The 65,923-nt window shown below is 37.4% G+C and overlaps 2 protein-coding genes across 2 annotated transcripts; one reads left to right on the top strand and one right to left on the bottom strand.

The window, feature by feature from the left end:
• Window positions 1–15,649: 15,649 nt before the first annotated feature.
• On the bottom strand, window positions 15,650–19,324 carry LOC125468316 (tyrosine-sulfated glycopeptide receptor 1-like). The gene has a single exon (XM_048563922.1). The coding sequence runs from the start codon at window positions 19,013–19,015 to the stop codon at window positions 15,806–15,808; it is 3,210 nt and encodes a 1,069-aa protein (XP_048419879.1). The 5' UTR covers window positions 19,016–19,324; the 3' UTR covers window positions 15,650–15,805.
• Window positions 19,325–39,734: 20,410 nt separating this feature from the next.
• On the top strand, window positions 39,735–48,982 carry LOC125480923 (homeobox-DDT domain protein RLT3-like). The gene is given in 18 exon segments (XM_048592159.1): window positions 39,735–40,121; window positions 40,493–40,855; window positions 41,288–41,346; window positions 41,456–41,827; window positions 41,944–42,006; window positions 42,086–42,296; window positions 42,417–42,517; window positions 43,541–43,627; window positions 43,706–43,837; window positions 44,315–44,455; window positions 44,952–45,074; window positions 45,194–45,652; window positions 46,218–46,319; window positions 46,321–46,632; window positions 46,738–47,349; window positions 47,942–48,046; window positions 48,130–48,349; window positions 48,428–48,982. Coding segments are annotated over 18 exon segments (3,591 nt in total). The 5' UTR covers window positions 39,735–40,015; the 3' UTR covers window positions 48,451–48,982.
• Window positions 48,983–65,923: the final 16,941 nt, after the last annotated feature.

Here is a 65,923-nt window from a genome sequence, read left to right as displayed (position 1 = left end):
TGCATGTGGCTGAATGCAAAGGGAATACAAAGTGAATAATGAATGCATGTGCAATGACAGCTAGGTTGAATTAATTAAAAGGATTGCATGTGGCTTGGCTGGAATGAATGGAATGCAATCTGAAATGGGAGATGGAATGGGATGCACGGCAATGATGGTGTTTGTGTGAATGATGACAGATTGTGTGGGTGAGTGATTAGGTTGGAAATGCATGTGGCTGCAAGGTGTGAATGATTATGAGTGCATGTGGGTGAATTAAAGGATGGAATGCATGGTTATGGTTATGATAAGTGATAAGTGATAAGTGAATGGTTATGATAAGTGAATGGTTTGATAAGTGATAAGTGAATGGTTTGATAAGTGATAAGTGAATGGTTATGATAAGTGAATGGTTTGATAAGTGATAAGTGAATGGTTTGGTCTTCAATTTCGTCCATCTACTTGGCTTTAAGCATATGCAATCCATTCCACTCTCTAATTTGCTCCAAAAGGCTCCAAAAGGCATCCTTTTGCATACTTTGCCCTTAGAACCTGAAAACACACAAAAGAAGCATAAAGGACTAAAATAACTAATGAAACATAATGTAACTGCACGAGAACTAGCCATTTAAGTAGCATGAATATGCTCCTATCAGAAGGAAGACTTACCTAAACCTAGCAACTTCCATGTAAACATGACATTTGTTCTGTCTGCCATGTTGTGTCCCAAGCATGATCAACTTGCCATAATAGAGGGTGATTACTTGGCAACAGAACCTATGATGACACATGTTAATGTTGAAGAAGCGGGAAAAGAGGAGTCGGGCATAACAGGTTTGCCCGAGCTCACAAAAAAAGAGCCTAAGAGAGTGTACTCAGACAGAATGGTCTTCAGTTGCCCAAGTTTGACCCTAGCTAACCATCTCAAGCTTATATATATAACTGCTCAACTGGAAGAAGTACACTTCAAGAGGGTTTTGATTGATGGAGGAGCTGCGGTCAATGTGTTACCATATAAACAGATGAAAATGGTGTGTAGAAGTGAGGAAGATCTCATCCACATAGATCTAACAATTTCCAGTTTCTCTGGAGCGATCACTAGAACTCATGGGATATTGCCCCTGTAGGTTGACTTGGGCTCCAAGCAAATCATGCTAGCCTTCTTTGTTGTGGATAGTACTTCCACCTATGGAGCTTTACTAGGCCGAGATTGGATTCATCAGAGTCTTTCTGTGCCTTCCACCCTGCAGCAACAAGTAGCTGTTTACCATGAGGAATGAGTTATAGGACCCGGATTTTGGGAAATGGTGGAGACCGAGTCACGGCCATTCCACCTCATTACCAATGTGGCAGAAGCTAGCTTTTATAATCCTAATATTGGGATTCTCCAGTGCTTAGGAGCTGATAAGAACGGCCACCTGACTAAGGTGACAGCCCAAAAGCTTTTGGAGCAAAGATTGTTCTTCACCAGGGAAGAATGGGATAGATCCTATATTGTCCCAACTCCTCAACACCAATAATGTTAGAACAAAGAAGAAAGGACCAAGTAGTTTCAGTCAGGTCTTTAATCAAAAGATTATTGTGTATGGAAGAGAGAGAAAGCAGGAAAGGGATAACTTGGTAGAAGAACAAGAGGAATAAGCTTTAAGCAACCAGAACAAAAGTGAAAAATAGTTTTTTGGAAATGTGTTGGAAACAGCCATACAAATTACTGAATGTATATATGACTTGGATGGACCAGAAGACTTGCACGAGAATCTAGAGTTAGTCGAATTTTTTTGTGCACAACCTGACAAGCCATCACCAGAGGTATAAGACCCCTTAGAAACCATTAATTTGGGGACTAAGGAAGATCCAATGCCTATACAAATCAGTGGCCTGTTGGAAGCTGAAGATCAGGCAAAGATAGTCAACCTTTAGCACGAGTTCATAGATTGTTTTTCTTGGCATTACACTGAGATGCCAGGTTTAGATTAAACCTTAGTAGAACATAGAATGCCTATTAAGGAGGGATATAAACCTGTGAAGCAACCAATGAGGATGTCAAAAGAAATTGAAGAAAAAGTCAAAGAAGATGTTGAGAGGCTGGTAACTTGCACAAATCTTTACATTTTTCTAAACCCTAAACCCTAATTTGCTATTTACTCGATCGCATACTTCTATACTACTTTAATTTATGAAACGGATGATTCAACTCAAATGCAAGGAGTCGAATGCATAGATCAATTGGTCCATTTTTTATTACCAACATTTGATAATGTCAAGTAGGACTGGAGAGTAGAGAGGAACACTTTGCATCATTGAACCTTTTTTCTGGTGGTCCTAAAAAGCATCTTTAATTTGTTTTAAAAGATGAGAGTTAATCTTGTCCATGTTTTGATAATCAATTCACATTATCTTATGATCAGTGCGCACTCCTCACGCTTTTACGTGCAAAGTCCACTTTTGGTGACCTGAATTTTCCCTAAATAATTAAAAAAAAAAAATTTGGTTTTGTTTTAAACAAAATATTTAACTAAAGAATATCATTTTTTTAGGAAAATTAAAAAGTATGTTAGGAGACGAGCCTTTTCTGTAATTGACAAAGTTAATCGCTAGGTTGGATGCATTAAGTCAATACTAGATGAAAAATAAAATAGTTGAAAAAACAATAAGAATCTAGTGCCTAGTGGAACATATAAAAAGAATGCATTTGTCAAACTAAACTATAGGCAAATGAATATGATCCAAATATTAAATAAATGCGTAAATGACACTTTACTACAGTGATAGAAAGTAATAATGCATATATATTTTGGTGCAGGTTTAATCTTTAGTGATTTCATTCTCTTCTAGCAACTAACAATTTAACCTATTAAAGCTATCGTTTGTCAAAAAATAAAATAAAATAAAACTATTAAACAAACGCAACTTCCAATTGATTATTACATACATGCTATAATGTGAATCGAACACTTGGTGTTGAATAAAAAAAATTAATATATCAATCTTTGATGGATTAGGGTTTTGGTTCTTTATTTTATATACCCACCAAAACCTGACATGGAAATGTTCACACGGTTGCAAAAGGAGGCATTTGGAAATTGCAACTTCGCAAAGGTTTAGAGGAAGAAATTTTTATGGGTACTGGAAACATAGATAAGTCACATCTGTTTCGTTTGTTACATCGAACTAGTTCAAACTGAACTAGTTTCACAAACTAAGTTGAATTTGCTTGACTTGAATTAAACTTGATTAACTTGGCTTGGAGTAAATTAGATTAGATTAATGAATCATTTATTGTGGACTTGAATTAAGCTTGATTAACTTGGCATAAAAACCATGAAACCGAATCAAATCGCGATAAAATAAACCATTAAAAACTATGTTGACCAAAACAAGTCAATGCATGTTCAAGAACCGGACTGAACCGTTCATACCGGTTTCGGTTCTCATGTTGGTAGAACCGCTTAAAACCGAACCAAACCGTGAATGTAAACAATTAACTAAATTTAATAGTTGTATGCAGGTGTCACCAAATGAGTGGTGAAAATCAAACTGGTTTTGCCTAGTGCGACTACATAGGAGCATTTCTCAATTAGGTCTTTTACTTGCACGGTTCACCTATTGAGATAAGTCACATATTTAAAAAATGAGGTCATTTTCTCTCATAGATCTCCAAATTTGACATTCAAGTTTCAATTCCATATTTTTCTTGGATAGAATGATCTTAAGGTGTTAAGTTACTTCCTACTTTTTTCTTTCCCATTTCCTAGGGCTTTTTTAAATCTCTTGATAAGTCCCCTTTGGGCTTAAATTATTGTATTCGTGCTAACATTCTTACCCCAAAGTGAATGTATTTGTATGTGTAGATGTATATTTGAATTATGAATGTAATGTACATTTCAATTGTGTTTCGTTTTTGGGTAAATTATATAAAACTACCTCAACTATTAGGTCAATCACAGTTTCATACTCCATCTTTAAAAAATTTCAATGTCATACCTCATCTACAAATTTTTTTACAATTTCATACATTTCGTTAGTTTTCTATCAATTATTCCGTTAAATAGTGACGTGGCTTGAGACAAGGCCCACTCTCTATTAAAAATTAAAATTTAAAAAATTAATGAAATATTAAAAAACTAAAAAAAATCATTTTATTTATTTATTTTTTTTTTTTTTTGCATGGGGAACCCACCCCTTATCCCCTCACCCTTTCTTCCCCCTCCCGTCTTCCCCAAACCTAAATACCACCCACCCATTCTTCCCAGCTGCCATTCTCTGCCACATTAGCAATCCCATCCACCACTCCCAGCCCCTCTTCCCTTACCTTCATCAACGCCATCTCTCCGTCGCACCTGGACAAATTGAGCAACGCACCCACTGCGTTCTCCTTACTCCTCAAGCTCAACCTAGTCGAGAGATCCAGCAAATCCGCACCCGGCCACCTGTGCGATCATCGCCATGGCGTCCTCTGCGTTGTCTTGGAGGGAGTGGGAGGAGTCGAAGAGGTTTCGGACAAGTAAGGTATGATGTCGGATTCAACGACGAAGGGTGGCCGAAGAGTAAATTTGGGATCTTAGTGGCGGGGGGGGGGTGGATTTGAGGGTTTAAGGGGGCAAGGGGAAGAGGGCAAAAGTGCCACTAGAGTATAGAGAGGGTCGGTTGACCCGATTTGGTCAACGCAGAGTCCGGCGAAGTGAAGATGGTGAGAGAGAAAGGACTGCAGGATAAGGGACTCATGTAGTGATCAGCGCAAAGAAAACGGGAGCAGGGTAGGTGGGATCTGGGTTTGGGTTTGGGGAAGACGGGAGGGGGAAGAAAGGGTGAGGGGATAAGGGGTAGGTCCCCCATGCAAAAAAAATATTAAATGATTTTTTTTTAGTTTTTTAATATTAATTAAATTTTTAATATTTTATTAATTTTTTTAATAGAAAGTGGGTCCTGTATCAAGCCATGTCACTATTTAACAAAAGAATTGACAGAAAACTGACGAAAGGTATGAAATTGTAAAAAATTCATAGATGAGGTATGACATTAAAATGTTTTAAGGATGGGGTATGAAACTGTGATTGTACTACCCTAAAATTTAAATATATGAATATGTGGAGAAAAATTGAAAATAAATTGATTTATGGTTATGAACAATTGAATTGAGAACTTTTAAAGTTTTGTTTCCGGAAATTATTATAATTTACTGTCGTAAAATTTATCGATAAGTGAAAAAGACGAAAATGTCTTAGTTGGCTTAACGTAATTATACGAGGATGTATTTTATCCTCATATATTTTATCTGATTTCTTGATATAATTGAATAAAGAACGACCATACAAGCGCATAGGCGAAAACCGTTCGTGAAACGAAGTTATAATGAAGAAGCTATTAACGATTGAAGTTGAGGGCAAAATAGTCATCTTGCCATTAATTTGGAAGGCTCCAAAAAATCTAGAGCAATGGGAGTGCCACGTGTGTCACTGTGATGAATAAGGACAAAGAGAAAGGAGATAGGAGGATTGAGAATTGACCAATCATGAGAGGGAAAGGAGGGGATCGTGAAAGTAATGTCGATCATCACCACCATCAACCATATCTCTGAGGCCAGGAACAAAGCCTAAACAGTTTTAGGGGCAGTGGTGTTGTCGATTGGTCGAATTGAAAAACACCCAATTTCTAGGGTTCTGGCAGGTTCGAGGGGAATTGAAGCTTTTTCCAGCTAAATTGGGCTTAGTCACAGGTATAAAAATTTCTCCCCTCACTTGAGATCTACTTACGTGTAAAATTTGGTAATTTTTTGAAATAGTTGAATTTTCCGGTCGGGGCGACCAACTGCCACCTACGAAGGTGTGTGGCCAGTGGGCTATCGATGCTAGTTTACGCTAAATTGATACCTTGATCTCAGATTTGACGCATGTAGTATGTGATTTGATTATTGTATACCTAGCTTCATTAAGGTGCATTACTTGATTATTATTTGAATTGACGATTCGACCGTTGGATCGTCACCAAACTCTAATTCATTATAGAACGTAATATTTGAGGTTATTAGGAACTGACGAATTGGAAATCTGATTTACAGATCTTTCTGAATTAGATTTCTAAGTTTGTAAAATAAATTGTTGACCTCCCCCTAATCCTAGTAATTGGGGAAGATCCGACCATTGGATCACTATGAGAATTTAGTATATCACTCTATAAGCATAATAAGGACCTTAGGAAGTTGCAAATCTGAAATCCGATGGGCGGATCTTTCGGATCAAATTACGTAGGGTTGTGGACTCTACCGTTGATCAAGAGTTGACTTTTGGTCAACATGGCTCGTAACATTCTGAATATTAAATTTAGTACTACAGGATACTAAGTGAAGTCTAGTGGGCCTACCTTGGTCAAAGAGTGAATCGAATTTATGTGATATGGTTATTACCTTGATTTCTTACATTAATATCGTTTGTGAACATGAAAAGGTTGTATAAATGTGATTTCCATTTAAATGTGATTGTTTTATATATATTTAGCCGTGAAATGATCGAATTTGATTTATGGTATTTAATAGAATATTAATTAACCATGATTTTATTTTGGGCCTATTACTGTCACATCTCAACCCGGGGTCCACCACATCCTGGGCTCGCTCCACCACCGTAGCACGATATTGTCCGCTTTGGGCCCCAACTATGCCCTCACTGTTTTGTTTCTGGGAACTCATACGAGAACTTCACAGTGGGTCACCCATCATGGTAGTGCTCTCGCGTGCTACTCGCTCAACTTCAGAGTTCCTACGGAACCCGAAACCAATGAGCTCCCAAAAAGCCTTGTGCTAGCTAGGTAGGGATGAGAATATACATATAAGGCTTACAGGATCCACTCCCTTAGGCGATATGGGATGTTACAATTACCGTGAATAGTTTTCATATAGAATTTCTGGGGCGTTATAGTGATTCGATTGTGAAAGCTAATGTTGAATATTTCCTTTACTAGAATATTTTTGGAATGGATAAAAGAATGAATGGTGAACTACGAAGGGCTTGATCTCGCTCAAGGGTACGTAGGCAATCTAACAGGGGTTAGATGTAGCCCTAAATAGAATTAATCTTTTGTTGAGAAGTTGTTTTAATAGAAGAAATTTGGGAATTAAATTGATAATTTAATCGTATGTTTTGATAATTAAAATATGGATATAGTTTTGTGAGGAATTAAGGAATTGAAGTAAAGAATCGTGATTAATGGTAGTAAATTAAACAAGAGTTTAAATTGGCCCTATCATCGGAATTATTTCCTGAAAATAAGTATTTCGAGGGCGGGGCGTTATAGCGACTGACCCAATAGTTGAAGTAGTTTTATGTAATTTACCTTTCTTTTTTTGTTTGTAACTTTGTATCACCATTTTAGAAGCTATATTTGAATGCAAGCATGCAAAAAACAAGAAAAACAAAAACAAGTAAATTTTAAATACTTTTTTTATTTGGTATTCAAATGATTTAGTATTCAGAATCGTAAACTGGCATGAACTGAATCGAAACTAGTGTGAACCGCACAGTACAATTTTAGTAATAAATTTAAGCAGAACTGCACCAAACTGAATCGTTGATATGTTCCGATTTCAGTTCCGGTTTGAGGGTGAAACCACACTGAATCGCACTGTGCCCACCCCTACATTTGGGTTAAAACTTAGTAATTCTCAAATTGAAAAGCTCATATTTCTGGGTCAGTTCAATTTGCAACAGTTCATATCATTTGTCGAGAAGAGCACGCCGCTCGACTCTGTAGACGAGGTTGTCGGAGTTGCTTAGAGAGGTTGGTTTCGGCAACTAGGTCATTAGAGTGCAGGTGACGCAACATGGGAGGGGGTAGGGGGACTAAAGGTCGGAGGTGAGAGAGATATAAAGGAAATCAGAAAGAATGTCACTCCAGGAAAAGGTTCACGCGAAGGCAGTAGCTACGCTTGAAGAACCGCATATGTCGAATGGTTTCTGGGGTTGCATTAGCAAGCGTGGTAGACTGTATTAGACACCAAACAGTATTATTTAGTATGAATCCGATGTTTGGTGCCATCTGTACTAAATAAGAACCAAACAAATTAATTCGGACCCACCTATTTTTATGGCTCACACTCACTAACTTATACACTCCATAACTTATGTATAATTAGTCTGGTTGCTAAAAGAAGCACGCTCGCTGCTTTCTCGATCCCTCTCTTGAATCCTCTTCCACCTACTTGCATTTGCCATCGTCTACGTCAAGAATTTCTCCTCCCTCTTCTCTCTACCTCTTCCCCTCCATTTTTCTGTTTCTCCTTCTGATTCTTTACTTGTACAAGTCACCCTATTCGAATCTAACCCTCTTAGCCCTAATTGATTAACAACAAAGCACTTGCCTCTAAAACTCAACTGCTTTTGCACATCTAATTGGGTTTCTCATGCAATTTTTCTACAATTTCTTGTATATATTTTGGTCGAATTCGAATCAAGTTCTCTTCAATCTTGATACTAGTTTGGGGAAAAGTTTTAAAAGACGTTAGTACTAGTGGTGCAGCAAGCTGAGGCTTAGTGCCTCAACAACTAGGTTGGGCCTAGGCAAACTTGACGAATTTAATTCAATTTATTATATAACATGAAATAGGTATCTGCTGCTTAGTACTACGGTCTAGTGCTATTCATCTTCACTTGTAAGTGAGAGATTTTAGGTTCGATTCTCGCCAAAAGGTGAATTTATCCAATGGTATAAGTAAGATGACGAGTATTTACCACCAATTAAGGGTGGTAAGCAAAAATACACACGTTTATAATTGAGAGAACATCAAGGTGAATGCAAGTAAGTTCCAATTTTTTACTACATTGAACCCCACGTCCCCTTTCTTCATAGAAAACTATGCTGCTAAGGCTGCATATCCCTCAATTTCCGAGCCTGACCATGTTCACATCCTTGCTTCAAACTTCAGCCAACTCCATGCTTTGAAATTGTGTATATACTTTTACCATCTTACCCTACACTCTACTCCTTCAAGCTCTCCTGAGCTTTGTTTCTTAATTTTCCTTTTTCTTTTTTTTTTTTTTTTTTTTTTTTTTTTTTTTTTTGTTTTCTTTCTATTTTTCATTTCAAAACATCACCTTTCAGCTTAACTTAGCCATCATCAGTCATGGATATGGTTCAAGTACAATGCAACCAGGTTGAATCAGGCACAGTCAAGGCTCACTCGAAGCGAACCGGCAATGGTTTTAGCCGGAAATGCGCTACCTTGGTGAAGGAGCAACGTGCCCGTAATTACATCCTACGCCGATGTGCCACCATGCTCCTTTGCTGGTACATTCAAGGAGATGACTAGCTAGTTTCACTCTCTTCTTTACACCTTATCCCAGAAAAACTTATTATCTGAGCCCGTCGTCATACCTAATGTTTCATCCTCTGATAACATGTTTACAAGATCCACCACTGTTATATGATGCGACTCACATGCATCTCGTGAGAGAGAGAGGTCACATATACATGTATGATGGGTTCAGTACTCACTAAACCTCACCATCTGGTCTTACTATAGCTTTTTTTCCTTGTACCTACACTACACTACTCCATGGAAGATGCTTGTTTCTGCTGGTCCGGTTTGGTTTCAATTGTTGTGTGGGTTATCTTCTCCTTGCTCTGGAGTGCCACTACTCAGTTTTTTGACCTAATTTTGAGGCCAACCCAACTTAGGTTTGTGGAGCACAGAAAAGGTTAAAATTTATGCCCACACACTTGGTTTTTAACTAGCCGGACCTTCAAAGCATGGACACTGTAGCTGACATGGAGGAGTCTGTTTCTGAAAGGCCTGTTTGATTGATTCATTGCTGCTTCAAGAGTCAATATTTACTAGTACAACTAGTGTATGCTTAATTTTTCCTATTTTTCTTTCTTTTTTTTTTCTCCCTTTTTCCTTCTTCCCCTAATTTTTTTGGAGTTTTAGGGGAGAAAATGTTTTCGGATGAGAATTCTCTCCATATCCTTTTTATGAGAATCCTAGATATCCTCACACCTAACCGTTCATTATATATATTGTGTAGCCAGTTTTTATTAGGTACTATTTGTGTTGAATTTTAAATAATAAAATTCAAATGATTTTTTATCGCACGATATACAATAAATAACTAAGATGTGAAGATCTTTAGGATTCCCACACTTTAATCTGGATGGAATCCAAATCCAATGTTTTCACCCTCTTTGTCAATGTTGAGAATTTAAAGCTTGTAATCATGGGTTTGCAGGGGATGTTGTAAGAGCAATGGAGCACTTGCTATGTAATTAGTTCTAGTTGCCAACATCTTGGTTTGGCCAAAAATGTATAATAATTTGTAATCATGGGTTTTGCAATGATTGTCATTTGGATTCAAATGTGACTATAATTAGATAAATTCACTCAACACTCTTAAATTTAGCTTTATAATTGTTTGGATTATAAAATATTATGTGACTCTAAATAAGTGTAAGACTTACATGCAACAGATGTATGGTACTTTCTATTTCTCTTTGCATCTCTCATTAATCATGTGATGAGAGATGCATAGAAGACAATAAACCAATTGCAGAAAAACCATTCTCCTAAAACAATCAATATGAAATCCACTATAAACAGTAAGTTCTACATCCTTCTTGTACCCCTACGTCTCTTATTAATCATATGATGAGAAATGTAGAGAAGACGATAAACCGGTTGCAGAAAACCGTTCTCCTAAAACAATCAGTATGAAATCCACTATAAACAGTAAGTTCTACATCCTTCTTGTACCCCTACTCACATACACACAAGGTGTGAAATTCCACTACAAACAGCAAATTCCACATCCAATCTCGTGACCCACTCAAATGGGATGTCGATGGATATGCTGTCAAGTTTGGGAAAATTTGCAGATTCATCAAATGAATGACCTAATAATGCCTGAAAATATATTAGGTAAAATCTAAACAAGGATTTCCCTTAAAATCTAAACAAGGATTTCCCTAGCGTGCCTTGTAATCTAATTCTATGTTTGGATAAGAGAAATAAACTTGGAATTTGGATAAAAGTCAGAATTTGTAAATTGACATACACTAATTCCCTTGTTTGGATTCATAAACATAGAAATTTAGAATTTCCGCTGTGGAAAAAAACTTGGAATTTGGAATCTCCAATTCCCAAGTTTAAATTCTATGTAAATAGATGTCATTCCCCAATTTCTATGATTGAGAGCTTAAATATATAAATTCTGTATTCAATTTCATTGTTCTTTTAGGATAACCAAACAAGAAAATTCATAAATTCTAGAAAATAAAATCTCATCAATTCAATTTCCGTCATTTTAAAATTCCTTAGTAATCTTAAATTTTTTCATCCAAACATATTGCTCGTTTGAAAGTACTTTTTAAATGACTAAAAGCGTTTTTGATGAAAATGTTTTTTAAACCAATCCTTAGCAATACTAAAAATCTAAGGGTTGGTTTGGTATTGCTTTGCTTTAAAAAAAAACTGCTTCTGTTGTGAGAATAAACAGTTATGAAATAAAACAGTAAAGTATTTGGTAAACTTTTTTTTTTGTAAAAATGCTTTTAGCCAAAAATAAAAAATAAAAAAAAGGCATTGTTAAAGTGTTTGTGAAACACAACATCAACCCCAGCATCAACTCTCGTCCATTCATCATGTCACCACGCCACCTACTCCAAAATCTGCCTCCGCACACTCTCCGACTACACGGGCCTCGCCAAGATCCCAGCGACCTCGCCCAGGCGACCGTGAACGTCAGCCTTGCCCGCGCCTGCCGCATCTCCGGCTTCCTTGCCCAGCTCTCCGCCAACTTCCAGGGGACGAAGATGCAACGCTCAGCGATAGGCGACTGCGTGGACCTGATGTTGTCGTCGGTGGACGAGCTGAGCAAGACGCTCAGCGAGCTGTAGCACCTCCAGGAGGAGACATTTCGGTTCTAGATGAGCAACGCCCAGACGTGGCTCAACGCCGCCTCATGGACGACGGCACGTGTCTCGATGGGATTCAGGAGGCGGATGTGAAGGCCAAGGCCGCGGATGTGAAGCGGAAGATTAAAACCCGGTTTTTCCAGCTTTGTTTTTTTTATTTTTTTCATGCTGTGAGAAAAAGCTGAATATCAATGTTTATCAAACACAAAAAAGCTATCATCTTTTTTTGATATCTTTTTTTTTTCAGAATCCAGGACTAAGTAGATTATAGAAAAGCACTTCAAATGCGTAGAAGCACATATCTAGTGTTTCTTAAAAAAAATATTTTAACTACTTTTGGATCTTAAAATCAATTTTACCAAAAACGTTTTCATTCATTTTAAAAGCAATTCCAAGTTCTAAATCTTTACCACCAATCATGTTTTCAAACTTAAAACTGTTTTAATATTTCCACATGCCATTGGCCAAAATTTCTACAATTGTTCAAAAGGATATGGAACACTTTCAGCTACTAATCCAAAAGTACAAAAGCGATGGGATTCACCTAGACTTCCATATGCGAGCTATATGTCGACATGGTATTCCTTCTTTGTATTATGCACAGCCCAATATATCTGCAAATTCAATGTCATTTGTCGATCCAATCCTTGAAAAGTAACATCACATAGAGGGGTAAATTTACTGCAGCGATGATCATGACCATTAGTAACGTCTGCACCAATCTTCTGGTCACCGTCTTTATCCTTGATCTGCCTGCTCTAGGCAGTAACTTTGCCAATGACTCAACCACAGAATCCGTATCAGCGTCTCCATTCACAGAAACCTCTATGTCATGGGAAATATTCTTCTAGCTGCGGACTGCAGCAGGGCATTACCTCTGCTAGAAAAGAAAAGAATGTGATATATCAATGGATATATAACAATTACATAAGATAAGAGAAAATATGTTAATGTGGTTTGGACATGTGAAACGAAGACCTACAAAACCAATGAAATGTTTAGCACACACTCAAATACCATTCCGCCACTCACCATCTTAAAAACACGCACTTCTTCCATAGGCACAATATTCCCAAAAGATTAATCACTATAGGGACTGCCTATAATAGCTTATACAACTCGCGTTAACTCAATTCACAGGTGATGTGGGACTCGATATGTACATACACAGCCGCATACAAATAGAAATAGGGTATGAAAATGTAGGACAGAAACAAACCTTTCAACTGAGTTTCTCTCGATTGAACGTGCAATAGAAGTGCCTAGGGCTTTCTTGACAAGATGCATTGATCCTTCTGCATCCCAAATCATCTCATATACACAGTTTAGATCTTCAATTTTCTCTTTTGTTCTACTTCTGATGCTACTGATTACTTGTTTTACAATCCCCATCAAATCACTACCATGATGCCAAACACTCACACCACTAGATGGGCAAAGCAGGAGAGAAACAAGGGTAGAAACAAATAGTGACAGATACCTGGAAATTTGCGAAAAGACAGGTAAGAGACAGAAACAAAGCCAACGGAAAAGCTTAATCAACACACATCAACATGAAGAGTTACCAAAAATAAATGTGTGATTGCATAGGAAGAAAGTACGGATAAGTTAAGATTGCCTCTTCAGAACTGGATGCATTTGAAGGTACAAAATTACTAGCAGACAATAACATGAAAGACGGATACAAGTTTCCGTGCTGCCAACTTACTGTTACTACAGTGTACTGAAAGGTATTTATCAATACTATATCATGTCCTGGTAAGAATTATACATCCCAACGCATAGAGTGCTTACCTCCCCCACGGGCCCCGTTTTTGGCTTATGGACCACACGGCACTGATCCTGCAGACAAGATGCATGGTAGAGAGGAAACAGCACTAACCGGTTTAATTGAATCCAATAAGTAGTTTGATGATTCCTCTGTAATGTAATTCCGATTCCTGTAAAATTGTACAGAATCCTTGGCTGCCACCTACCAAACTTGCAAGATAATGTAGCTTTATGATTTCACTCGTCCAAAACACAAGACGAGAAAACACTTACATTACTTCTTGACCATTAGCAAATCGCAGAATCCGCTAAGCATTTAAAGTACAAATAAAAAACATCATGAGTTTAAATACTAAACATCGTGAGTTTAAAAACATTGTTAGTACAAATAAAAAACATCGTGAGTTTAAATACTGGTAAACTCAACATCTGAAAAGCCATTACAATCTGTCCAATCTCTTCGATCCAATGGAATATGGGTCAATAAAACCCTTGGATACGGTTGAACATCTACAACAATTTAAATAATTAGATGAATTAATGGAATATGTTCGTTGATCTTTCGTATATGGTTTCTCTAGAAATTATGCAAAGTTCACACTCAGATCGTCTTCATTTCAATAATATGCGCATGTAATACTAACACAACAAAAAAGTTTTTAAGCAATGTGCAAGACAAACAAGCAACTGTCAGAGTAGTTCTAGACCAAAACTTAAGTTATTATTTAATGGCAACATAACAAAAATACCTTTTCCTTACGAGAGTGGAGAACTCCATAGCCAATGTCATGGTTTCCAGGAAGGTGGTAAACTAGGATATTTAAATATCTGTCTCGCACCCTCAGAGAAAAAATATGTCACAGACGGATTAACGACTCATTCCACCTAAAATCAAGCAAACAACGTCAATGCCATTCCACAGAATACAGCAAAGTCAATCCAAGATTGGAACAACAAAGAACCTAACTTTAGCAAGTCAAGCAACAATTTTTAAAGAAAACCCAACAATTCCGAGCTAATTCGATATAAAGCCATCAGATGAAGCAATAAAATCAACTAAAACATCAACAAAGAAAGCACATTTCACTGAAACAGCAAAAAAACCATTGGGCTTACTTACTCTTCATCTGAAAGATAAGGATCACCGTCGAAATAATCACCCAAAATGAAAATCACATTGGGCCAGAGAGGAAGTACAGATTGTTGAAACGCTCTGCGCATGTACTGGTCGGTGAAGAACTGCGCCAATTCAATGACTCACCAAAGCATTTTCCCACAAAAGTTGTGCACCAAGATTTTTTCAAACCTCTTTGCCCCCCCACACTCTTAGTGATGTCTCCCTCATGAAGGTGGCAATTATGCAGACATCACTCTTGTGAGCTTTTGCCTTTTCAAGACACTGCAGTGCGATAGCGTGAGTGATGTTCCTCCTGACTAAATTTCAGAATCTTCTCCTTCGTGATTCTGATCGTCCTTGAATATCAGTATCAATAACATCGTCTTTCTTTTCACACACACAAAAAAAAAAAAAAAAAAAAAAAAAAAAAAGCCTCTGTAAATCGTATTATCATGGCAGGGATAATCAATTCATATCAGGAATGCGTAAAACCAATTCAGTAATCATACCGAAATGTTCAGTGACATCTGCAATTCTGCATTCCCAAAGATTTATGTAATTCGCACTCCGGATTAACAGAACTAGTGATGTGTGCATCAGCAGCTGTCTCAAAATTGAGAAATGTACACAGAATCTAACAGTAAAAGACTGATTACAAAAAATTTCAATAGACATTTTATTTTTTATATATTACTTTGTTCATCAATGGATAGAATGACTTTATGAAATCAATTGCGATCAATCCAATGTACGGATATCACAATCAGGTTCTTCTGCGCGATTCCTGTTCAGAGAAGGGGTGAAAGTCTAAGACAGAAAGATCGCTGTCGTGCAAAAATTCATATTTTCTGTAATAAAAGAGTTGGAAATGCCAAGCCTCAGAGGTTTAGACAAAACTATAGCTGCCTCATAGATCTTTAAAGCAATATCATTTACACAAGTAATGTGGTGAAATTCTGCAACAATAAACCCAAAATATTTATGAGCAAATATACATATAAATACTTTCTTAACAAGTGTCAAAGGAAAAAAAATAATGTACTAGTCTTTATCTTCATGTTGATGGGATGTCCCTACGTATTTCAGCCAACTGATAACTTCCTTGATCGTAGGTCTCTTAAGAGGGTTCTGGTTAACACACAAGCAAGCAACATCAAGAACCTGCAGCATCTCTTCTTCAAAGCCTTTCCCTCTCAGGAAAGGATCGAAAACTTCCTCCGGTTTGCCTTCTCTCCTCATCTGCTGCACCCAGCCAACCAACTCTCTTGACCCCCTTGGCTTGCATACCTCAAAAGGCCTTTTTCCGGTTAGCAGCTCAAGCATGACAACCCCGAAACTGTACATATCTCCTCTCAAAGTGGCCACCCATGCTTGTCCATACTCTGGAGGAATGTAACCAAGAGTTCCAACAAGCTCAGTTGTAACATGAGTCTGGTACGGAAGAATCAACCGGGACAATCCAAAATCAGCAACATGTGCTTGAAATTTATCATCCAGGAGGATGTTGCTTGACTTGATATCACGATGCACAATGTGCGGCTCACATATTTGGTGCATGTAAGCCAACCCACAGCCTGCTCCTCGCAGAATATCCAGTCGAATTGGCCAATCTAATTGGGAAGGACCATCCACTTTCTCATGTAACCAGTAATCCAGACTTCCATTCTCCATATACGAATACATTAATAGGCGAACGCCATCATGCACACAATAACCTTGCAGGGAAACCAGATTCTCATGTTGGGCAGTGGACAGTGCCTCAACTTCTGCTGTGAATTCCCTTTCCACCAGACCCAAGTCTCCTGAGAGTTTCTTAACAGCTAGCCTGGTCCCATTTGCCAACGTTGCTCTGTAAACCAGACCAAAACCTCCACACCCGATGATGTTTGCTTGACTGAAATTGTCAGTCGCCTTCAAGATTTCAGTTATACTAAGATCCTTGATTTCATTGGTCTTGGTTGGGAACAGTATGACTAAGCTGGTATCCTTGTCAAGCTCAGGAGCAACAGTAGATTGGCTAGACATGGTCTCGAAATCTGTCTTGTCAGTATCTCCTCCGGGAATGATTTTTCTATTAGACAACATCCACACTACTAACAAGACAACAATAAATACAATGCCAAAACAGATCCCGAAGGTGAGCCCAATAAGAAGGTTTCTGTTAGATCTTCGACCAGCAGGTGATAAAGGTTGAGGGCAAGTGATGTGAGCAGTTGGAGGGCCGCATAGTCCAGCATTCCCTTCAAAGCTGGAGTTCATAAAAGTATCAAACTGACCTCCAGATGGCACAAGTCCCTGAAGATCATTGTATGCCACACTGAAGGAAGACAAGAAATGCAGACCTTTGAGAGAAGCAGGGATTTCACCGGATAGATGGTTATTGGAGAGGTCCAATTTCTCTAAGTTGGTCAGGTTAGAAATCTGTTCCGGGATGCAGCCAGTGAAGTTGTTATGACTGAGGTCCAACACATGAATATACTTCAATTGACCAATCTCAATGGGGATACTGCCAGTAAGGCTGTTGTTACCCAAATATATTGCCGGGGGGAGGTTGGACAACTGATTGTACTGCTGATTAGTAGCACTGTTGGGCTTCACAAAGACAGGCAACTCTAGATAACTTCTGTCCACTATATCACTAGCCTCTTTCAATGTCAAAGCTTGCATCCAGCAGAACTCAAGAGGAAATCCTCCTCTAAGGTGGTTATTAGACAAATCTACGTAGAAAAGGTTGTGCAGACTGCCCAACCAACCGGGGATCGAACCGGTTATGAAATTAAACGACAAGTCCAAGACTTCAAGATTTGTAACATTGGCTAGCCAGGTGGGTACTTGACCTGTGAATTGGCAACCCCCGATAGCAAAAACCTGAAGATTTTGGAATCCAACTGGGGCTCCAAGGCTTTTATCATCTGGCAAAGCCTCATTCCAAAAATTCTTCGACAAGACCAGAGTGGTCAGATTCTTGCAACCCTTCAGATTCCTAAAAGCCCCCGCGGCATTTGTCAGGTTGTTGGTAGAGATGGACAGGAAGGACAACGATTCTAACGCAACTATTTCAGGTGATATCTCACCTGTGAGCTGGTTGCTAGCCAATCTAATAGCAGTTAAGGACCTGCAGGAGTAGAGGCTTCGAGGTAACTCACCAATGAAGTTGTTGTTGCCAAGGTCCAGAGTGGCGAGGCGTTGGAGAGTGGAAAAATTGAAGGCAGAGAGCTGTCCATTTAACTTGTTAACCCGCAAATTCAGGGTGGATAGATTTGTGCAGTTGGTGAGGGACGGAGGCAAGGCACCTGTCAAGTTGTTGATGTGGAGGAGCAGATTCTCCAACCTGAAAAGGATACCAATATCCCCAGGGATTTGCCCAAAGAAGTTGTTTGAATAAAGCTCGAGGATCCTGAGATTGGTGAGGTTCATGATGCCATCACTGATGGGTCCAGAGAGACTATTGACAGGCAGAGAGAGCTGTTGGAGTTCAGCAAGCATAAAAATTTCATCAGGGAGAGAACCATTGAGGGCATTGAAGCCTGCCCGAAAAGTTTGGAGCCTCGAACACAATCCGATTCCTGGGGGAATTGGGCGAGTAAATTTATTGAAGGACAAGTCCAAGAAGGTAAGGGAAGTGTGATTCCCGCCATCGCTGACCGGTATTGGTCCCGAAAAGCTGTTGTTGCTGACATTGAAAACGGATACTGAAGGGACGAGGATCGAAGCTGGGATTGTTCCATTGAAGAAGTTGCTGGACAAGTTTATAATCTGCAGGTGGCTGCCTTCATTGGAGGATTGTGGGAAGCGGCCGATGAGACGATTGAAGCTCAAGTCAATGACCTCAAGACTTGGGAGGGAAGAAAGCAAGTCGTCTGGGAGAGAACCCAAGAGGGAATTGTGGGAAAGATTGAGGTGGGTGAGACGGGTGAGGTTGGTGATGGCCGGAGAGACGACACTGGATAAGCCTCTCCTGGGCAGAGAAAGGCGGACGACGCGGCTGTGCTCAACCGGGTCGCAGGTGACTCCATCCCAAAGGCAGCAGTCAGTGGAAGCAGACCAATTCAACGGTGTGTTGAAGGGCAAGGACAAAAGAGCGTCGCGATCGAGCCGGTCGCATGCAGCAGAGGCAGAGCAAGGAAGAATAAGAAGCACGAGAACCCATTGACCCAAAAAGCAGAGAAGACGAAAGGTTGGTGGTGTTGGTATTGCTGGGACCTTCACCTTCTGCTTGTCGTGTTTCATCCGAACAAGAGAAGAAGACATGAAGACTCTTCTCTCTCACTCTCTCTCTCACTCAATCACATCACCATCAATACTATAACCGCAATCTATTGGAATCATAGAAGAAGCAGCAGCGGGAATAGTACCAATCTAGACAAGAAAAAGAAAAAAAGGAAAAATGGGGCACTGCTGTGCTTGTTCTTGTTGTGAAAGCCCGACGAAAACGATGAATTAGAGACGCGACGGAGGAGATGAAGAAGCCACCGCAGCAAATGGGTCTCGAGTCAGGTCAGTCGTGGGTGCCTAACTGAAGATTGGGGTTGGTTGGTCAATTTGGTAAACAATGGATTTGTGGCAATTTGGATATTTCGGACTGTTGGGGGGAGGGAGGGAGAGAGAGGGAGAGAGAGAGAGAGTGTGTGCGCGCGCGCGCGTGTGAAGGTTGAAAACTTGCAACTTGCTGGTTGAGTGGGTAAGAAATTACCGTGTGTTTGTATTTAGCAAAAAGAAAAGTTTTGCTCAGCATCTTAAAATCATGGTTATGCTTGTAACTTTAGAGTTGTGAGTAAAAATACACTTTTTAGTAAATAAGTCAGAAAATGAAACGTGGAAAATTCGAAGTCGGTCGTTTGAATAACTAAGTGAAAAAATGGTATTTCCCATGCGGGAAATCTTCTAGAATTTGGCGATTGACATTTTTTAGTTAAAATTCCAAGGTAAGAGGCGTAATTCTTCGTTCCATACTTTTGGTAACTCTTTTTTAGTTTAAAATTGTCTTAGAAAGTCTTGAGTAGTACAGGCTCTTTCAAATGAGTTTTTTTTTTTTTTTTCTAATTTTTTGTATTGTCAAGTGTATTGATTTAATACCAACAGAAAAATTGAATGATTTTGTTGTTAGATTGTAACTCGTTCCACAAGTAAACTGAGCTCTTAGTCAATAAACCGTGCCACAAAGGGTTTAAAATTTATGTTAAGTTCATTTCAATGTTTTATTATATAAAGGACTTTAAATATTTTCTCTGTGTATGGCAAGTGATAACCATAAACTTTGGACCTTGGTTCAACTAAGTTTGCAATTCTCGTATAAACACAATCATAGAATGTATGAAAACTATATGAAAATGAAAAGAAGGAGATGAAACAAAGTTAAACACTTATCTAATATTCAACAACAAAGTAATAACTTGAAAAGAAATAAGAAATACAGGCACCACCGTATCGAGCAAGTTGTAGACCAATTCGGCAAGTTCTTGCTAGTGGATGAAGTGCCTTGAATTGAAGGAAAGTTTTAGTACGGGAAATCGATGCTATAGGCAACGCAGCAGAGCTTTAACATAAATGCAATTACAAAGTTGTCAATTTACAAAAGGAATTAGAAAAGGTAGTGTGCAAGTGTTACAGTCTTCTGCCTTTTGTACTGCCTTTTATATAACATTTCTTTCTTCCAGTTATTGATGTGATTGTTGTCAGAGGAGAAAATTTTACTTCGCAACTTAAGCTTTTATCTTCACAAAACTACAAAAATGCCATCCGAAAGCTCTTTTCTTCCGTAAAAAACGACAGAGTTAATCGCGTAGCGTGCCGCCCAGGATTCCACGTGGAAAGTACTTCGACTTGTGCAGTATTCATTTTTGCTAAATTAAATGCCCAACTGTGTTTTAGAATAACAAAATTGGACCTTAATCAGGACCGATGTTTATTTTAAATCCAAACAATTTTGTATGTTTTTTCTCTTTCCATTGAACCAACCAGGCTTGGTATCTTCAAATCTTCCTACTCAGTCTTGGATCTAATTTGTTTATTTAATTTTTCTGGTGTAGCACATTTATTTTCTTTGAATACTATTTGTGGTTTTTGTCTAATTGTGTGACTGACATAGATAATTCTTCCAACTTTTGTTAGTTTTCGGGGCAGGTTGGATGTTGGAGTTTTGCCTAATTAACAAGGTGTCAATACCCTGTTAATAGGGCGTTGGTGCTAATTCTTCCATGTAATGTAAAAGTGCAAGGTTGTGATTTTTAAAGTATCCGTTACCATCTTTGAAAATTATGCCCCTATTTTTTCTGTCTATCTTTTCTTATTTAGTGAAGTCTTGTGGTTTAAAAGTAGAGTTATGGCTTTCTAATTGTAAAGATATTATATTTGTATTAATATTGAGCTTTGTCCTATAAAAACATCAATTTTCAATCAAATTCCGACATATCATTTTGTGTATTTTTTTGCATAAAAAAAATTGTATATTTTTAGAATTAACAGTCATCTTTTGTCATAGTAGAAGTTTTTTTTTTTTTTAACTAAACCAATTTTAACATTTAAGCCAATACGAACGATAAATGCTTTCAAATGGGGTCCTCGAATTGGAATATATTTGTACACATATCGTAGGCATCGCTCGATAGACAAAATTGGCTTGAATATGATTATTCATAATAATAAAGGCATTTTCGAGGAAGAAAGAGAGATGGTTACTTTGAAGAAAATATATCCTTAAAAGGGACAACCATTCTTCATGAGGGATCTTCTTTTTTCTTAAAAGGGATCAGTTGGTGGTTTCACTATGGTAGTCCATCCTTCCGAGACCAGAAAGACTCACATATGCATTTTAACCTCCCCCTGGCCACCATCGTGCGATTCACCAGCGTCAAAAATCGAACCTAGGACATGTCGTGTAGAATACGGACCTGAAATTTATCCCCAACCACTGGGCCACCGCATGGTGTTTCTTCATGAGTAATCTTTAACTTGAACAAAACAAGGAATTTGTTTGTTCATTTTTTCCTTTGAAGTGCCTTTAATATAGTGAATAGTTCTATTCAAGCTAATTCTTTCTATCAACGAGGCCTAAGAGCTCAACTAGCTGAAGCTAGATTAGGGTTTTTGAATGAAGATTTTTAATACTATTTTAATGTAAACAAAATTAGATTGCAAACAACAAGCATTAATGTCAGCACCAATGGTGGGAAAAGATCGCTAGCACGGGTGTAAGGCAAAGTTAGGAATTGTCGAGGGGAAGGGCAAAAAATAAAAGGGTAAAAGGTCCGAAAAAATATATACAACCAGGCTATTTTAGATAGCAGACAACTTTAATGTTATTCATAATTTGTCAATACAAATAAGTTACAATTGTTGCCTGAGGTGATGGCCGGTGGTGGCTAACAACGGCATCGAGGGGGAAGGCACGTGGTGGTGAATTAGCTGGGAGGCGGTGGCATGTTGTTGGCTGCTAGTTCCAATGCAGAAACTTTTTATCTTCTTTTTGTCTGGACACGAGCACTCCAGTTTATTTTTCTTGTGCGTGTGTGTGTGTATATATATATACTCTTTTGTTTTTCAAGCCCAAAATGATGCCATTTTGGCCTAGGTTTAGAAAAAAAAAAGGTTGTGTGCCGCAACAGTGATAGCAACCTTCATTCAAGCATTTCGTCGAACACCTTCTGTGTAGGTTCAAAGGGGCAAATTTCTTAATCTTCATGTGAATTTTTGACTACTGGAGGGGTGACTGCACCTCCTTGCGTTGTTGCGGCTTCGCCAATGCATGGGTGTTGGACTTTTCTGACTCTAACTAACTAATATCGTTTGCGATAGTTGTTGAAAAAAAGGAGCAATTTGTTATATAATTATGACTATTGTCAATATAAAAGAGAAGGGTAAATTACATTTTACCCCCTCAAGTTTGGGGTCAATTTCAATTCCTTAAAACATTTTAAAACATTTTACTTTCATACCTTACCTATTATTTTATTTCAATATAGTACCTCCGTTACATTTTTCATCAATTGATCCGTTAGAGCAACTCCAGCGTTGGAGCCCTCCCCCTAGGCAATACACTATTCAATCCACCTAATGAACAGTAATTGCCCTTAATGAACAGTAAGTAGCCCTGGCAATAGAATTTGCATCTCCACCGTTACACTTCAATAGCCCTGGCAATAGGCAATGAAATATTAGTATTTTTTTTATTTATAAAATTAATACAAAATAATTTTAATTGTAATATCGGATAAGATTTTTAATCGTTCTCGTTGTGCCACGTGTCATTATCCGAAGTATTATTAAATAATACAAAATAATACAATTATTGGTGATGGATTTCTAATAAGATTATTAATCAATCACGTCGCGCCACGTGTCATAATCGGTTCACAATCTTTGAGGATAGATTTCCATCAGATTTTTAACGAATGACGGCATGCCACGTGTCATAATCTGTTCACAATCTTTGAGGATAGATTTCCATCAGATTTATAACGAATGACGGCATGCCATGTGGCATTATGCACAACCTAATCCTTTCTGAATCCTCTATATAATCCACCATCCATCTTCACAAATCTCACACCAAAATTCTCAAGATCTCTATCATTATTCATAATTTCTGCTTCCTTATTCACAAAAATCTGTATCATTATTCATAGTTTCTGTTTCTTTCTTTCAATGTCTTCTTCTTCTTCCTCAAGGATGATGTGGGAATTGAATCAGGAAGAGGAAGAATTGTTTAACGAATCAGAAGCAATGTTCAATCACCAGGGGGTAAGAAATGAGAGGGAAGAGGATGAGGAGCGTCAAATGAGAGATGACGAAGTAAGAAGGGGCAGAGCCTCACATTCCCGTCGAGTCATCCAAGCTGCGGCTCAGATCTGCAGGCCCAGCCGTTCCGGAAACCTTGATAGAAGCAGGCAACGACGAGGTATGGAACTCTTGGATGATTATTTTGTTCCTAATAGTGCATTCCCTGATACGTACTTTAGACTTCGTTTTAGAATGGAACGACATTTGTTCAACAAAATCATGATTGCTGTTTGCAACCATGATTCTTATTTTGTGCAAAAAAAAGATGTTTTTGGTGCTATGGGTCTACTGCCTGAGCAAAAAATTACTGCTGCCTTGCGGATGCTTGCATATAAAGCATCTGCAGACCAAGTGGATGAGATAACGAGGATGGGGCAATCAACCATTCTTGAGTCCCTGATGAGGTTTTGCGGAGCAATCGAATCTATCTACACCGCTGAGTACCTCCGCAAACCTACACACATGGACTTGGAGCGGCTGTTGAAGAAGGCGGAGATGCGTGGCTTTCCTGGGATGATTGGAAGCATTGATTGTATGCACTGGACGTGGAAAAACTGTCCAAGTGCATGGCAAGGCGCTTATGGGGACAGAAAATGAGCAAAAAGTATCATTCTGGAGGCGGTGGCATCGTTTGATACATGGATTTGGCACGCCTTTTTCGTGGTCCCGGGAGCTCAAAATGACATCAACGTCCTTGCCCAATCCCCAGTGTTCAACGATGTCCTGCAAGGAAAGGCACCAAAAGTTACGTATGAGGTCAACAGACGTATGTACGACGGGCCATACTACCTAGCTGACGGCATCTACCTGCGCTGGTCAACATTTGTCAAAACAGTGCCACGTCCGCGGAGTGCAAAGGAAAAACACTTTGCAAGCTGTCAAGAGGGGTGCAGGAAGGATGTGGAGCGTTGTTTCGGTATCCTCCAAGCTCGCTGGGCAATCGTCAGGGGTGCTGCCAGATTGTTTGATGTGGAGTCGCTTCGATCCATCATGATGACGTGCTTCATTCTTCACAACATGATTGTGGAAGATGAGTACGATTATGAAGCTGTTGATGAATATGAGCCAGACCCGATGAACAATTCAAGAACACATATATATTGTGCTCATGACGCCACCGATGAGCCCGTGCAACATGAGCCATTACAAAGGGATGGACGTTACAATGAAAGGCTCATTCAATGATATACTGCATTTCAAAGGCCAGACATGCACAATGCCCGACAAATTGACTTGATAGAGCACCAGTGGGCATTGAAACAAGCTGAAGATAATTATTAAGTTCATTTAGTGTGTTTTTTTTAATTTGGTATGTTTATGTTATTTTATTTGGTGTGTTTTATTATTTGGTATGTTTATGTACTTTTTTTATGTTTATGTTTATGTAATTCTTAGTATATGTAATTCTTAGTATGTTTATATTTATGTTTATGTAATTCTTAGTATATGTAATTCTTAGTATGTTTATGTTTATGTTTATGTAATTTTTTTATGTTTATGTTTATACAAGGACTTTTAATTATAACGATGGACTTTTAATTATTTTATACAAGGACTTTTAATTAGAACGATGGTCATGGTCATGGACTTTTAACAACATAAATAACTTACCAAATTAAATAACTTACCAAATTAATTCTTAGTATAAATAACTTACCAAATTAATTTGAATAAATATTCAAGAAATTGGAAACAACATAAATAATACAAACAATAAATAATAAATTACAACCCAAAGTGATTGGAAAATTATGGGCTCCGATTACAAAAAGTACTCTATTCATCATCACTTAACCAATTTGTGGTGCTAGGATGATCTTCTCTTGCGGTGCTAGAACCACCTTGGCTTGCTATTGTTTCTCTTGCACGCCCCCTTCGTACCACGTCCGCTTTCTCTGACTTCCAAAAAAATTTAGAATTTGGAGACTTCCCTTCTAAAGACATGTTCATAATCTCACGATCTTGTTGAGCCCGTCTTTCTTCTCTAACATGTTCCCTTTCTTGCCTAAGTAGCTCTCTTTCTCTCTCATTAGCATAAAATTCTCTCTCAACAGCTGCTGCTTTTGATGCCTCTCTAGCCTTATCAGCCTCATCTTTCGCCAGTTCCCTCGCCAAAGTCAATTCACCTTGGCGAGTAAGTTCTTCCATGAACTTTGCATAATCGTTCTTCGAAGCACTCCCTTTTCTCTTTGAAGTCTTCTTACCTTGAGGCCTAATTGGAAAACGGGTCGAACCCGACGCTTGTTCAGGGAGGGGCGTTTCGGGCACTTCTTCTGCATCATCTTCATGAACATGATCGGGTGTAGAGTGTAGAGGGGTGCTGTTCATGTGCACATCTAGACCGACTGGCACAACTCTAAATTTAGGACAATCTTTGACAATATTCCAACATTCCCACCGGTTGAATGATTTATTTTTGCTTTTGGTTTTGGCAGCGTACCAAGCTTGTGCTTGAAGTTCCTACACAATAAAAATAAGTAACAAATAAATAATACAAATAAATAATTATAATGAAAATAAGTAACAAATAGGGGCATTACAATTCATCAGTTAAAAATGGGATTACAAGATGATTTTAAAAAGAAACATTCAGTTCCATCAATCAACCCAAGTTTAAGTTTCATGCAAATGTATACCTAGCAAATATATATATATATGTGTCATGTTAATCATAACATGGGGCTAGAGTTCCAAGTTTAGTAAATAATTTTAACCTTAAATATACACATTTTTTTTTCTTAATGTAAGTGATATTATACATTAATTTTAATGAAAATAAGTAACAAATAAATAATACAAACAACATAATTATAATGTAACAAATAAATGTAACAAATAAGTAACAATAACATAATTATAATGTAACAAACAAATAAATAATACAAACAACATAATTATAATGTAACAAACAACATAATTATAATGTAACAAATAAGTAACAATAAATAATAAATTTTGTAAGTAACAAATAAATAATACAAACAATAAATAATAAATTATATAGATAACAAATAAATAATACAAACAAATAATTATAATGTAAATTTGGGTATCAAATAAATAATATCTTGTTACCATATCCGAGTAATTTTCCCCACTTCGAATATTACTACTAGCTTGTGCCAAAGCGTCTCTCCACGTACTAAACGATTGGCTAAGTAATTTCCAACGACTGGACATCGATTCTTTGGTTCTTTTCCCACCAATTTTCTCAAGATAATTGGTATGAATAAGACTCCACATTTCTCACAACTGCATCTCATTACCCGTAAGCGAACTATGAGTAACTTCAACCCAGCTAGTACACAACGCAACATCTTCAATAAGCGACCAATTCGTACCTGCACCAGTGGTCATTTTGTTGAAAAAAAATGGATTCAAACTTTGAGACAAAGAAAGGAATGTGATTGAAAGTAGTTGAGAAAATATGAAAGTGTTGTGTAAGGTAGATGATAATGAGAAGGTATTTATAGAAAAGTAAAAAAAAAAATTTTTACAATTTTTTTCAGATTTTTTTTTGAATTTTTTTGAATTTTTTTTAAATTTTTATTCAATTAATTAATCTCTGCCGTTGGATATAAAAAAATTTGAATTCCAACACTCCAGATTGTGTCACGTGTCACAACGGTAACTTTTCAGATTTTTAAAACTATTTTTTCATTTATTTTTTAATTTATAAAGCATTTTAATATCCACCGTTGATCTCAGATCGAACGGTGGATATTAAATCTGACTTATTTTTTTTTTTTACCGTTGAGATCTAACGGTCCACATTAAGTGACCGTTAAGATCTAACGCACCGTGGGAAGCCACGTGGCTTCCCAACGGTAAATGAAACTTTCTTTTTTTTTCTGATTTTTGTGTCGGCGACGCGCGGGTGGGGTGCACGCGCCTGACACAAAAAAAATTAAATAATGCGCTGACACCACCCTGGCGTCAGCCTTGCATCACCCCCACCTTGGGCTCAAGGGCTGGCAATCCCTCACGGGCCCGGAGCTCGGGCCTCCCCCATCCACCGGGCTCCCACACGCTGGAGCGACGCCACCGGCCCTCGGGCCATTGTTTTGGACCCCTTCCCTCGAGCAAAACCCAACGCTGGGATTGCTCTTAAGAGCTGATGTGGCTGCCACATTTGTGCCATGTGGTTGCCAAATGTGTGCCACATGGCAAATTTTTTTTTTTTAATTTAAAAAAAAAACTTGCAGAACCAAACACCCACCTCCCTTGCAACCCCTCCCTACCCCTTTTTCCCCTCTCGAGCCTCCCAACCACCTCCCTCTCTTCCACTCTCTTCACCTCCCCTTCCATCCAAAAACCCACCCTATCTCTTCACCAAACTGCCACTAGCCGCCATCCCAATCTCCTCTCTTCTTTCGTCGATACCTTCTTCGACTTCTTCATTAACATAAGCCTCTTCCTCTAACCCTAAACCCCCAATCATTCACTTCCCCCTCCGTTCAAAATCACCAGAATGCCTTCCCTGCCCGCCACAGCTCTGACGATCCCCTGCCCTCGCGCCCACCGTTGCAAACCTATTACCCCTAGCAAGACCGTTTGGTCGCAATTGGCGATCTCCACAGTGACTTGGAGAAGACCAAGGAATCGCTGAGGCTTGCTAAATTGATAAACCCAGAGTCGGGTAAATGGGTCGGGGCGGCGACGAGATTAAAATCCAGAGGGAGGGTAGGTGCGAGTTGTGGAGGAGAGAAGGGTGGGTGGGGTTGTAGAGGAAAGAAGGGAGAAAGGGGGTGATGAGGTAGAAGCCGGGTGGGTTTTGGGTGGAGTGGGGTGGGGGTTGCGGGGGAGAAGGTAGGGGTGGGGATGAGGTGTTAGGGTTACAGGGAAGGGGAAGGGCTCGGGAAAAAGATAGGTTTTTTTTTATTGTTTTTAGAAGATTCAGGTTTTGTTTTTAAATTAAAAAAATATATATTTGCCACGTGGCACAAATGTGGCAACCGCATCAGTTTTTAATGAATCAATAGATGAAAAATGTAACGGATATACCATATTGAAATAAAATAGTAGATGCGATATGAAAATGAAATATTTTAAAGATATTGTAAGGAATTAAAATCGACTTCAAACCTGAGGGATAAAATGTAATTTACCCAAAAGAAAATGATTTATTCTTTAATATTCCTTTTGGCTCGACTGAGTCTCATTTTTCTTTCTGTAACACAAATTGTTCTACTTAACTTTCTAAAACTTTATTTTCATCTCACTTTACCTAAATTATGTCAATTCTTTAAAATGGAAGCCAATTTTTCTCGTACATCAACAAAGTGGCCAATTTCATAGAGTTGACAGAATCTAAGCAATGGGGGAAGAAACCTTATTTTAGAGGGAAAAGTGAGGCTAAAATTGGGTTTCATGAGGAATATATAACAAAAAAAGGCAATTGAACCACTACAATTGTTGCGATAGGCGGATAGCAAGCGTTGGTCCTAGTGTAGCTTCTGTGCCTAAACATTAAGGGTGCTTGTTGCCGTTAGTAATTTAGCCACTTTAGGGGTGGGGATGAAGTGGGGGTTACATACAAATGAGGCAGATCTTTATCAACATTTGGGAGCTAAAGAGCCTAGATATGTCAAGACCTCATGGTAATCAATATGAGCCCCCACCACCCATCAATGCATGTTGTTTTTCGACTCATCACTACTTTGAGCACTAACTTTCTTCTCTTACCCTTTTAAAGGAAGCAGAATTACAGTTTAGTTAAAGAAAGTAAGCAGCCCCGTATGTTGTAAGTGCAAGGGGATCAAAAACCTTTAACAGAGGAGGAAGTATTTTTCAAGATGGATTCAACCTCTGAATCTGCTTCCGTTGTCGGGGATAAAACTATCTGTGTCAGGCCAAATTTTGAATAAAATTTTATGAAGATAAAAAATGAAAATTAGAATTAGAATTTTCATTCTAATTATTTAGATGAAGCAAAACAGAACTACGCTCAATCAAGCATTAGCAATGAGTAAAAATAGGTCTTTTGCCTAGTAGTCGCCTTTATCTTGTCCGGATCAGAAGTTGAAAATAAGGAGTCTGGTAATATATTTGTAGAACGAGGATAAATAATTATACGCAGGGTGGGCAACTTCAGCCGGTGCTGGCGCTTGCGGTAGCGCCTCTGAGTTGTTGTATGTTGTGGAGACATTGTTGTATTCTCAAACCATTTAGCTAGGGGCATCACCTCACTCTTTCTTCTTTTTTTTCGATATGCCGCTCCACAAGCAAGGAACATCCAGCCCATCTTTATCAGACCCCAGTATACTATATTAATATGTGTAGTCCCCGCAATTCGAGTGAAATTGTCATGGGAAAAAGCAAATATGGTTCAGTATTACCCTGTTCCCTGTATTGGTTATGTTCTTCATTTCTTGTCTAGCATGAACTAATCAAGCTCCGTTTGATCTTCCAGAAGCAGAAGTTGAATCAGTTGCAGGCTATAATGTGCCGGTGCTTTATTAGATGCTGAGCCCACTAGTTCGATGCATCAAACCGCTACCTCTCCCACCCCTTCCTCCAATGTCCGATATCGATCCGAAGAAGCTGCATGAACAATTTGATAAGCACCCAGATCCAGAAATTCATTGAAAATGGAGTACTTGGTACTGATCATTGCAGACGCATGTATAAAAAGAACTCAATTGTGTAAACCTAAAACTCAACATTGTTGTTACAAGAACAGATCCTTATAGGAACCCAAATATTCTCGCAGAATTTCGGACAATTGAAGAACAAAGTTTCATTTCGCAAAGCAATGAAAAAGCTATTGAATTAACTGAAGCACGTGAAAAGAAAAGAAGGAAGCAGAATTGCTTAGATAATCAAGTAAAGCTACATATTACCATAAACAAAGATTTGATATGCATTAACTTTTTATGGCCATGAAACTAGTGGATTGTGCGAGTGGATTTTTTGTGTGCTGATATTTTCCGTTTTCAACATATGACATTCGGCTTTTTAAAGATATTATTTCACCGATCGAGTTACAGGTGTCTAATATACTTATACGTAATGATTTTCTGCAAAATGGAGACGAAAGAGTAACTTGCACAAATCTTTACATTTTTCTAAACCCTAAACCCTAATTTGCTATTTACTCGATCGCATACTTCTATACTACTTTAATTTACGAAGCGGATGATTCAACTCAAACGCAAGGAGTCGAATGCATAGATCAATTGGTCCATTTTTTATTACCAACATTTGATAATTTCAAGTAGGACTGGAGAGTCGAGAGGAACATTTTCCATCATTGAACCTTTTTTCTGGTGGTCCTAAAAAGCATCTTTAATTTGTTTTAAAAGATGCGACTTAAGCAGTGCAGTTTTTTACTCTGCCCTCCACCACATCAAAAACCCAAAAAAGATGCGAGTTAATCTTGTCCATGATTTGATAATCAATTCACATTATCTTATGATCAGTGCGCACTACTCACACTTTTACGTGCAAAGTCCACTTTTGATGACCTGCATTTGCCCTATTTAATTAAAGAGTATCATCATTTTTTAGGATACTAAAAAATATGTTAGGAGACGAGCCTTTTCTGTAATTGACAAAGAAAATCACAGGTTGGATCGGATGCATTAAGTCAATAATAGATAAAAATGAAATAATTGAAAAAACAATCAGAATCTAGTGGCTAGTGGAACATATAAAAAGAATGCATTTGCCAAACTACATTATAAAAATGAAATAAACGCGCAGATGACATTTTACTGTAGTGGCGGAAAGTAATGACGCATGTATTTTTAAGGTAAATTTAATCTCCACTGATCCCCTTTCTCTCAAACAACTAACAATATAATACTAATGCTATCGTTATTGTTTGTTAAAACAAAAAAACTATTATGCAAACGCAACTTCCAATTGATTATTACATACATGCTATAATGTGAATCGAACACTTGGTCTTGCATAAAAAAAATTAAGATATCAATCTTTGATGGATTAGGGTTTTGGTTCTTTATATTATATACCCACCAAACCTGACATGGAAGTGTCCATAGGGTTGCGGAAGGAGGGATCTGGAAATTGCAACTTGGCAGTGGTTAAGAGGAAGAACTTTTTAAGGGTACTGGAAACATATATAAGTCACATCGGCTTTGTTTGTTACAACAGACTAGTTCGGATTGAACTAGTTCCAAAGATTAAGTGAAATTAGCTTGACTTGGACTAAATTACATTGGATTAATGAATCATTAATCTCAGACAAATATATTTTTGGAACTCATTTATTTTTTGGCTGTTTAGCGAAAATGGTCTCTGAGATTGGCATAACTCTTGATTTTGGTCCTTAAGATTTAAAATCGATATATGTGGTTCCTGAGTTAGTCTACCATCAATCATTTTGGTCATTTCATGAAAAATCTCTATTAAATAAGAAAAAAATGGCAAAAATATGCTTATTTTTGTCAAATCATTCTAGCCCATTGTTTATTAAATTGAGGGTATTTTTACCATTTTGATTCTTATGTAACATAATTTTTCACATAATGATCAAAATAATTTGATGGATAGATTCAGGGACCATTTATACTGATTTCAAATCTCAGGACCAAAATGAGGAGTTATGCTAATCTCAGAGATTATTTTAGCTAAAAAGCCTTTTATTTTCCATTTTTCCAACTTGCCTCTACCCAATGAATCTAAATGACCAGAGAGTCATTACTAGCCTATTGTGAGACTTATTTACTCCCCCACCCCCTTAGTGTAAATAATATCGTTTATGTAAAAAAAAAACAACCAGAGAGTAAAAACAAGTCACCCACGATTTCTTACTATATACCACAACCTTCATAGAGCCTAGCTAACCGCATTTGTAAATAAGATGTTTTAGGTTTGATTCTCTCCATAGGCAAATCTGAATGACATTGTTGCTAGCCGGTTGTGCAGCTTAACCCACTCTACTATCCTCTTAGTGTAGATAATTTCGTTTATTTCAACAACAAAAAAATATTAAAAAAAAAAACAACCAGAGAATAAAAAACGAGCTACCCATGATTTCTTAGTATATACCACAACAATCACAAAGCCTAACAGACCATATTTGTAAGTGAGGGGTCTTATATTCGATTCTCACTAAAGGCGAATTTGAATCACATTATTGCTAGCCCATTGTGAGGCTTAGTCCACTTCCCCCACTTCCTTAGTGTAGATAATATCGTTTATTTCAAAAAAAAAAAAAAAAAAAAAAGACCAGAAAGTCAAAAATGAGCCACACACGATTTCTTACTATATACCACAACCATCACAAAGCCTGGACCTCATTTGTAAATGAGAGGTTTGAGGTTCGATTATCGCCAAAGGCGAATTTGAACCATATTATTGTTAGCCTATCATGAATCTTAGTCCATTTCTCTACCCTACTTAGTGTAGAAATATCATTTATTTCAAAAAGATTAAAATAAAATAAAAAACGACCAAAGAGTTAAAAATGAGCCACCCACATGATTCCTTACTATATATCACAACCATCACAGAGCCTAGCGGACCACATTTGTAAGTGAGAGGTTTTAAATTCGATTCTTGCCAAAGACGAATTTGAACCGCATTATTGTTAGCCTATCATGAGGCTTAGCCCACTTCTCTAACCTATTTAGTGTAGAAATATCATTTATTTCAAAAAGATTAAAAAAATACACAACCAGAGAGTCAAAAACGAGCCACCCACATGATATTTTACTCTATACCACAACCATCACAGAGCCTAGCGGACCACATTTATAAGTGAGAGGTTTTAAATTCGATTCTTGCCAAAGACGAATTTGAACCACATTATTACTAGCCCATTGTGAGGCTTAGCCAACTTCTCCACCTCCTTTAGTGTAGATAATATCGTTTCTTTCAAAAAAATATTTAAAAAAAAAAACGACCAAGGAGTCAAAAATGAGCCACCCATGATTTCTCACTGTATACCATAACCATCATAGAGCCTAGCGAACCACATTTGTAAAAATGGGATCTAGAATTGATGTCAATCCTTGTTCTATATGGTCATTCTTTGCAAAGATAAATGACATAAAAATCATTTTATGTAGAAATTGATTACAGAGGGTCTTTTTGCAGAGGTTTTGACCCATCATTTCCGGCCAAAAACCCACTTCAATTTCCCTTTTTCATTTTCATCTTCATAGTGTTGTTGTTGTTTTTTTATTTTTTTATTTTTTATTTTTGAGGTTGTTAGAATTGCTTAGAAAGGTTGGCTTCAGCAACCAGGCCGTCAGAGTGCAGGCAACGTAATGTGGGAGGGGGCATGGGTACCGAAGGTTAGAGGCGAGAGAGATAAAGGAAATCAGGAAGAAGGTCACTTAAGGAAAAGGTTCACACAAAGGCAATAGCGTTTGAAGAACCGCATATGTCAAGTGGTTTCTGGGGTTGCGTTAGCAAGGCTGGTAGCCCGTATCAGATATCGGATAGTACCATATAGTAAGGTTTTAAAAGACACTAGGCACTAGTCGGGGCGCGAGCTGATGCCTATTTATACTTCAAGTTTTAGAACATATTGAAAACATGGGAAACAAATATATAATGAGTGGTCATCCAAGTATTCAACAAGTCTCTTACATTTAGTTGAAATAATAAAATGCAAAATGAAAGTTATTGATTTTTTGTTTGAGTGAAAGTCGCGACCTAAACGGGTTTAGGCGGACACCTAAGCAGGTCTAAGCGCACTTTCCTAATTTTCAAACGCCTAGGGACTATTCAGGATGGTGGCTAGCTGCCTAGCGCCTAGGCGACAGTGGAGATTTTTAGAAAGTGTTATTTAGTACAAATTTGGCGTTTGATGTTGTTTATATTAAATAAGAACCAAATAAATTAATCCGGACCCAACTATTTTATACAGCTTACACCTACTAACTTATACACCCCAAAATCTATGTATAATTAGTCGGGTTGCTAACAAAAGCACACTTACTGCTTTCTCAACCCCTCCCTTGCGAATCATCTTCTAGCTGCTTGTGTTTGTCGTCATCTACATCAAGAATTTCTCCTCCTTCTTCTTCTTTCTCCCTTTTCCCCTCTCTTTCCCACTTCCTTCTCCTGATTTCTTACTTGAACAACTCACCTTATTCGAATATAACCCTATTAGCCCTAATTGATTAGCAACAAAGCATCTGCCTCTAAAACCCAATTGCTTCTGGAATATCTAATTAGGTTTCTCATGCAATTTCTTGTATATATTTCGGTCGAATTCGAATCAATTTCTCTTCAATCTTGATGCTAGTTTAGGGCAAGGTCATAAAAGACTTTAGACACTAGGAGTCTAGTTGTGTGACGTGCTAGGGCTAAGCGCCTAGACGGCTAGAAGGCCTATGTAGTGCCTAGGCAGACTAGGTGAATTTAATTAAATTTATTAAATAACATAAAAATAGTTGCCTACTTACACTCTAAAAAAACTATTTTTGTATTGAGAATTTGAGAAAGGTAAAAATTAAGCCATCGTGGCATTAGCATCATCACAGACTAATGCAGCAAAAATTAAAAAAAATCCAAAATCCAACCAAATTTGAAAATTAAATAATTCATAATCTAAAATTGACATCATTTTTCATCACAAATTAATCAATAATTCAATGAATCAACATATGTAATGGAACGGTGCATCTAGAATTCAACACCATTCAATTGTAGTATGAAGAAAATTAAAGATTACAATCTAAAAAGAAAATAAAAATGGAAAACTTGCTTGCAAAGTCTAAACAAGCTGCAGAATAAGCCAAGGCGATGGGGCGCCCGAGTCTAGGTGACGACTGCTGCGAGAGATGGTGCATGTAGAGTCAAATTCAGCGTGAACGAAGGAGAGAGAAAGAAAAAAAGAAAAAAAGAGAACACATCTGTGAGGAAAGACAGGGAGAAGAGAAATACGAAACAACAGAGAAATAATAGGAGTTCATTATGGGTAGGTTACCCAAAAAACCTTTAACTTAATTAAATAAATTAGAAAAATAATGGAACCATAAACCCTGAACCGTGTAACCTGGCTAGGCTGATTTTTAGAATAGTAGTTTGGGAATAAGAATCATTAGCATGGGTTATAAAAGGATATACAGTTGGAGAGCTTTGCTCAGCCTATATGCCAGACAGTCTTGGCGGTGTTTATAAAGTAATTAGGGCGTGCTTGTTTGCCTTCACTAAATCTTCTTGGACTAGACTGGACTAGCTATTAATCCAATACCATGTTTGTTACACGCATGAATAGATTTAATGAGATTAGAGCCAACTGGTCCTGACTAAGTCCTTCATTAGAAGCTCTTAGCGAGACCCCCCAATAAGCACTGGATTGCCAAGACCGTTTGCGTCCTCGTCTAGTTGTTCTCCTCGCTTCTTTGTTCTGGTCTGGTTAACCGACCTCATTATACCACCCCACCGACGGCGATGACAACGATCATCGACGAGATGTACTTGTTTTTGGCTCCACACTTCTTTGACTTTATAAGGACGAAAGCGAAGCTGAGTTTACCACAGAACGCTCTTCACTGCCGGCGACATAGCCATTCACGTCGATTGGAGGAGGGGATATGAGTGGGTCATCGGAGAAGAGAGGTTGGATGAGGAGACGATGGTGGGCTCGCGGTTGGAGGTTTGATTCGGAGATGGAGGATCTCAATTACACAAAGGTCTGATAGACTGATTCGCTTCTTTCCATTTTTTTCCCCCAATTTTTATTTTTATTTTTTTATCTTTTTGATTTAGGGGAAATTTATTGGCAGTGTGGATTTATTGTTTGATTTGATTTAAATTGGGCATGTAAATCTTTGGTTTTGTTTCTATAGAAAACGAACTTTTGGAGTGGATTATGAGTAAATTTGCAATTTCTTATCCTGCGTATTTTTCAATTTAGGATTTGATTGTAGGTTAGTTAGTATATGATGTTGTTGTATGAAATTTTGTTGTTATGATTGTATACGGTCCACTTTTTACTGTTTTCATTATCCCATTTCTTAGTCCGACATAGTACCAAACGCTTCACTAAGATAGTCTAGTTTAGTCTATTTTAAGCCAGTCCAGCTTAGTCTCAGAAGTTAATCCAATCCAAGATAGTCCGGTGTAACAAACGCACCCTTAACATCCAAATCTTGTCCAAGTATTTTTGTTTTTTGTTTTTTTATTTTTATTTAAAAAAAACACACACACATTTGTGATCTTTTATATAAACTACATATTAGTTAGGGAACTTTAACGAAAAGCTTCCGGTACTGTTCATTTTAACAAACCACATTTTTACACTAAAAAGTCAATCATTGTACTATTCACTTTACCCTTTATTTTGTCCTTATTGTTAAAACTCAAAGTTTTCAAGTTTTTTTCATTAGTTTTTCTTATTAATTAAACACAACCAAAAGAGAGTGAAAAAATATTTTTGTCTTCTATCACAACAAAAATGTTAAGGACAGTGATGTAATTTCCCAAAACAAAATTTCACATTTTTTTATCCTAGTTTCACCTATAAGTGATTGTATTATCTCTAATTCAAAAAATTAAAAATTAAAAAAACAAATATCTCTCCCTCTTCCTACTCCCATGTTCTCTCTCAATCTCTTCCTCTTTCCTTCAATTTTAAAAACAAAAGCAAAAAATTTCACAAAAGTGTGTGGGCATATACTAGTATGAATTATTATTCTAAAATTAGTAAACAAGCAATTAAAAATTATAAGTAGAGTCCTACCTCTTAATTTGACAGAGAACCAAACGTTTAGAACATAGTTAGTACGCCAACTAATTATTCAGTACTTATACAATGTACAAATTAGTCTATCTGACTGAAATAGCCAGTAATGTGAAACGTACCAAACGAGGCCTTAATGTTTGGCAGTAGTCTAGAAAAAGTGAGTGCGATACCAATATAGTGAACCCATATATGTTTCACACTCTTACAGGAGGGTGGAAATTTTGAATGTAATACCAATATATTGGACTCATGAGTGTGATATGAGTATATTGAACTCACACTAGTGTAGCAGTTGTATTATAGGTTTCAAACTCAAGTTGTCTAGTTCTTATATAGAGGTATCACACTCAAACTACTTAGCCTAAGGAAGCGCATACTCCACATGAGTCCCTTCTAGTCTCATTTAAGTTAGTCCCTAAACACATTGACACATGGTATTATAATCCTAGCTAATTCAATCATCTGGCTAAAGAGGTGAAACATTAAATAAATAATATATGATTCACATGTTTGGCTCTTAGAATACATTAAATAAATAATAAATTTAAGTGTTATAATTTAAGTAGAATAATAACATCACGTGTCTGTGTTTCAGATACACCGAAAACATAATTCGTTTAAAGGGTTGTAATCTTGCTTAAAATTTAAACCCAAGACAAAGCTAATGGTTCTTTGGGATTATTGTGTTGTTCTACACAATATTTGTCCACTAATATTTAGTGCCTTCACATGTCTAACCTATTTTCTTGGTCGTCCCAAAGTGAAAGACCATCTCGAGGCTTTTGTAACACTTGAAAACACAAGTTGACAACTTCTCAGATGATAGGTATAACGTCGACCTCCTTTCTGAGGGGATGTGTGAGTTGTGATTATACCAATCTTAAATTTGAATCCTCACTTACAAAGAAGTGACATGTTATGAATTTGCCAAGCTTGATTGGCGTAATGAATCTCTATTTACTTCTGATATCGTTTGTAAAGAAGTGTCAAGTTATGAAATTGCATATGCAAAATATTGTTCCTTTCTAATAGAATGAACACATCGTTTCGCGTGTAAGTTTACTTATTGGTTTTACGGAATAATGCAAGTTATTTATCGGTTCTTGATGATGCGTGTGTAGAAGAGGTGTGGGTTCTAATACCCCCAACATCATTCTTGTATCATTGTCTTGGTTCCATGAGTTTCTTTGGATGAACTAGTGTTGATTTGGGTGTTACGGTCGAGATTTTAACGGCAAAGTGTTTACTTTGGGCTTTTGTGGTAGTTGATTTCATTTTTTCTTTTCTTTTAATACAACGATATATTTATACTAAGAGGTGAGAATAATAAATTGGTTTCGAATAAGGAAACTTTAACGAAAAGCTCACAGTACTGTTCATTTTAACGAAAAACCACATTTTTACACTAAAAGTCAATTCTGATACTATTCAGTTTACCCTTTATTTTTGTCCTTATCATTAAAACTCAAAGTTTTCAAGTCCTTTTCATTAGTTTTCCATGAGATTTGAGCTTCAGAAATTTCACTTACAAGTGAAGAAGAATATCATTAGAACACATTTATTTGGTTCGATTTTCACTTTTTAGGTGAAGTGAATCAAGCCAGACTCAAGGTATACCTAGTCCACTAATGCCCCAAACAACATGCTATATATCTATAGCAAGTCCACCCCACTACGATAGTAATTGCCCCATCAACTGGAAAGACAATTATTGTCTTAGTAAATAGTAATTGCCCGAGTGCATTTTAATCTCGTAAATGAATTGCCTGGGCAATTGGCATTAAAAAAATTATATTTAAAAAAAATTAATAACATAATTTCAAATAGGACTTTTAACTAATCTTGTCATGCCGTGTGTCATTATCTGAAATTACAACCCCGTCCAGGTCATGCCACGGTTCATATTATCTTAAATTATTTTTATTATTTCTTTTACACTTTTCTATATTTTGATATTTCTAAAAAAAATTTACTAAAGCAAAATTCATATGGACCGCTGGATGACATTTTGTTTTTGCAATCCAAGAGTCCAGGTTTTGCCACGTGGTCACATAGTCTTTTTCAAATATTTTTATTTTTTTTATTTTTTTGAATTTTTAAAATTTGGATTAACACAGACCTCAAGGCTCATGTCCTGGATTAGGCAATCCCTGCTCGACTGCTTAGTCAGTTGGTCTTGGGCCCACTGGATTGCCCGAGGGCGTGGGCTGAAGAGGATTTTGTGTGTTTTGGGGGATTCAATCATCCAATTGCTCAAACACTTGGATGGGTTGGAAATGCTCTAATGGGCTGGAAGTTCATATAAATGGGTTGGGCTGGGCTACAAAAACTACAAGAAACAAAATGCAAACCCCTTGGTGCCCAACCCCTTCCTTTGTCCAAACCTTGACAATCCATCATCTTGTACCCAAAAAGTGAAACTAAACACAAAAAAAAAAAAAAAAAAAAAAAAAAAAAAATGACGACATAAATATTTAAGTTAATTAATTAAGTAATTCTTTCCCAAGAAATATGATGAAGATAACTATTTTGGTAAAACCCAAAACCCTACATGGTGGTTAGTTTGCCCATTTCATTATCTGCTGCTTCTCCCCTCTTCTTTTTTGGCACAAAATTACAGACAAAGCATGCAGATTACAGAGCTCACTCTTCCAACTCCATTTTTCTGCAACTCCGGCACCGCCGCTCACGCTCCGACATCGCCGGCGGCAGTCCCACTCTGCTAGCTTGTACAACTCCCACCCATTTTTCTACTTTTGGTTTCTGCACTTCAGCTGCTTCTAGAAAATGGTGGCGAAATTTCTATGATTTTCTGCGATTTTGAGAAGTTGGAGAGGAAGGGAAAGATGATGGAGAAGATCAAGAAGAAAACGCAATTGCAGGTGGAAGCCCTCGAGAGCTTCTACTCTGGTATCCTAATCTCTCTCTCTCTCCCCTCTCTCGCTGAATTTTGTTATTATTGCTCTGTTTCTGTATTGGGTTCCAAATTGAGTTACCCAATTGACTCTTTGATTGAAATTAGCATTTTAGATTTTCATTTCTTGATTTGGAGTTTCAAATTTGGAATAATCAACTGCAATTTCTCTTCTGTGTGTCGATTTTTTGAAACCGGTCAGGAAGTAGTTGCACAGTGCAACTATTGAAGCAATTTAGGATTGTTTATGCATCTGGTGCCATAGATTCTGCAGAATGATAGCAAACCGTTGGTGTTAGCCACAAGAGAATTAAACCCTATATTTGTATTTTTTTTGTTTGTTTATTTATATTTTAATTTTATACAGAGGAGAAGTATCCATCACGAACGACAATGGAATGCCATGCTGCTGCGTTCGGATTGACTTACAAGCAGGTTCGGGGTTGGTTTGTGGAGAAGAGGCGGAGAGAGAAGCGAGGAAATAGAACCAGTGAGTTGGGAGCGGGTGCTACAAGGATAGATAAACACGGCCCCTCAAGAACAAAAGCTCCTCCATCGTCGAGATACATGAAAACAAGTTTGCTTACTAAGAAGGAAAGAACGAAATGGAATCATATTCAGGAATTGTTAACTCCAGACTACATTCTAAAGAAGGTGTTCCGTAAGGATGGTCCTCCGCTTGGTGTGGAATTTGACTCTCTTCCCTCTGGGGCACTTTGCCATTCTCCACGTATGAACCGAGAAACTTTCTGGTCTGAGAAATCATAGGAAAAATGAATCATTTTTGTTTCACATTTTCATCTATCTGATATATATTCTACTTTTCAGTTTGTTTATAAAATATGCCATGCATCAGTCACAAAATTTTTATTAGGTTTTTCGATTATTGATGAGAACATTCTCTTCATTTATTTTTAGGGGAGAGGCCTAATTCTTTTGACATATGGTTGTTTTGTAATTTTTAAGGTCATTCAGAATTAGATTGTTTTGGTAGTTTGCTTGTGTTATTCTTCACTGAGTTAATTCTTATTCCTGTTGCGGTAGCCAATTGAATTTTTCTCCACTCTGTTCCTTGTGATGTTATTTTCCTAATTGTAGAGATTTTCTCTTAATGTGATACATACTTTAAGAAGGTTTCATTCACATTGTAATTTCCATTTAGATTCCCCAAATTTTCTTTCCCCTTGCAAAGAGAACGACAGAGCAACTAAAAGGAGAAAGGTAATGGATAGTTTATTTTTGCTGCCTTTAATTTTTATAATTTTCTTGTTTCTATTTAAGTCACCATAACCATTCCCACATATATTCTTACCCTTTTCACTTTTATTAGGTTATCAAGCATGCTGTAATTAATCATCACGATTGCAACACGAGTGCTCTGGTTAAAAAACATGGTGTTGGGAAAGGTTTTATGATGAATCATCAGGATTGCAACAAGAGTGCTCCAGTACAAAAACATGGTGTTGGGAAAGGTTTGATAACGAATCATCAGGATTGCAACAAGCGTGCTCCAGTACAAAAACATGGTGTTGGGAAAGGTTTGATGACGGTTTGGCAGGCAACCAATCCTAATGCTAGGGATTTTCCTATTGAAATGGGTTTGGCCAATGGTGAAGTTGCCAGTGTGTCACTAATTCGAACATCTGTATTGCAAAAACCAGTAACTCAGAACAGAAGATTGCAACCAAAAAAATGTGGTCCTGTAAGTCATACTGTCTTGCTTGGAGATATTTGAGCAACGATTTTGGGATGTCATCTTAAAGATCTATCTTATTGGTTACTTTTAGAAGTTGTCTTGACAGTTTGTTGCCTTTTCAGAAACAGGGATGGGTACGAAATAAGTTACAAGAAAAGAGGAAGCGTTTAGCCAAAAGAAGAGAGGCAAGTAAAATGTTGTTATTGCGAATCTGTGTTTCTAGATAGCAGCTTTGATACCGTTCAGTTTTCTTTTGGATACCAGATGGAAGCTAACAATGAGAACCAGAAGTTTCCAGGCAAAGAAAAATGTGAACTTGCTTTGGAAGGAACAGGTTCCCAAGAACATTCGGATAAGATTGCAATGCTTGTGGATGATGAGGAGCTGGAGCAAAGGGAATTACAAGCAAGACCAAATTCACTGGGGTGCTCAGATCATTTTACTAATGGAGATCATGCATGCTTACTTTGCAAAGGTTGGTTTGAAAGAAAAATTGAACAAATTTTCCAATCTAAAATGGAATTCTGTATAATATATGTTTGCACGTATACTATTTTACTATTTTGATGCGAATAAGAAGTTTCTGTAATTCCAGATTTGCTGGCCAAGTTTCCTCCAAATTCTGTTAAGATGAAGCTACCATTTGATATGCAACCTTGGGATTCTTCTCCAGAGATTGTCAAGAAACTGTTCAAGGTACATAATGTCAAATTGCTTGCAACTTGATTCTGTTGAGTTGCAAATACAGGATACATTGTAAGTGAAAGATGTCATACATTTCATCCGTTGGAATTTGTAGCTTGTTGTCACACTTTAGTTATTTTTTGTTCAGAATGATGTTTCAGGGGTCTGTTTTTCCACAATTTCTAAACACACTTCAATCATTTTGCAAAAGGATTTTCCTCTTACTATCATTCTTGTAGAGAATTAGGTTTAGTCTATATGGATTAGATGTAATTAAGCAAGTAGCAACTTCCACCGCAAATGTGTGTTAGAAGCCTCTGTATTCACAATTTCACATTACACATATTTAACACCTCTCTTTTAGGCATATTGACTTTTAGATACTAGCTAATGAACAAAAGTTCTTGCGAACACTTCTTTGTGAAGGGCTGGGGTAGGGAAAAAGGAGAGAATTTTGTATCCTTTCAGTATTGATCTCCCCTTTATTCTTGGGAGTGAAGTTGTGATAGCTCATAACCATTCCTTAGTTTTTTGGATTCATTGGTCTTTTAGCTTTAGATAACTAATAAATATGGTCTCAAAACATTCTTTCTCTTTCATCTCATCTTTATAGTTAGCCAAGATATAAGAACATTTTTAGAGACTGTTGAATTTATTCAACCATTCAAGATACATCACTGAGCCTATGATTGAATGTATTCTTCATCTTGACCTTCTTTCAGCTTATAACACAATACTACTAAGCTACCACGGTTATGTCTTAAAACTTAAAAAGTGTACAGTTAATTAGCTTTTTTCACAACTGATCAGCATGATTAGAAAATTTGTGTTAAATTATGGAGATATGATTATTTATTATTCTTTGTGGAAACTGGCAAATGAAAAGATCTGTAGTGTTAAAGCTCTACTCTAGATTGTTGCTGTTGTTATTTATTGGGTTTATTGGTAGATGTGTCCAAGGGCCATGAATTCAGTTTACTAGATTTTGTTAAGTTATTATACTAAAATATATTCTGGATTGACTTTCTTGGGCAGGTTTTCCATTTCCTTTATACGTATGCCATTATGGTAGATATAAACTCCTTCACTATTGACGAGTTTGCTCAAGCATTTCATGACAAGGTTCTGATCTTTGATCCAACATCAGATTTATAGTGTCTTCCACTTGCTCAACTTATTTCTTTTGTCCATGCCCTTTAGGATTCCATGCTACTTGGGAAAATTCACGTGGCCCTTCTGAAGCTTCTTCTAACTAATGTTGAAGCAGAGCTTTCCTGTGGATCCATACCTCATTTGAGCAAATCATGCAATTTTCTTGCATTTATTCACTCGGTGAGTTACAAGGAACAGTATATAGTGGTCCAGATTCGGATAGATCATTTGATTTACAGTAATGTCATATGCATTTTATTTGGGTTCATACATGCCACTGCATGCCAACATTGTGAAATTTGTCATGATAGTAGTTATATGATTGGGCAGGACCGCATGATACTGGTTTTCTTGTAATTTTTCTGGTATGAATGTTTAAGCATAGATGGATTTCTAGTCCGTCCTTGATTGTAACTTACTTTTCCTTTTCAGTAGATGTTTATTCGTCATATTAAAAAGTAAAAAACTTCTGAACAAAATCATAATCAACTATTAGTTGTCCAGCCTCATGCACTTTAAGAAGATCTACTTGTTCTTTGTAGTATCTCAGAGATAGTTTTTGTCAAGCTCTTTTAGATCTCCTAAATTAATTGTTATTTCATTTTGAATTGAATGCAAGTACTCAACAACTGTCATCTTTATAAAATGATTTGGCAGGTTGAAAACCACGAATCCACTCTGCAATTCTGGAAGAGATCTCTAAACCCTTTAACATGGACAGAAATACTGCGCCAAGTACTAGTTGCAGCTGGTTTTGGTTCAAAGCAAGGTGCAATGCGAAGGGACACCCTTAGCAAGGTTTTCAAAACTATTTAACTACCATGGTTGATTCAACTAATATGTATTTATAATCAACACGTGTATTCCACAAATTAAGTGGTACAGATGCTCGACATATGTGTTAATTACCAAAAACCTTGAGGGTTCAGAGCCATAGTGGCAGTGGTCATTTATTACATGTCATTACCCCAGATAATCTCCTTTTACCTTGACCTAGAGCCCTAGTTAGATAGGGTCGGTTGCCATACTGGAGGGAAGACCAATGTTAAAGGAAATGATTTCGTATTTTGCGCTTTTTAATAATATCCATTGAGCATATTTTTTATTTGCCTCCACTTGTCTACAGCATTGTTTGCTATAATGCTTACAAATTCCATGGAGGTGTTATTCTCTTCCATGTGGTAGTTTATGTTATACTTTTAAAAAGTTTATTTATTTTTTATTTTTATTTTTATTTTTTTGATTGCATAAATCTACCTATACACATGAAACTTGTTTAATCTCTGTTATCTAGGAAATGAGCCTTATGGTGAAGTATGGTTTACGTCCTGGTACTTTGAAGGGCGAATTGTTTAGAGTTCTGCTAGAGCAAGGAATTCATGGGTTGAAAGTTTCTGAGTTGGCAAAGTCATTACAGGTATGTTTCTTAAACATGTTATTATCTTAACCTTTCTTATGTGTTAATCATTAAGTTGATAACAAACAAGCACATCATTGCACTTGAATTAGTGACGGACTTTTTTTTTTCTTTTGAAGATTTCTGAATTGAACCTTTCCAGCGAAATAGAGGAACTAGAGTCTTTAATTTGTTCAACTCTTTCAAGTGATATTACATTATTTGAGAAAATTTCCTCATCCACATATCGTGTCCGTATTAATTCTTCGGGAAAGGAAGTTGAGGAATCCCAATCAGATACCGAAGACTCTGGAGCAGTTGATGACGAGTTTTGTGACAGTGGTACATGTAGCAGTGATGATGATTCTGGCTGGAATTCAAGAAATTCCAGAATTAGGAAACTGACTTATACGAACAATGGTAGAAATAAAGATAGCATGCTGACAGTACACACTGAAATCGATGAGAGTCATCCAGGTGAAGTATGGTTGTTAGGACTGATGGAAGGCGAATATTCAGATTTAAGCATTGAAGAAAAGGTGAATGCAATTGTAGCTCTAATTGATCTTCTTAGTGCAGGATCCAGTTTCAGGATGGAGGTAATTTATAGAATCTTGGCATTGCCGCTGAAATCTTTTCTTTATTTTTATTTCTTTCCCCCTGCAATGAAGTTACCCTATTAAATGAAACTTGTGCTGCCCTTTGTAAGATAATATTATATAATAGTGCAAACAACCTTAGATTTACAATTGTTTGACAGTAAATATTATTTGAATATTGAATGAGATTCAAGTAGCCATCGTTGTTATAGTGGTTACAACATTAATGTTGATTCCTATTAGTGCTTGCCTTCAAATTGGATCCATCTTTTGGGTTGAAAATCTGTGACCCTAATGAAATGTTGATGGGCCATTAGTGCTAGCTTCTTAGGTTTATTCTAAAAATACAAGTAAAGAAATTTCTAGCTTCTTGTTGTTGTTGCTATTGTTTTGTATCATGTGTTTCCCCACTGTGTTCTTACTTCTAGACGGGCTTCAATTGTACCTATATTTTTCAACTCATGTGTCATGCAGGGTAGTTAAGTAATTTTCCACAGATTAATCATGACCTCTCATTTTTCTTGTAATTGAGTGTTATAACCATAGTGTGCTTATTCTTTTGTAGGATCCTACAAATGCTGTTGCTGAATGCATTCCTAGCAGCCTTCATTCTGGTTCAGGAGGAAAAATTAAGAGGTTATCCGCTAACCAACATAGTGATCCAAGGTACAACCTGGGTCCATGCAGGACAGATGAGTCATGCAACAGAAGATAATACATTAAATTTTCACCCAATAGATTCTTCAGCAACAATCTCAAAGTTTTCTGAAGAGAGATCCTCCACAGAAGGAAAAAATGGAAAAGAAAAAGAAGTGCAGTTTGACTTACACCCAATGCAATCTGTGTTTTTGGGTTCTGATCGTAGATACAATAGATACTGGCTTTTCTTGGGCCCTTGTAATGCGTATGACCGAGGCCATGGAAGGGTTTACTTTGAATCTTCAGAAGATGGTCACTGGCAGGTTATTGATACTGAAGAGGTATTCATCTGAACTTCTGTTATACAGTCAACGTGATTATAGTACATGATGCCTAACCTTGTATAAGTTCTAACTGTTTACTTGCTTTTGCTTAACCGAATGCAGGCTTTGTGTGCCTTGTTGTCAGTTTTGGATGACAGGGGTAAACGAGAGGCTGTTCTTATCGAATCTGTGGAGAAACGAATATCGTTTCTCTGCCAGGCAATGTCAAGTAGAATGGTAACTAGTGGTAGAATTGACAACTTGGCGCAGTCTGATCAACCTGTGCTGGATAACGTTAGAGAAGATACTTATTCACCTGTATCTGAGGTAGACAACTTATCTGGAACTGCAAATGATTCTCCATCTTCATCTGGAGCTGTGGTTCTTGAAGTTAGGAAAAAGGGAGAAGAACTGAAACAGAAATGGAAACGGATCCAAGCATTTGATTCATGGTTATGGAATTTCTTTTACCTGGAACTTAATGCTGTTAAACTTGGTAAACGATCCTATTTTGATACACTTCATAGATGTGAAAGTTGTCATGATTTGTATTGGAGAGATGAAAAGCACTGCAGAATTTGCCATACAACATTTGAGCTTCATTTTGATATGGAAGAACGGTATGCCATACATGTAGCCACATGTAAGGAGAAAGAAGCAAGTGATACTTTTCCTGAGCATAAGGTCCTCTCATCACAGATTCAATCACTAAAAGCTGCAGTGCATGCAATTGAGGTAACCTGTCATTTGGATTTTAACTTTGCATTTTCTGTTATATGGTTGTTGTAGTTGAGAAATGAAAACGTCTCGAGTTAAAAAGATTGAAGTTAACTCCTAGACTGGAGAAAAATAAGACTTCATTTGACGGTCAAGCTAGGAATATGGCTTGGATAATTAGAATGTGACTTGTCAGATATTTGTGCAATCGAATCCAATAGCTTTTCTTTTAAAAGAAAACACAATCTGATTTCTTATTCGCTAAAGTGCAATAAGATTGTATGTGAAGGGATGGCAGGGAACAAGGCCAAAAGAGTAATTTATAGCTTGTGTTACTGAGAATGGGCTGAGGAAGATGTATAGTGCTCTAAATGGAGCAGAATGATCAAATAGTATCTTCTTGCCCCCTCTGGTTAGTTTGGGCCTCTGGTAGCTAAACCACAAATAATAATGGGGTTATTCTTTGGTGTGTTTTGGCCTTGAAATTTTGATTGTCGGATGCTTAAAACATGTTTTCTAAATTATATATTGAAGACATTTATAGACGCTTCAAATCTCTTAATTTTTTTTCTGTGCTTTGCTGATCTTCATCTCCCTCTGCTTTGTGCAGTCAGGCATGCCTGAAGATGCTTTGCTGGGTGCTTGGAAAAAATCTGCTCATAAGTTATGGGTGAAACGGCTCAGACGTACCTCATCTTTGTCTGAGCTCTTGCAGGTTTCCTACGTTTCACTTTTCAACATTATCTTTGTTTATTATTTAGTCTGAACCAGCAGCTTCTTTATTGTTTATTCCTGCAGGTTCTTGCAGACTTTGTGGGTGCCATCAATGAGGACCGCCTGTATGAATGCAATATTGTGCAAGGTTCTTGTAATTTTGCTGAAGAACTCATTGCGTCCTTTGCATGTATGCCGCACACATCATCTGCAGTTGCACTTTGGTTGGTAAAATTAGATGCCTTAATTTCTCCGTTCTTGGAAAGAGCCCATTCTGAGAAAAGGAAAGAAATTAGTATCAGAGGTAACAGATGAATATAGTGACTTACAATTGTGTATATATTGAAAATCCCGTTGTCTGAAATACTTCTTTGTACTTCAGGGAAGCATGCTCCAAAGCAATAGCCCCGCCTTTTTTCAGGAGATTATGCAAATGCAAATTCAACCCCGCATTTTTTGACAGATTGAGGAGCATTTATGTATCCACTGTACTTGCTCTAGGACAACCACTGCCAGATTGGTAACATTGTTGCAGGCTACCAATCATGGTACTTCCTATGAAGCCTGGCTTTTAAGTTCTCTTTTGTTGCCATGCACGGCTATATCGAGTCATTAGATGTTCAGCATTACGGAAACTTGCACATTGAATCCATCCAAGTTTATATCACGGAACCTTCCTCCGGAATATTGCCGCTGTCTTTGTGGAAGATTCAGATTTTGTCCATGCGTGCTTGTTCCTAGTTTATGAAAAGAGGAATAAAATATCACCAATGTACATTGCTGTAAAGGAAACAAAATATTTTTAGTTTATTTACATTTTAGTGGAAGTTTAGAAGAGTTGAAAGTGATCTTTATGATATTCTTTTGTATGCAATTGTAGGTGAATAGTATGCCAAGCAATCCACTTTGCTGCCAAAAGCTTGTTGGTTTGGTGGAATTTGTTTTTCTTTATTATTTAATCATCTATTTATATTGTATTAGTCCAATGTGCAGGAAAAAGAGTGGCATCATTTATGTTTGCATTTTCAGTTGAAAAATTGTGCTTGGATTTGCTTCATTTTTGTTGCTCGATTGGCAGGTTGTGTTCTAACTTGTAAAGAGATCGGATAGACCTAATTCATATTTGGTTCATTTGTTAGTCAGAAGATTATTAGCTTCGGATTGTATTAGGTAGGCTTGGCAAAAGGGTCGTGTTTGTCGTGTTCCTGTCGTTTTCGTGTAACATCTGCTATCTTAACGGGTTCTTAACAGGTCGGGTCATCTTGTTATAACACATTAAGAATTTTCTTTTTAATTTCTAAATTTGCACATAGTACATTGCCACATAAATATTACTTTGAAAACCAAATCGAAACGAAAAACCCCAATTTTCACAAACCCCAGAAACGAAAAATCGCAAATTAAAGAAACGGAACCAATCTTAATTTGAAGCAAAACCCTATATTTTAAAAGTAATTCGAAAGAATCAACAATTACCTCGAGATTCGCTCGATCCAGAGAAAGAGAATCGGAGACAAAAGTAGCAAATCGACTGGTAGTAGGTTACTAGGACGTATGTGGTGACAGTGGCGTGGTGGAGGGAGACTGGAGATGGTGGTCGTGAACTTGTGGTTGGCCTGAGTTGAGGTTTGGGACTGAGATTCGAGAGTTCAGTTAGAGTGAGAAAGGACAGTCGCTTCAGTTTGAGCCTTTGAATGTTAGTCTGATTTAGGGCTGAGAAAAACATTGGACGGATGAGATTAAACCTCAGCTACTCAAATAGTCATCAATTTTCTAAATATAATATAATATAATACACACACACACGTGCACACACACACACACACACACACTTAATTATTAAATTAATATTTTTCTTATTGTGTAACAGGCTACCCATGTGTATACTTGATCAACCTGTTATCTTAACAGGTGCTTATCAGGTTACTTGATAACGATCTAATTCGTTATTGTGTTGATCCGGAAACTTGTTAATTTTGTGTCGTGTTGGGTTAACGGATTATGTCAAAAATGGCCAGGCCTAGTATTCGGATCATTGAATTTAAATTGGCCATCCATATGAAGAAAGTGATTTAAGGTATGGGATCTTTCTCACTCTTGTGTCATCTACCTAGTGTTTAAAATATCGGTCTCCGTAAAAATATCGATATACAAATTTGTGATAATATCGATGGATATATCGAATATTGATACCGATATCGGTTATTTTTTATGAAAATAATAAAATTTAAAATGAAACTTTAAGAAATGTCAAACACTGCTTTGGACGAAATATAAAAGTTCCTTGATATTTAAGCGATGTGCAAGAAGGATCGATGAAATCTGTCAATTTTAGCCTAAATTAAGAGTTTCCTCAATATGTGGTAAAGTTTAGACTTCAACCCCTTTTCATAACTTTTTTTATTTTTCGTATATATTCATGAAAATATCGACAATATCGAAGAAATTTCGAACACTGCAACTACCATATACCCTTTGTCGAAGCTCTCTTCCATTGCAATTTCAAATTATTAACAATATTTGAGTTCACCTCATGGGTGCACCATTTTGTTTATCTAATTGTGATTAACGTATTTTTACTGTTCAAAAATCAAGGTTTTGAAAGACGTTAGGAGCTAGTCAGACGGCAGGGCTGGAGCCTAGCTGGACTAAACGGATTTAAATAAATTTATTATATATATATATATATATATATATTCAATAATTGTGAATTTGAGGTTATAAATGAAAGTTCAAATGATTACAAGTGTAAATAGGAAATATTTTTCAAACATCTTATGAAATTCATGGTGAATTTAAAAGAAAAGTGAAAGCATCAAATATGTATGTATAAAATAATTGGCTAAATGAGATACTGGGGCACATAAAACGGAAGTGGGGCACCACCACACCAGTATTTAATACATGTTAGGCTGTTAGTTGTTATGTCTATTTTATTTATTTATTTATATATATTTATTTTTGTCAAATGATAGAATTGTTAGGTTAGGAGCCGATAGGGTTTGAACTTACGCCGTGGTGCAAAGGCAACATTCATCTCCACTACTATCTTTTATCATCATTATAATATTCAAACAATAACCAAGCCTTATAAATGACTAAATTATTGATTGATTTTTTTTAGAGACATTATTTAGATAATTAATAAGATGGACACTTTTGATTATGAAATTTATGCAATAAGAATTTGTTAGTCACACAATTAGAGACTTTGTTTAGATGATATTCCTCACTGACTGTTCTACAATATGTCCCTATACTGCTGTTCAGGCTAGATTTGTCCCTTGCATAACTTCCTTGGTCTTGCCTGTCAGGCAAAGTTTGGTGCTTGGTCTTCTGCAATATAAGTTTGTTATTAGTTTGAATGGTGCCTTTGTGGGCCTTTGTTAGGCCTTGAGGCTCACAATCAAAGCTAATATAAGTCTGAGCATGCCATTGTTCTTTTTTATTCAACATATTGTTTTATTGGTTGTTTAGTTCATTGTTTACTTGCGCCACAAATCATTTCGACTCCTTGGTTTATCAGGATTGTTCATAGATGAGTTAAGTCTGTATTAAGTTCTTTTCTTGGCTTTGGATCAAGGACTTTTTATTTATAGTACCATATGTTCGTTTATGAAGGAAATTAAGATCATTCAAGTTATTTCCTTAGTTATTAGTTTAGGCCGACAACAAGGAAACAAGAGTTATTAGTTTGACAGGATTAATCATGGATAAACTAATACAAAAGTAGTTAAAAATGACATAGGATCTAATGAAAGATGCAAAAACAACAGTTCAACCTCATGGAAGTACAAATAAATGAGATTTGGGCTAGACTACAACCTTGGCAGACAAGATTCGTTTTCTTGCATACAATTCTCCTTGTATTTTACAGAGATTGAAGTCTTGGAAAATGAAAATATAAACAAGGTTTACTAAACGGATTTGATACTACGACAAAGGGAATGGTAACAAGGCTTCTTAAAACTGACAAAAGATAGTTTCTATGGTGGACTTGCAACTAGAAAAAGGTAAAGGGTGACCATACTAAAGCTTTCTGGTTTCTCGTTGTTGAGTGCAGACTTGAGTGTTGCTTGATTGATTGGTTAAGAGAAAGTTTTCTGCTAGCATCCTTTGCTGTTTTAATAGACTTTTAGCCCGAGTGTCCAAGCCTTCCTTTTGGTGGCTTCTAAGCACAATGAGTCATCATCTGCTTTTTTAATTACCTACCCATTTCATGGAAAAATTCTTTTTGTTCAGGGTAGTTGCCCTTTGTCACTTCTCACTTATCATATAGGCTTGCTGCCTATTAGTTGCCATAAATGGTTTTTGAATTCATCCTGGGCTGCCACTTTTCCTTACCCAATTCTTTTCTGATTTTTGCATGTTTGGGCCTTCAATTGCTTTGAGCCCAATGTAAAATAACCAAACAGTGTCCCCTTTAATCATTATTAAGTTTGCTAATCAAGATATTGATAATGATTAAAATTAATTGCTTGTCGAAACTAGGTATTAGAGCCATTTAACTAGTTGATTTGAATAAACCTTTGCATTAACCCATGATTTCCAATGTTAACTACCTGTCTGTTATATAACTTCCACTTTACTTTCTTTGGACATTACCTTCAACAAGCTTAATCCCTAGTGCCAACCAATTCTCTCGAATTTTCAATCTTTCTCTAACTTAAGTCTTGCTACCATCTTCACCCTTTGAAATCAGCAATGGCTCCTCAATTGCGTCCTGCATGTGAGTTTGGTCTAGGTATTGTCAACCTTCGCCGTCATCTCAACGGCCTTCATCACCCTTGGGCTGTCCTTAATCTCCATTTTATTTCTTGATGATGGGGTCCACTATTTGGGACATGCTTGCACCTCCAGAGTTCCCGTTGCTGTGGAAAGCAATATGCCTACTACGAAGTGGTTCACTCTTAACCCCTAAGAAGCTGAGGAGGGCATATCAGCTGCTAAATGGTCAAACTTCAAGAAAGACTTCCCTTCCATGGCCGACACCGCTTGGTCGAAGTTGGTGGACGAAATAGAGCCTATCTGGAAGAAGAAGTGGATGTCAAATGGCAGGTGCATAGATGACTCAGGTGTTCGGGCGAAGACCATCAGATAGGTGTGTATATGTTACACATGATTGATCATCACCCTCTTACCCAACTACTGAAGGTTTAGAAGCTTTAAAGTCCATCACTAGCTTGGATTACAACTCCATGACTTTCAAAAGCTACATGACTTCCTTTGCAGGCTTCATCCGAGTTGCCAAGAAAATGTATAGCCCGCCTTCTTCCACTGCTGACCAAGCTCATGAGCATATGTAATTCTTCTTTAATGGTTAAACGAGCATGTGTTCCCCAACAAATCCAAGGGAATGAAGCTGGAGTGGATCCCTTTGGTAGAGGCCTTGCATTTATTTGATGATGTGGCCATTAGGCCTTTCATCTTTGCCCATCTCTACCATCTACTTTATGAGATGACAAGGGGTCCAGCTCTGGCTTCAATGGTAATTCTTAGAATTTCAAGCTCCAAACTTAGAGTTTCCTGAGGGAGTAGCTTATGCCGGAATTTTGGCAGAGGCCCCTACTACCAGCCATTCAACTTTTACTTGCCTCTAATTCTTCAAGATCTACAAGACCAGGACCAATCTTGAGTGTGATGCCTCAGTGCTCATGAGGTACCTTTGGTTCTCGGACAATCTCTTTCAAGACTATTTTAGGGAGGATGCCAGTAACTTTTGCAAGGAGAAATTTATTAGTTGCATCTAGCAAAGAGACTTGTATTGGGGAGTGAGAAGCAACCGAGCGAATTATGAATGTGGCTTGGAGGTCTACCACCCTAATTTTTGTGGTAGGCAACTGGGATTTAGGCAGGTTATCTAGTTCCCTTCTTTAATTCAGTTCATTATGGGACTTCCTATTGCCTTTGTTCCCATTCAGAGGTCATTATTTGGGCAAGTAGGCACAACTTGGAAGTGATAACCAGGATTGCTCACAAGCCCACTTTTCTCAACCCCGAGTACATTTCTCTGTTTACCACTTGGTGGAAAGCTAAATGGTTAAAAAAATATGGCAGAGACATCGAAGAAGTCTATGATAGGATATTTGGGCAAGTTATCTTCAAGTTTATTCCCAAGTGGAATAAAAGGTTGCTGATGCCTTAGTTTTACAGGTAGCTACTGCTGAAGCAACTAGACAAGGGGTGGGCCCGAGCCAAGCTCTTGGAGAAACTGAAGACGTTTTTGAGATGTTTAGTGAATCTGAGGCAAAAGCTGGGCCTGAGGTAGAGACTAGAATTTCTCGTCAGGCAAGTTCAAGGGTTATGGAATCTTCTGATTCTGAGGTTGAGAAGAGGTCCAAGGCTAGACATGATGTCCCTGCCCCCAGAACCACCCTAACCAGAAAAAAGAACTAGGTCTCAAACCTCCCAAACCTCTCAATCTCTTCTTACTCACCCAGCCAAAGCGGGCAGGAAAAAAACAGAAGTCTGTTAGTAAGTGTTTCAACTTTTTTCCCTAATTTGCTTTTATCATCATAAATATTGAACTTACTGTTCCATTCTATGTGGTTAGGACATACTGCTAGTAAGAAGCTTGATTCTCTTCCTAAGAATGAAGGCAAGCGTGGAGGGGCATCAAAGTGACAAGAAGGTTATTTCCAAGATCTTGGAGGAGTTGAAGGTAGTCACTGTTTGAACACTCAATGTATATTTCCTTTTTGAAGTTCATCCTTCAAACCTAACTCCATTTGGTGTTTTCAAAGTAGGCCTCTAAGGCAGAAAAGACTTCTCAGGATAAACTATCTTCACCTCTAGCCTGACTTGTATACATTTCCTCTACTAGTTTTGAGCCTTTAGAGGTGAAGTTTTTCTTTTCAAAGTTTATCAACTTTAAATTTCTAAGTTCTAAGCCCTAATTTTATCCTTATTATTTTTCAGGCAAAGATAAGCATTCCAATACCTGTAGCTGAGCAAGCATCTGCTCATTCCCTCTCTTAGATTCCTCCAGCCATAACAGTGACTCCTACTTCTTAATTCAATCCTATAGTCTTTAATATACTAGTTGTCTCAGAGGTGACCAACCCTAAGGCTTCTTTGATTCCTTCTTTAACAAGCAAGCCTACTTTTTCCAAGGCAGCTGCAATAATCCTCCTAAGGTATAATGATACTCACTAACTTGTCTTTTTTGAATATGAGTTAAGATTAGCCTTCCAACTTGCCTTCCTTGCATCTGATAGGCCTCTAGCAAGGGTTCGGGCATATCTTTTCAGCTTGTTGGGGCGAAGTGGTCATTCCTCGACCTCATCGGACTACTGGAGTTTCAGGGACTCTAATCCCTCGACCTAAAAGGCCGATTACTGCTGAATCCTCATTTTCTATTATTACTGATGTTATTACTGCTGCTGTTGCTTTTGGTGGAACTGGTGTTATGCCCCCACCTCTGGCTTCTCTCCCAGCCACAACTTTAATACCTAAGCTAGTTACAGAGTTTGGGCTAATTGGGACTAAGCTGAGATCCTCCAGGCGCCCTTCTGAGCCTCAACATATTCAAGGGCAATGTAGGATCTCCAAAGAATGGATGTAGAGGGATTTTTCTGCTTCCCTTAGCCTTAAATCACTTCAAGATACTGAGAAGGCTCTTATTGAGTTGTACCAATTCCAGCAAATGACCAAGGTGCAGTATAAGTCCCTCATCTCCTTATTTGAGAACTTAAGGGCTTTGAGGGATCAACGCCTTAGGGCTAAGAGGTAAGCCAACATGATGAGGTGCTACAAGGAGAAGCATACTTGGACTTCAACCAATCTGCAGCAGTTTGTGGAAGAGGAATCAACTGTGAAGGATATGATCATGGTAGTAGCTGCAGAGATCTGGAAGCTAGAAGAACAACTTTCTAGTCTGAAGGCTGAGCAAATGACCTTCTCCAGCAAGCTATAAAAGAAGATTGAGGAGGTGAAGAAAGTAAACCAAGAGGTGGAGGAATCTGAAGTCTAGTTAGCCAACATCAACATAGCTTTAGAAGAGCCAAGTCACATTTTTACCATAATGCGGACTTATTACTCTAGGATAGCTACCTTGACTAAGGATGTAAACTTGTAATTTAGGGCTTTTGTACTCTCTCAATTATTGAATAAGAAAATTTCTTATTGTTCTGCTACTTTATTTGGCTATTTATAATTTTTACCAAAAACAATTGCTTTAGATATACAAAGAATTCCACACCACATTTTCAAACTTCATCAATATAATAGTATCTAACATCCCAAAGAGTTGGGTGATACTTCTTCAGAAATTTAGCATTGATTGGATGTTTCTATTAATCTCATTCTAGATCTTCCAAATAATATGCCCCTTTATCTAACACTTTGATAATTGTAAAAGTGCCTTCCCATGTAGGACTCCACTTTCCAAATCCTTTAACTTGGTCTCCTAAAGGTAGAACTGCTTTCCACACTAACTCTCATTCTTCAAAAGACTTCAACTTTAATCTATTATTATAGGCTCGCACATCAGCTGTTTTTTCCTTCTTGGATCTTGTTTAGAGCCTCAACTCGGGCAACATCTAGATCTTTAATCCCCTGACACATGGCTTGTACACATTTATCACTATGTAGACCGAATTGGTTCTGCATCCTTAAAGAACTCACATTAATTTCCATAGGAAGCATTACATCTTGCCCAAATGTCAACGCATAAGTAGTTCTAGTTCATGCCCTCTTTGAAGTTCTATAAGCCTAAAGAGTGTCTCCCAACTTCTTATGCCCTTTCTCTGGGCTATCTGCAGTCATTCTCTTGATGATGTTAACCAACCCTTTGTTGCTGGCTTCTATTTGACCATTAGACTGGGGATAATAAGGACTGGACTAGATCACTTTTATCTTGAATTTTTTTTGCAAATTCCTCTACATTTTTTGAAATAAATGAAGGTCCTCTGTTTGTGACAATGATTTCGAGCACCCCATACCTGTGTAGGATTTTGGTCTCAATAAATCTTTTGACAGCAGTTGAATTAATAGGTTTCACAGCTGAAGCCTCCACTCATTTGGTAAAGTAGTCAGTTGCCACAATTATAAAGGTGCGCCTTTTACTGGAAGCAGGATATATTTGCCTGATGAAGTCTATAGCCCACCTTCTGAAAGGTTATGGCTTTACAACTATATTTAAAGGCCTTGATGGAATATGTTGCAAATGACCATGTCTCTGGCATTCTTCACATTCTCTTGCATAAGCCTTACATCTTTCTCCATGTTAGGCCAGAAGTAGCCATATCCTCTCAGCAACCATCTCATTTTTGTTCCTGCTTGGTGTGCTCTATAGATTCCCTAATGTACCTCAACCATTACTCTCATCGATTTTTCCAAACCCAAACATTTCAACAAAAGCCCATATGGAGGTTTCTTTAATAGAATTTCTCCCTACAGAACTAATTTAGTTGCATGTCGTCTAGTTTTCTAACAAGTAGGGAGAGAATGATCTTTTAAGTATTGGATGATAGGTGTTCTCCAATCCTCCAACTCAGGCTCTTCTGTCATCACATCCAAATTGAATCCCTTCTCAAAGATAGAGGGAAGATTCCTTGTTTGTATTTTTGTTTTTTCTTCAGGTACTATTTCTCGAGCTTGTACTTTAGAGGCTAAATGTGCCATCTCATTAACAGCCAAATTTAATTCTCTGGTGATATGATTAATTGTGACTTCATCTCCCTAATATGCCAGCAATTGAGTGACAGCGATATAGTATCCTGCCATTGTGATATGCTTACATTTGTACTCTCCATTCAGTTGATCAATCACTAACTCTGAATCTCCAAAGACCTCTAGTTCTCCTGCCTTTATTTCTATCATGATTTCTAAGCCAATGATTAGTGCTTTATATTCTACCTTATTTTTGTAACATTATTATAATCCAAAAGGAAGGAATAACAATGAGGGACACATTGAGGGTCAATAATAACTACCCCTGCACCTGCAACCCGCTGTGTGCATAATCCATCAAAATATAGTTTCCATGGAGTGATCCATAGGTTGGATATTCTTTTTATCTCTTGTTGGTTCCAATCTTTCTTGCCCGAATTGCCTTCACTCGGTAGGAATCAAATACTTGCAATTTTCATAGTACCAAGGATATTGATCAACTCATTTTCAGGTTCTTAGTGCTCTGTCAAAAAGTTTGCAATTGCTTGCCCCTTCACTGCCTTTTAGGGCACATATTGGAAACTAAATTCTGATAGGGCTAGAATCCATTTCTTGATTTTTCCAGTCAGTATGGATTTGGACAGTATGTATTTGATTACATTAGTCTTAGCAATTATATGAGTATGGCATGGGAACATGTAATGCCTCAACTCACTGGCAGTAAATACAAGGTTAAACATAACTTCTCAACTAGAGTATATTTCGTTTCCACCTCAGTAAGGATTATACTGAGATAATATACTGCTTGTTCTTTCCATCCTTCATTATTCTAAGCCAATAAACTCCCTATGGACTTCTTAAATGCTAAGATGTAGAGCTTTAAAAGCTTTCTCCTCTGGGGAGACATGAGTACTGGAGAAGAAGCTAGGTATGCTTTCACCTTATCAAAGGCTTCTTGGTACTGAGGGCCCCACTTAAACTTGTCTTGATTCTTTAGCCTTAACAAAGGAGACAGATGTTGGATCTTACTTGCTAGGTTATCAATGAATCTCCTCAAGAAATTAATCTTTCCCAGCAATCTTTATAGTTGCACTTAGTTGGTAAGTCAAGTGACTATATTATGGCTTTAACTTTATTCTTGTCCACTTCCACACCTCTTTGATGGACCAAGGGCCCCAAAAAGTTGCCCGATCTGACTCCAAAGACACACTTTCTAGGATTCATCTTCAACTTATGGGTTCTCATCCTTAGTAAAGCTTGTCTGAGATCTTCTAAGTGTTGTCTTTCAGTTTTAGACTTCACCACAATGTCAAGCCCGATAAGGTCATGGAAGATAGCATTCATTGTCATTTGATATGTAGCACTAGCATTTTTCAATCCGATGGGCATGACAACATATTCATAAGCTCTTATGTGTCCTGGGCACCTGAATGTTGTCTTATGTATGTCTTCTTTAGCCATTTTTATTCGATTATATCCAGCATTTCAATCTATAAAAGTTAATACTTTGTGTTTTGTAGCTGCATCAATGGATATGTTGGTCATAGGCATAGGGTATTCATCTTTGGGAGTTGCTTCATTAATATTTCTATAATCACACAACATCAAATGGTGTTAGTTAACACTTTTGATATAGGTACAATGTTAGCTAGCCATTCCACATATTTTGCAGGTCTAATAAAGCCCGCCTTCACTAGTTGCTCAATTTCTTCCTTAACTTTCTCTTCTATCTCTTTTGACATCCTTCTTGGAGCTTGCTTCACCAGCTTATACCTTTTTTTATAGGCATTCTATGTTCTACTAACTCAGAATCCAGCCCTGACATCTATATGCAATGCCATACAAAACAATCCTTGAACTCATGCAAAGATTAACTATTTTTGCCTGATCTGTGGGTTCCAGAAGGCCACTAATTTGTATTGACTTTAGATCCTCATCATTCCCTAAATTAATGGTTTCCAAGGGGTCTTGAACTTCCAGTCTGGCTTATTGGGCTCTGTAGACAAAAACTCCATCGACTTTGGGGCCTCGGGAATATCATCAGGCTAATCTAAGTCATATATACATTATGCCTTGTGTACAACAACTTTTATATTTTCTTCTCCAAAAATACCTCTTTCTTGGTTGTCTTTGGTACATGAAGTTCCTTTTTCCCACTCTGCCATTTCTTTGGCTGAACATTGCTTAATTTCTCTTTTTTCTCTTCCATTCTCTAGTAGTTTCTTGATTAAAGACCTGACTACTACTACTTGGTCCTTCTTCTTCTAGTTTGTCATCATTGGTAATGGTGGGCTAGAACAATGTGAAGTTTATCCCATTCCTCATTTGCAAGAAGCAATCCTTGTTCCAAGAGCTTATGGGTCGTCACCTTGGTAAGGCGGCCGTTTTAATTAGCTCCTGAACATTGTAGAATCCTAATATTGGGATTATAGAAGTTAGACTCAACAATATTAGATGTGGGGAGAAACGACCGAGATTCGACCTCCACCATTTCCCAAAATCCTTGCTCTATATTAGTTGGATCATGATAGACAACAACTTGTTGATGCAAGGTAGATGGTATAGACAAGCTCTGATGTATCCAATCTCTTCCCAACAAAGCCCCATAAGTAAAGCTATTGTCCACTACAAAGAATACCATCATGATCTTTTTGGATCCTAAATCCACTACCAAAGGCAATATGCCATGTGTCTTAGTAATGGCCCCAGAAAAACTACACTGTGAGGTTTGTTGGAATAAGTTATTCCTCATCCCTACAAAGTCTCTTCATCTACTTTAGTGGTAACACATTGACTGTTGCTCCCTCTATCTATTAACAACGTTTTAAAAGGAACCCCCTTCAAATGAGCTGTCACATAGATAGGTTTTAAATGGTTTGCCAACGCCTAACTTGGCTTTTTGAACACCATTTCATCAGTATAAACCTTCTCAAGCACTTTTTGCAAGGGGCCGAGCAAGATTACCACTCTTAATTCTTCACTACTAGTTTCTTCAAGGTTTATAAGGGCCATCATTGGTTCTTGTGACAAATAATTTTCTTGCATCATAATTAGTTGATCTGGCTTAGCACAAAACATCAATGACAACACATAAGTCATGTTAACATGAAAGTTGCAATGAATAGGCATGGGGTTCTAACCTGGTGTAGGTACCATAACCATGTTTCTTGCATTCTTCTTAACACTTTATACTTCCTAGGGTAAGGAGTTTGAGGAACATGCGCTCCTCCTCATTCATTCTTGTTGTTAACCTTTTATATCTCCTTCCTACTCCTTTAGCTTGGCTGCCTCTCACTTCCTGGAATAAATTTCTCAAACTTGATGTTCTTAGAGGCTTCTGATATGGCAGTGGTTTTCAATGAATTTAGATGAGCTTTATGTTCCCTCTGAGCCCTTCTTATCGTAGATGCCCCCATCTCTTTCAGAGGCATTCTGTCTTTGCCTACCACATACCATTTTCAGCCCAGTCGAGCTTAATTTACCTTTGTAATTGGTGGTATTGGGCTTATGGTCTTTTATGTTCTCCCTGGTCTAGTCTACCATGATCGGCACTTAAACATCTTTCCAACGTGGTATCTTCCCATCTTTGCCTTCTACTTCCTCTGAAGCTTTAAAATCCCTGAACACCTCAGACAAATTCTTGGGTTCTGAATCTCCTCCCAACTTGTGAAACACATTCTTAGAGATCTCTTTCTTTAACTTAGATGCTTGGAAATTAGCTCTACAGGCTTCTTGTTCTTCCCTCTATTTTCTTTTAAATAATTCTTCGTCAATAATGGCCTCTAATGCTAGTACCTTTAACTCATATTCCCATTAGCATTTACTATATAAAATAACTCCATTGATCACAGCTGCTTGAGGTCTAGCAGGCAACTACCTGCTACCTTCAGTGGGCCTGACTGCAACTTTCCTCTGTCCTCATATATTCAATGTGACCTTTCTCTTCCCCCTCTCAACCCAATTAAGGTTTATCATATTAATTAAGGCTTTGGGGAAAAAGTCTGTGTCAATCATCATGTTGGCCTAGGGCTTTTCTAGCAACAACTTCCCCTTGACTATCAAGCATTGAATCCAGTCTCTAAACTGCACACAATTAGTGATAGAATGATTGAAAGTGTAGTGGATATTGCAATACTTATTCCCCCTTAGTTCTTTAGGTTTGGGCATCTTTTTAGTGTTGTTAGGCAAAATCACTCGAGCCTTCACCAGCTCCTTATAGATTTCAGCAGCCTTGGTTAAGTCGAATGAGTATGATTGATATTTTAAGGGCTTGATAGGAACAAATCCTCCATCATTCATCACAATCTTCTGATCCTTGATTGGTTGAACCAAACCCTTCACTGTCAAAGGTTTGAAAAGAGTAGTCATCTCTATAGTGCACAACTCTATTCCTTCACCTACGCTATCCTCACTTTCCCTTGTCTCCAAGCCTTCAAACTCCAACTAATGTATTGGTGCTTTATTTATATAGAAATGGGTGTTTTAGATGAGTGCTTCGCTTGTTTGCCTGTCAATAACCTAATATATTTGGTAGCTACAATCACTAACTCCTGAAGCTCATTAAACTGTACATTATAGAACTTCTTTCTCAGAGGTAGCCTTAAAGCTTTCTGGGTAATGACTTTCAGTTGAGCATGGTTAATGGGGAACTGGCACCTCATCCTGGTTTTTCTAAACCTCATCATAAAATCCTCTGTAAACTCATGCTCATATTGCTTTATTTTCACTAAGTCATTAATAGTCATCTCAGGCTTGACTCTATAGAAATGCTCATGAAAGGCCATCTCCATCTACCCCAATTGGAAATAGAATTAGGGGGTAACAAAGAGTACTATTCAAAAGCTAATCCTACTAGTTCCCAAACAATCTTAACTTGTAGTTGGGATTATCCTCAAAAGCCACATAGTAATTTGAGAATTTAAAAATATGGTCTTTGGAGGACACATTATAATATTCCCCACTAAAGGTTGGAAAGACGAGCACTTTGACATTAAAGAGAAAAGGGTTCTGCTCATCCACGTATGCAGGGTACGACTTCTGGTATGCGACCCTAAACATCGAGCGAGCTTGAGATTGAGCATTTTGTATCACCATCCTCCTTAATTCAGCCAGTTCATTCTTGAGCTGTTGATTGGCCATATTGGTCTTCGGGGAAAAATAATTCCCCCATTTCAGGCCATGATCTATGCTTGAGAAAGCATCTCTTGCTGCATCGGGCTGTCTCCAACTAACTTCCCCTCCCTCTTATTAATCAATGGTGGTGGTCGATAAAGTGGAGGTTTTCATCCATCAACGAGCAAGCTTCTGGTACTGGTGCCTTTACCTAGGTTGGATGAGCCAAGTTTTATTACATCTAGCCCGCTTGGCTTCCTGACCTTTAAGGTGGTGCCAAAAGGTCTGGCAATAGGGGTGGGTTCGGTTCCGTTCAGTTCGATTTTTTGCCAAAACCGGAAACCGAACCAAAATTACTATTCGGATCGGTTCGATTCGGTTATGTTTTCTGTCGGTTTATGTTCGGTTCAGTTTGTATTCGGTTCGGTTTCAGACCGGTTCGGGTTTTTTTTTTTTTTTTTCAATAGCTAAAAAAATTTCTATGAAAACAATTGCAGTAATTTTGTAATACATTTTCCAAAGGAGTATAAATAAAATCAAAGTCCCATTTCAACATAATCATCAAAATAAGCATTCCAAATTTCTAATATAATAATCAAAGACAATGAAAATAAACATTCAATTCAAAGTTCAATTATAATCAAGTCTTCCAAAGTCCAAAGTTAAATAAACATCAAAGTTCAAATCTTCCAAAAGTCCAAACTTAAAATAAACATCAAAGTTCAAGTCTTCCGCACCTAAAATAAACATACCAAAGTTTAAGTCTTCCACATCTAAAATATCATTCGTGAATGCTTGGTAATTTAGAACTTCCCTTGATTTCGTAATGCACAGTACAACACTACAACTACCTTAGGACCTGCACCATAATGAATCAAAGCCTCAAAATTATTCACTTCAACTTGTATCAGAGTCATGAAAAGAAATCCCCTGACTTGTAAGTTGTGTTAGTGAGGATGTCCTAATGCTTTAAAGCATCCTTAAGATCAAGTGTAAAATGCACGCATGAACATGATGAAATAGCAGTTATGTCAAGTTTTTTTTTCTACTAATTGGATAACCAATTGAGCAAAGTTTCTATGTAGAAAGGTAGAGAGGTCCCCACAAATCGCTTAAATCTCATGTTCGACCATTGGAAATGGAACCTAGAATCCATGTACTAGGATGTCAAAACATTTTCTATTAGATTGCTACTGAGCAAAACTATAACATGTTTCCTACTGAGCAAAATGATTGGGCATCTGTTCCACACCTTGATAGCAATTCGCCAAACCAATACAAATTCAAATATCATGGTCGTCCTACCTATTTATAAAATGTTAAATGCAATTTGGGATTTCTAGGCAATTTTTATGCCTTTTTTAAGTACATGAATCACCTTGATAATCACATGGTATTCTTGATGAAGTACAAATGCATAGAAATCAAATTGTCCAAGTATAAGAATGGTATGAGAGTGATTTTGGAATGATATAAGACATGGTTGAAATTGGTGATGAAATACATACTTTCAATGTGCAATCGACCTACTTTTTCAAGTTTGAATGACAATTTGCTTGCTAACGCTTGCGGCCTAAGGGGCAACATAGAATCTTTTTTTGATCTTCCACTTGCCATTTCTACATACAAATAATAAAAAAAATGATACTAATTAAAATGTTATTTAAAATAATCTAACAAAATCAAATGCAATAAATAAAATTACCTTTCTCAACTTCTTCACAAAACTCCATCTCCTCAATGGTTGGCTCATGATGTAATGCAACATGAATAGACCTAAGCCAATTTTGAGTACATATCAAAGCCTCCACCATTTTTGGACTTAAAGAACAATGATACGGATCAATTATCCATCCACTTGTACTAAAGGAGGATTTTGAAGCAATGGTTAATACGGGAATAGCTAAGATCTCTCTTGCAACATGTGCCAAAATAGGATACTTAGAAACCCCATTCACCCTCCACCAATTCAATAGATCAAAGTTCTCCTCTTCTTCTCCTTCATTAGGATCAGAAAGATACTTGTCGACATCATTATGCACAACCCGGGTTCTCTTTGCTTTTCTCATTTCACTTTTTTCTTTTAACTTTCTTTCTATTTCGGTCATGCTTGATGAAGAGTCTCCGCTTGTTGTTTCACCCCATTTGTGGTACTTTCAACTTTTTCTTCATCCTCACCAAATTGTATCTCAAAATAAACAACTTTCTCTAATTTGTGGCAAGGATCAAGCACAAGTGCAATAAAAAAATATTGATTCATGTCCTCAATTGAACCCCAATACTTGTCATATTTTTCTTGCATCAACATGGAGATCATAGATAAAAGTTCATCATCTTTATTTTCATGCAAGAGACTTTTGATCTTAAACAAATCATCAAAAGTAGTATGAACAGTTGGAGTATTAGAACAACATACTTTTAATGTGACTTCATAAAAAGGTCTCAAAAAGATTGCAAATATCCCCACCTCACTCCAATCATCCATCGAAGGTGGCCCCTCCCTCATATTATCATGATTGTCTTTAAGAAAGTACGGAAAGTAATGACCATCATCTACTTTTAATCTATCAAAAGCCATCTTGAACTTTAAAGCCGATTCCAACATTAAAAATGTGGAATTCTACCTAGTAGGGACATCCAAACTCACAAGCCCTTTGCTCTCTATTCTCACTTTCTCAGCACACCTTTAAAGCTTTCCAACATTTGAGGGGAAGATCTTACATACCTAACCGCATTACGAATGCTTTGTATAGCCGTATTCAACAATTTTATCCTATCATTCACAACCAAATTGAGGATATGAGCAACACACCTCATATGCAAATATTTTCCATTATGCAAGAGTGCATTAGGAATCCCCCACCCACTTATTCGGTGCACCAAGTTTCTTAAACCGGAATCATTTGCGGAAGCATTGTCAACTGTAATAGTTAACACCTTCTCTAATACCCACTCCACTAAACATTCCTCCAAAAGTTGAGCAATAGATTCTCCTTTATGATTTGGAATGACCCAAAAATTCAAAATCTTTTTATGTAACATCCATTCATCATCAATAAAATAGGCGGTGAGAACCATGTAATTGGTTTGTTAAATAGAAGTCCATGTATCCGTTGTTAGACACACCCTAAATGTCTTCAATTGACTCTTCAAT

Source organism: the organism of the source record quoted next, unplaced genomic scaffold (genome assembly GCF_019419815.1).
Source record: "Pyrus x bretschneideri cultivar Hongxiangsu unplaced genomic scaffold, Pyrus_bretschneideri_v1 Contig37, whole genome shotgun sequence".
Classification (NCBI taxonomy): domain Eukaryota; kingdom Viridiplantae; phylum Streptophyta; class Magnoliopsida; order Rosales; family Rosaceae; genus Pyrus; species Pyrus x bretschneideri.
Note: the sequence above shows the minus strand (reverse complement) of the source record. Positions and strands in the feature narration are given on the sequence as shown.

What these genes read in the sequence shown, in the direction of transcription:
- LOC125468316 (XM_048563922.1), bottom strand. Translation starts at nt 19,015, where the DNA reads ATGTCTTCTTCTCTTGTTCGGATGAAACACGACAAGCAGAAGGTGAAG.